The sequence below is a fragment of the Apteryx mantelli genome, chromosome 11, assembly GCF_036417845.1.
Source record: "Apteryx mantelli isolate bAptMan1 chromosome 11, bAptMan1.hap1, whole genome shotgun sequence".
In the NCBI taxonomy this organism is placed as follows: domain Eukaryota; kingdom Metazoa; phylum Chordata; class Aves; order Apterygiformes; family Apterygidae; genus Apteryx; species Apteryx mantelli.
In genome coordinates, this window is record NC_089988.1 from 11,772,225 (window position 1) to 11,843,421 (window position 71,197).

At 52.1% G+C, this 71,197-nt stretch overlaps 1 long non-coding RNA gene and 1 pseudogene across 1 annotated transcript; one reads left to right on the top strand and one right to left on the bottom strand.

Annotated features, from left to right (window-relative positions):
- Window positions 1–32,009: 32,009 nt before the first annotated feature.
- Window positions 32,010–46,947, bottom strand: LOC136992974 (olfactory receptor 14A16-like; annotated as a pseudogene).
- An 11,384-nt stretch (window positions 46,948–58,331) lies between these two features.
- On the top strand, window positions 58,332–66,938 carry LOC136993066 (uncharacterized). Its single transcript, XR_010885351.1, has 2 exons — window positions 58,332–58,525; window positions 63,576–66,938. It is a non-coding gene; the product is annotated as an uncharacterized lncRNA (long non-coding RNA).
- Window positions 66,939–71,197: the final 4,259 nt, after the last annotated feature.

The following is a 71,197-nucleotide window of genomic DNA, read 5'->3' on the forward strand; positions in this document are numbered from 1 at the left end:
ATAAGCAGACAAGCCTCCACCCCACAAACCAAGAGGCAAGCATCCTTTCCCACGATGCATTTCTCTGGGTGTCTGATCAGATGATCAACACTCAAGCAGTTCTGGTCCCCAGGGGGAAAGTGCTGGCAGCAAATGTGGGCACTGACTAGACATTATTGGTAGATGACCACAGAGGCAACCATCATATAACTTTTTTTTTTTTTTTTTTTTTTACCTAAAACGATGGACAACACATTGCCTTGGTTTTGAGTCACTTAAGGAATACTGTGTTTCAAATCAGCATGACTATGAGTCTGTGGACCTGTTTGGTGGAGGCTCTGTCCTTGAACTTGATCAGTAAGACCAACGTGCTTTATTGGAACTCTAGTACCGAGGTTCAGCTTCATGCTTGCTTCTTCCATGTATTGATATAAGCCTCCCTCCCCGACAAACTCTTCTTTGCTTTCTCCTCTCCCTCCCCTCACTCTTACAACAGCCAGGGCTGTTTACAAGGACCCAGCAGTTTGAATCCAAAGGACACAGACATTCACCTGTAGCAGTTAAGGAATGGTTCCTCTCGTCTAGCAGGCAGTTCAGCCTCAGCACCCTGAAAGTCATTCCTCATCACTACACATTGCATTCTCTGTTAACATGATTTATACTATCTGAAAGGCAAGAGATGTTTGTTAACTCCCCTGAAGAGCCCATATGCCTCACTTGCACTAGTGCAGCTTCCAAAGCAGAGCGGAAATGCATTCTCTTGCATTTGGTGATTTAATGGGAACACGCTATGTTCTTAAGTCTTCGTCCTACCGCGCAGCACAGGAGACTGTACAAGCCTCTGCAAAGCTCTCCTGAATATCCGGATGTGGCTAAGTGTATTTCTCCAGTATAGATGAAAACACCTCTTCTCCCAGGAAAAAAAAAAAAAAAAGATGATGATCAGGAATGCCTTCTGTAGTTCCTAGAGACCTAAATGATATATAGAATGTATATACATATATCCACATATATGTGTGTATATGTGTATTTATTTTATATATATATATATATATATATATTTCATGGCAGAGCACTTGTGTAGAACAACAGACTCCCCACACAACCGCAGGAACTGTGGTTTCATAGCTCTGTGCTGTGCATGGTTCATTTGTACCAGCTGATAAGTGTTTCTTTCTAAATGCAGCAGCAGTCTCTTTCTTTCAGTGTCCAAAAAGTCCCGGAGAAGCCAACCAAATCCCTGCTTGCATGAACTTGGTGATGAGTCCATTCAGTGGACTCCAGCACCCTGCTGGATCCACGGCAGCGGGAGCCTGGCACAAGCCTCCTGCCCAGCGCAGCCTGGGGGCAGCTCAGGCCTCCCTGGAGAGCCCCAGCCCAGCAGGGAACAACCCTGCAAGGCCAGCGCCTTTCTGGCCTGGCATCTCCAGAGACAGAAGTGGCCTCACCAGCCATTTCACAGCCCTGTTGCTGCTGCTCAGCTGCTCGGGCTGAAGTGACGTCACAGCTGCTTTGCTGATGCCCTTCCTGCTGCTGGCCTATCCGGGACTCAGGCAGAAGTGACCTCACAGTCTACATGGAGGCCATCAACCTGGTTCTGACCTATCAGCAGCAGAGACTGAGGTGACTTTACATGAACTGACAGCAACCAAGAGCCTGCTGATGACCTATAATCTACAGAGAAGGAAGTGACCTCCCAATCAGCATCAGAGCCATGTCCCCACTTTTGGCAGATCAGGTACTCAGGCAGCAGTGACCTCACAATGAACATCCAAGCCATGTGCCTGTTTCTGGCCTATCACCACCAGGGACTGAGGTGACATCACAAGAACCTACATGAGCCAAGAGCCTACTGTTGGCTTGTCAGCTCCAGAGAAATAAGTGACCTGACAATGAGAATCGAAGCCATGGGCTTGCTGCTGGCCTATCAGGTACTGAGGCAGAAGGGATCTCAAAAGCACCTACCCACTCATATGCCTGCTGCTGGCCTACCAGGTACTCAGGCAGAAGTGACCTGACAAGCACAAACCCCAGCCATGGCCCTGCTCCTGGTCATGTTCACACACAGAAGTGACCCTGTCATTTACTCCCAGGAACATGGGGAAAGTTATTCTCTGCGACTGGCTTGCTTCTGCAGTGGCTTCCCAGGAGCTGGCAGAGGGCCTAGGAGGTAGCAGTGCCCTGGCCCCAGGCACACGTCAGCACCTTCACCTTGCAAGCCATGGGACCTGCCCCTCCTCCCCCCAGCCCTCTGAGTGGTCAGCTTCTCTCCAACAGGGTGACAAGAGCCTGAGGTCTCCTTGCCCACCCAGAGGGCACAGTCCTGACGGACTCCCATAAGCACTGCTGCCTGCTTGTCCACAAGCGCCTGGCCCTGGAAGTGTGTGCAGGGGGTTATCCCAGCGCCAGGCAGTGCAGTGCCATGAGGATCCCGCCAGGCCTGTTCTTCCAGCACTTCCTCAAACAACATGCTTGGGAGGAACAGGAAGGGCCAGGTCCCACCTGTGCCCATCCACCTGGCTTCAGCGAACACCTTGAGTACTTATGGGAGTCCATCAGGAGCACACCCTCATGTGCTGGTGGTCATGGAAGAAATGGCCTTGCCAGAGAGGGGGTAAATCCACCCATATTTGGAGATGTTTCCTGGTGGGACTCCTGGCCTGAATTTCCTCCTTTTTGATTCGTTTCTTCTTTCTTCCTCCACCTCTCCTACAGAAATTTACCTTACTCTGTGAGGTGTGTCAGGAGCCCCTGGCATGAGCAGAGGAGGCCATATCCAGCCCTGTGGCTCAGGGCTTGGGATCCTTGGCACCTCGGGAGGGTCACTGTCACTTGGCTTTTCCAGGCCTGTGCTGTGAGGTCTCACGCACATACTTACTCTTTCAGTGGGCTGCCCAGATTATCAGCGTGGCATTTCCCTGGACTCAGTTCTTGCTCCATAGTCCTGATCTATTATGCAAGGGGAAAAATACAGTTCAGCGTAGACTGAGGTGGGACCAGAGGAAGTATCACTGAAGAGCGTAGAAAGTATCAATTAATTTATAGTCACCCTCAGGACATTCAGTCCTAATGTTTCCTCTTTCAGACCCAAGACAGGCTTCATCCCACAGCCACTGAAGCCAATGAAAAGCCAATGTACCCCACACGGGTGTGCTTGAACACGACTCCTAATGCTTTAACTAAAAATTTAGACTTGCAAAAACATGTTCTATCACTTAAAAATCATAATCCTGGCTGTGCTATTAGAGGTCGAGTAAATCAGAAGTTCCCCTGGAGCTCTCCCCCTGAGTAAGTGTGGACACATCTGGCTCCAGCCAATTGGCAACTAGCAGAAATACCTTTTATTTTTGGGGTTTTTTGGTTGTTTTGAAATGTTTGCAGTACCTAGGCACAATATTGATCATACCGCTCTCTCCAAGACTGGTAGTCTGCCAGTACTGCCCTTTCTTTATTTTGCTTCTCTTTGGTTGAGGCTGCCAGGATATTTCGTGTTTTCCACTGCATTCACCCTGCTGCCTGCACTCTTGCTAATACAAGCCAGGTTAAGGGTGGCCGTCTTTGCTACAACATACCCTGCTGACTTCTTGTCAACTTGATGTCCACCAGGACCCACAGGTCATTCCCCAGATCCTCTTCCTTGTCCTTTCTTGAAGATGGATGTCATGTTTGTGGGGGAGGTGGGGAGGGCCGGGGGCTGGGCAGCAGCTGGGGCTCTGTGCCAGCTCCTGCTGCACCTCCAGTCCCTGCGGTGTGGGGAGAAGAGACAGGAGATGGGGCAGCACGGGGGTAGTAGCAGGTCAGCAGGACAGGGGCTGGGGGCAGTAGGGGCTAAAGCAAGGGGTAATGGCCAGTGTTTCTGCAGTGCAGAGGCTGTCACATTCACCACACGTGCAAAAGTCCTGCACTGACCCCAGGTAGAAACAGGCCATTTCCCTGGTGCTTGTGCCACCCTCCCAGCAGGATGGGGACATACGAACAGGGTGCTCTGCTTCTCCTGGTGCTCAGGGACAGCTCCATGAGGCCGGACCAGCTTTGCCTGAGGGACCTCTTGGTCCTCGGCTCTGCTCTGGCATGGCTGGAGCAGGGACATAGGCTCATGGGGCCGGGCTGGGAGAGCTCTCCTGGGAGTTTCTCTTTTGCAGTGGAGCGGGGAGGAGTATTGGGGCTCCCATCTGTGCCCCGTCCCAGTGCCTGAACACGGCCCCATGGCCCTGCTGTGCAGGCACCGCACAGGGCACGGTGCATTCAGGGTTGGGGAAACATCCCCCTGGCACGGTCCCCACAACAGACCTCAGTGACCCGTCCCCCCACAGCCCTCCTGCTTTGGCAACCAAGGGCACAGACCAACCTCCTCTCTTCTGCACCCAACATGTCTTGGTTCCCCTCCTTGAGACCTGGCTTTGCACCACAAGCCCCTGGTGTGTGTCCTCACCCTGCCCGTTCACACGGCTGAGCTGACATTGGCGCTTTCCTCTCCTGGGCCCTTTTCAGACCAGCCCAGACACTCCCTGGCTCTCCCCACCTCCCCTGCCCTCTCCCCAGACCACCCAGTGGTGGCGGTGGCCCCCAGCAGTGCCCACCGCAGGGGGCTGCAGAGCTCTGGACACTCACTCCACAGCCACAGACCCTCTGAAGGGCACAGCAGCTCTGGGGATCAGGGGGATGTGTGTCAGCTGCCCCATCAGCCTCCAAGCTGGGACTGGCCCCAGTGGCACAAAGAGGCAGAGCACAGTGACACTCTCTGTGCCCCTTGTTCTGGTGTCCAGGAGACTCCCTAGCCCCAGGCTGCCTGCAGACCCCCGTGCCAGCCCCTCTCTCCAGGACAGCACAAGAGTCCCTGCCCTGGGGCTCCCCCAGCAGCTCCTGCTGCCCCAGGGGCACAGCAGCCTGCCCTTAGTTGACCTATCTAGAAACAGATTTCTCTTTCTCATTTATTCCTCCTGGCCAGCACACAACTGCTCCTTTCCTCTTCTCCAGGGACATCCCTGCTCTCCAGACAGTCTTTCCCCAGGTCAGTGTGTCCATGCCGGCCTGGTCAGCCGTTCCTGGACCCTCTCCTGTGCTCCCTACAGGGCCCCAAGCTGTTGGCACTGCTCTGCAGAGTGAGTGGGCTGTGGGGCCCTGGGGCAACAAGGTGATTCCACACCAGCCATGGAGGTCACAGAGGGAAGCAGACCCAGCTGGATGAGCATCATTGTACCTGACAACCCCTACCAAGGGGTTTGTGGCAATGGACAATACTCTGAGCAATCACAGGGCATTTCCAATGGCTCGGGCTGTGTTCAGGCATGTCGCAAGATCCAGCCCATGGTTTTCATTGAAGGTGACACGAACAGCTCTCCAGGCTCCCTTCCCTCTGCCTGCAGGGTTCCCACTGCCTCTCATTGGATTGCAGAGCTCTCACTAGCCTGGATATTCATTGCTTTTGCCCTTTACCTTTGGCTGACTCCACTTCACTTTGTGAAGCTCCATTCTCCCCTAGGCACATGGTGACCTTGGAGATGCCCTGTGCTCTCCTGGGGGCTCCATATTCCCTTTGAGAAGGACGGGCATCAGTCTCCAGCCCTGTCATATGGGAGATACCGCTTGACAATTCACCACCTCCAGGAGCACTGGGCACCCACAAGTGAGAGCTGAATCCAGCCCTCATTCCCGAACACATCACCTACGAGCTCATCGCCTTGAGACCAAGGAAAGCCCCAGAAAAGTAACAGTCCCCTCCAAGGTGAAAGTCCTGGAGTGCATTCCTGGCTTCTGCTTTGGAAGAAGAGCCCAAACTTCAAGCACTGCACTGAGGAAATCCCCATTTATTAGAGAGAAGCCAGCTCTGACACAGTGATAGACACATTCACAGAAGGCCTCTGGGTAAGATAGACTGGGTTTGTGTCGCTGGAGAAGTGGGATGAATTCAAACACTTCTGCACAAACATGATTATCACAGAGAGACTGCCGAAAGCATAAGAGTTGTCTGAGATGAATGGGAAATCACTTATGAAGAGTGATGTGGAGCTTATTGCTCTTGAACTAGTACCAGCTGAATCAGTTTCTTCAGTGCGTCCTTGAGCTCCTTGTTTCTCATGCTGTAGATGAGGGGGTTCATTGCTGGAGGCACCACCGAGTACAGAACAGCCACCACCAGATCCAGAGCTGGGGAGGAGAGGGAGGGGGGCTTCAGGTGGGCAAACATGCCAGTGCTGATGAACAGGGAGACCACGGCCAGGTGAGGCAGGCACAGGGAAAAGGCTTTGTGACAACCCTGCTCAGAGGGGATCCTCAGCACAACTGTAAAGATCTTCACGTAGGACAGCACAATGAAAATGAAACACCCAATGAATAAACAGACACTAACCACACTAAGCCCAACTTCGCTGATGTAAGAGTCTGAGCAGGAGAGCTTGAGGATCTGGGGGATTTCACAGAAGAACTGGTCCACTGTGTTGCCTTGGCAGAGCGGTAAGGAAAATATGTTAGCAGTGTGCAGGAGAGCATTGAGAAAACCACTGGTCCAGGCAGCTGCTGCCATTCGGACACAAGCTCTGCTGCTCATGAGTGTGCTGTAGTGCAGGGGTCTGCAGATGGCAACAAAGCGGTCATAGGCCATGACAGTGAGAAGACAATACTCAGCTGACATGAAAAAGGCAAATACAAATATCTGGGCAGCACATCCCAAGTAGGAAATGGCCCTGGTGTCCATCAGGGAATTGGCCATGGATTTGGGGACAGTGGTGGAGATGGAGCCAAGGTCCAGAACAGAGAGGTTGAGGAGGAAGAAGTACATGGGGGTGTGGAGGTGGTGGTCGCAGGCTATGGCTGTAATGATGAGGCCGTTGCCCAGGAGGGCAGCCAGGTAGGTGCCCAGGAAGAGTGAGAAGTGCAAGAGCTGCAGCTCCTGTGTGTCCGTGAACGCCAGGAGGAGGAACTCGTTGAGGGAGCTGCTGTTGGACATTTGCTTTGTCTTGGTTCAGGGCACTGTCCTAGGAGGAAAAGGCATTGACCAGTTAGAACAGGCTTCTCTGAGCAAAACCCATCCCAGTCCTCAAAGTACCCCCCCACATCACCTCTCTCCTTTACCTTGTTCAGCTCCTTTTCTGACCTCCGGCTTGTGCTGAGTGTGGCATCCAGCACAGGGGCCTCTGCCCAGGGGCTCCAGTGGAGTCCTGCTCTGCTGGGGCAGGTGTAAATGGAGGAGTCAGACTGTCCTGTTTATTTGGTGGGGATAACTGGGGATGGGTGCCATGAACTGAGTGAAGGTGATTTGGTCCAGTGACGCAGCGGGAACGTTCACTTTTTATCTTTGTGCACTGCTGGCAGCTGTGTCTGAAGGAGAAGATACTTGTGAAGGATTCATCTGCCCCAGCCTTGCCCTCTTCAACAGAGGTGTCTGTATCTGAATCAGTCACACCAGCTGCCACTCCAGCAAGGCAGAGAAACAGTGCAGTGAAGGCAGGGGGTGACCCGACCCTTTCTAGATGTCTCTGTCCCAATGAGATGGACCCTGTCCTCATGTCAATTTACCATCGTCACTCTTTCTCCAGATACTGTAGTGGGAGTGGGAAGTGACTAGCTCTGCAGTACACATCCTGCAGCAGATTATGTCCACCTGTTTGGTAGAAAGGTGTGAACATTTAAACACTGATTTTCTCCAGAAAATGGGCTGTAGTGGAGGGGTCTGTTTCTATATTCTTTTGTTTTTAGATGCCTCTATCACACTGTGGGAGCATTTTTTGATGGGGTAGAAATCTTTGCCATTTCAGTTGCTCTCAGCATGAGCACTTGTGCATCCCAAGAGGAAAAAGTGCTCATGGTGACCTTGTATGGAGTCAGGGGATCGGGTCTGTCCATGAATCTTGCTCCCCACTGCCCTGTCTTCTCACCTCTCCCAGCTAAAGGACAATCACACTCACAAATTGCTTTAAGAAAGAAACAGGATGGAACTGAGAGTGGAGGAGTTCCGTTTCAAAGTGAAGATTTCCAAATTCTTCTCTCTCAGCCCACATACGGATAGAGTGCTATGAAGAGCTCTTCAGAGCATTTGATGACTTGTCTGACTCACATGACCAGCACAAAGACTCTCAGCTACCACAAGTATGTTAGAGGAGAGCTGTGGTCTTCTGGAGGGTGGCTTGCAGCCTGGCAGGACACCCCAGAGAAACAGTCAAGAGTGCTAAAGATGGGGCTTCTCCTTAAGGGAGAGTCAGATCATTCCCCCACCAGATGAAATGTATTGCCTAGAAGGTTGGAAGGGGAACTGAACATGTCACTACCATGAAGACAAATCCATGCAGGACCCACAGGGTCAATGCCGTAACTGCAGCTGAACCCCCCTCCTTCAGCCCAGAGAACACAAGAGCAAGAACCAGACCAGCACAGAGAGGTGAAGAAGCAAGGGCAACACTGTGATGCTCCTACCACAGGGAAAGCCAGGAGCGAGAGACAGACAGGCGCTCAGGAAAGCTTTCACCTCACCCACCCTTAGAAGGTGCACACCACCTCCCAGATGGCAACATCACAGGACAGTTGCTCTCAGCCCCTTTGTCACACAGTGAGAAATGGGCATGTTGCAGGAGAGATGCCCCTCTCTTTGCTGGAGCTCAGGCTGCTGAGGAGGGAGCTCATGCCTTGGACCCTCAGCCTTGAGGGCAGAGACTCCGCTGGGTGGGAGAGGAGACACAGTGGGGCTTGCTTAGAGGAAGATGTCTGCATTGAAGGGGATGACAGAGAGGTCTCCAAATTCCCCCTCCCACAGCATTTATGGTTCTAGTTTCCTCTCATTCACTGATCATATCTTCACTGCTCAGAGCTTTTCCTCCTGGGAGTTGTTTCTCTTTCCCATGTCTTTTCCCTGCCAGCACTCTGCAAACAGCAGGAAAATGAAAGCACTGACTCAGGAGGGCCACTGACCTTTAAGGTAACCCCTGTCCCTGCCTTGACTGTCCTCTAGAAAAGGTCCCTTGGACTCATCCTGGGGGTGAGCTGGAGCTGAGAGCAGCCCTGACCCACACACCACCATCTCAGCAAGAGAATGAACCTGCCCTGCCAGGGTCAATCCTCCCACCCAGAGCTTCTCCTGGCAGACCCGTGAGGAGCTTCCCGGGCAGACTGAGGGCTGACCCTCGCAGGTGGCAGAGTCACTGCCCCAGGCACACAGCACCCTGTTGTGCAAGGACACTGCTCTGAATCACAGCCCTGGGCAGACCTGGGTGCACTCCCTGGCTTCACACCCCTGCACCGTCCCTGGAAGCAGGTAGCCGTGATGCCCTGTCCCTCTGACCATGTAGCAATGAATCTCTGCTCTAAAGCACCACCTGCTCCAAACAGGAGAAGCTGGGAGAGCTGCCCCAACAGACCCTTTCAGCTGTGGAAGGTGCCAGCTGCAGAAGAACCATCCAGAAACCACAGCAGCGTTGCTCTGCAGCTGGAGACTTACTGTGTAAGGGGCTGTGAAGATTCCTCCCCGCAGGAAGCTCTCAGCCATCCTCCCATTCCCAACTGTCTTTATCTTCTGAGTCACTCATCTCATCCGGGCCCCTGCAGGCAGTGCCCTGAGTCTTGCTGCTCTTTTAAGAGGAGCTGCTCCTGGACAGAGCTGTGTCTCTGCAGCGCCTGCCAGGTTGCCATGGGCTCCTGTGGTCCCAGGAGCCAGGCGCAGCTCAGGAGCAGAAGCTCAGCTGAAGACGTTACTTTCTCTGTCCCCTGCACACCCTCAAAATGTTCCTGGAACACCGGGGCTGACAGTTCCTGAAAGGCAGCAGGGTCACCCCTGAGAAATGTCCACTGAAGTAGACTAAAGTAATCCCCAAAGGTCCCTCCCTAAACCATGGGGAGAGACTCAGTCCAGCACTGCAGTTTGTCTCATCACAGGATGGTTTTCTAGGAGAGGAAACATCCCACTCTAGAAGGCCGTGCTCCCATCTCATAAGAAGACAGGACACCTGCAGAATGACAAGAAAGGAGATCATTTACTTGTGCTTCAGGGACTGATCTAGAGGAGTTAATTAATACATCTAATGCCCATTGAGAAGCCCCTGGGATGGAGTGGGATTCAGTTCCCTCCCATGCACTCCACAATCTCATATGACATAGGATTCCCCTTGCCCAAGTTTTAGTGTGCACAAAATGCCTGTCTGCATGGGAGCTCCTTGTCTAAGCTCCCACTGTAATCAGTGGACATGGAGCGAGGGAGTCAGGTGTACACACACACACACACACGCACGCACACCTTTGGACATTTGAAGTGTCAGAGGTGGTCCAAGACATGTGCAAGTGTCTGCTTGCTCTGATGGAGCAATTGTGAGACCCACATCCTTCTAGAGCATCAGCTGGGGACCTGGAGGAGGATATCCTTGGCCATCTGAAATGACACTTGCTGCCTACTACTGCAAGAGCTCCACTCACTATGAAGCTGAGGATGTCAGAGGAGCAGAATTTGGCCTACTGGGGGGCCGGTAGAGGAATCCCATGGGAGGCAGCTCTGAAGGGCAGCGGAGCTCAGGAAAGCTGGCCAGTCTTTAAGGACAGCATCCTCCAAGCTCAAGAATGGCCATGCTGTTACTGAGGAAAGCAAGTAGATGTCTCAGGAGACAGGGTGGCTGAACAGGGAACTCACAACTGAACAACAGGAGGGAGTGGGAAGCATGGAGAGGCTGCAAAGGAAGAATTTAGAAAGATTGTCCAGGGAAGCTGGGAAGCGGATAGGAAAGCCAAAGCCCCTCTAAGATTGACATTTGCAAGGGATGTCAAGGGCACAGAGATGAACTGCTGTTGCTTCAGTAACAGCAGATGTTAGATAGGTCTGGGGAACTCAAAGCCTTTGCTTCAGTCCCCACCAACAAGCTCTTCCAGGCCATTGTCCTAGAGTCAGGACTGCCAAGGTGAAAAACAACCAGCAGGGCATGAGCGTTGAGTCAGGGTTTATTTGGGAGAACTCAACCCATACAAGTGTATGGGATTGCATGAGCTACAGCCGAGGATGTTGAGAGCTGGCCACTAACTCACAAGGTCACTCTTCATTGTCTTTGGAAGGCTGTGGAGACTGGGGGAGGTCCCAAAGACAGGAGGAACGCAAACGTTGTATTCCACTTCAAAAAAAGCCAAAAGGACAACTTGGGGAACGACAGGCTGTTCAGCTTCACTTGGATCAGGAGTGTGTCATGGAGTGAGTCCTCTCTGATTGCATTTCTGGGTCCGTGAAGCAGAAGAAGGCCACTGGGAACAGTCAGCATGGATTTACTGACGGTAAAACATGCCTCCCCAACCTCATGGCCTTCTGTGTTAAAAGAACTGTATTGGTGGATGATCGGAGAACAATGCACAACAGTTACCTTGACTATAACAAGGCTTTTTACACTGTCTCCCTCAATACACTTGCATACAAGCTTGGACATTAAGGACTGCATGGGTAGACAATCAAAACGAAAACTGGCTAAAAACTGGCTGGATGATCAGGCTCAGAGGGTTGTGGTGAATGGGTTGTTCTCTTCCTGGAGGCCAGAAGAGCAATGGAGCACCACAGGGTCTCTCCTGGGACCCGTCCTGTTTAACACTTTGATGAGTGACCTGGGGGAGGTAACTTTCTTCACATTTGTAGATGACTCCAAAGTGGGCGAGGGGCACCAGTCTTATGCTTGAGAGCTGCCACTGAGAGGGCCCTGGACAGGCAGGAGGAATGGGCTGCCAGGAATCTCGTGAAATTCAGCAAGGGCAAATGCCAGCTTCCTGCACCTGGGACAGACCAACACCCTGCAAAGATACAGGCCAGGGACTGGCTTGCCATGGAGCAGCTCTGCTGCAAAGGACCTGAGGGTCCTGCTGGGCAGAAGGCAAAATATGAGACAGCTGTGTGCCAAGGCAGCAAGGAAGGCCAACAGCATCCTGGGCTGTGTGAACAGGAGCATGGCCAGGAGATCCATGGAAGTGATGACCCCGCTCTACTACTCACTCCTTAGACAAATGGACACTACTGCACGCAGTTTGGTGCTGACTGGTACAAGAAAGATGTTGATAACTGGGAGTGAGTTCAGCAGAGGGCCCCCAAGATGGTCACAGAGCTGGAGCACTAGCTTTGTGAGTGTACAGGGCTTGTTCAGCCTGGAGAAGAGATGGCTTTGGGGAGGCCTAATAGCAGCTTTGCAATACCTATGAGCAGGCCATCAAGAAGGCGAAGCAAGGCTCTTTATCATGGTCCATGTTGGGAGGACAAGAGACAATGGTTTCCCATACAAGCATCCCATCTGTGTTTATTCTTTCCTCATTGGCCCTGGTTTTGTTTGCCTTGCACCCTCATTTGGGGTTTCTGAGATTATTGCCCTGGTAATTCCTATTTTGGCAAGGAATTCCATTAAACTAGAACCTCCTTTTATTACTTGTGTTTTCCTGCAATTCCACATGCTGTTATCTTCTTAGAGGCACCACAAGTCAGGGTGAGCCATCTGCACACACACATTCACAGCTGACACAAGTGACCTTCAATCTGGAGGACCTTGAGAAACTTGGGCATTTGGCCAACAGAAACCTCATGAGGTTTTACAAGAAGAAGGGAAAAGTCCTGCATCTGGGGAAGGATAACTCCATGTGTCAGGGCAGGTTGGGACCTTATTGGCTGAGGAGTGACCCTGAGGAGAAGGCCCTGGTTGTTATGAGAAATGCCATATGAGCCAGTGGGGCACACTCATTGCGAATAAGGCCAAGTGACTATGGGCTGCATTAGGAGGAGTGTGGCCACCCACACAAGGGAAGCCATTATCCTCCTCAACTCAGCACTGGGGTGGCCACAGCTGGAGTAGTGTGTCCCAGTTTGGGGCTCCCAGGAGCTTTTCTTGGTAGTGGCAAGCAGCACAAGAAGGGGAAACAGTCACAATCTGCAGCTTGGGAGGTTCAAACCAGACATTAACATGAATCAATGTCACTCAAAGAGTAGTGCTGTGGTGCAAAAGGTCACCCAGAGGGAGTCTGTGATCAGCCCCTGGCTCTGTGTTTCAGGGAACAGGCAGTGAGCATGGAGAGACATCAGTGAAGGGAGGGAGATCCGGAGGTGAGAACAAGGTGGGGAAGCAGGTTGGTGCCTACAGTCTGCAGGCACCCAGCAGCAGGCATGGACAGTGTAAGACAGTCTGTGGTGGAGACAGCTGAGGGCATTGGCAAGGCTGAAGGGCCCGAAAGAACAGAGGTTTTTGTCCTATGGCTGTCGTCTCTGTCACCGAGGCCTACCAGGAGACACCGGGGCCTCATTGTCCCCTTGCCCACCAGGGGATCCCAGGAGGTGTCCTGTCGTTGTCCTGTACTCGGCATTGCACACCCCCACCCGCACACTGGCCCCAGGAAGAGCCCTGAGCAATGCAGGATGGAAAGCATCACTCTTCCCAGGGGCTGGCTGTCAGGGCCTGGTCGCTCTGCTTGATAACACACATCAAGGTTGACTTGGCATCACAGGCACCCTCACATTGCCTTTGCCTACCTGCAATCAGGGCCTCCAACTTTCGGCTCTAATCAGCCCCTGGGGAGCCTTTGTTGCTAATGGCCCTCAGTGGGACCCATTAATGCTATGTGTAACTTGGGCTCTGCTTCTGACTTTGACTTCTTGAATGTTTTGTTCAAGCTTCTCTCAGTAGTTAAGGTTCATGGACTCAGCACCAAATACATCATGGGGTTCATTAAAATGCAAAAAGCCCTGATGAACCGTGTCTCTCCCTATAATTTTCTTCAAGTCTTGTAGGTTAATTGGAGAGGCTTTGGGAGTGTAGCTGAAAGATGCAGACTTCAATAATATACAAGTACTTCTGCTTTGAAAGATTTTTTTTTAAGGATTTTTCAACTTTCAGAATAAGTGACAGCAACATTCTCCAATTGATATTGATCCAGAGTGTCTCCTAACGAAGTCTGGACATGTAGGAAAAGCAGTGCCCTGGAGGTCAGACATCTTATGGACAATCTTCCTCCCCATCTCCCCAGCCCTGCCATTGCTCTCATCAGCCACCTGGGACTTGCATCACTCTTGTTAAAAGCTAACCTTCTTCCTCTGAAATCTGCAACTGAATGTCACAGCTCACATGCCCAATTCCCACCTGCTTTCCATAGACAACTAGCTGCAAATAGACACAGAGGTTTGGGTTTTGTTTTTTTAACTGCAAGCAAAGAATAAAGCATGGTATAGTTTCTTAAAAAATAATTACACTCCTCAACAGTATGCTAAGTTCCAGCTGCCTCCAACGAGGTCCACTTTCCCCATGGGATAGTCCTACTAGAAACCTTTTGGATAGATAGGAAACAGTAGATAGAAACACAAGTAAAGACTTGGCTAAAGGGACAGACTAGTGAAAGCTGGAGGAAGCTTGAAACATCCTGAAGTGAAAATCAGCAACCAGGTGCCTGAATGAACCAAGAGTAAGGGGAGGAGGAAAAGTGGAAAAAATGGAAAGTTAAAATGTCCAGCTAGTGTGCTGTAAAGGTGATGGCAGAAGTTCTCAATTTAATCAGGGCTCCTGGGAGGCCTGGGCTGTACTGAGGGCTGTGCTGCTCTTGGGGATCCTGGACTGGGCTATGTTTCTGTACAAAGGATTGGAAAAGCCTTGATATGAGGCCCTAGAGAAGAAGGATTTTCACGGGTGTTCAAAGCAACCCATGCAGGATTTGGGCATGTGGAGGGAAACACATCCCACATATACCAAACCTGTTGCTGTGCCCAGAGACCTTCCTGGGACCTTAGCCTGGAGTAGGAGGGGATGTGGGGACATGACCATGTCCCAGATTAGTCCCCATCAGCCCTTCAACTCCACGTGTCACAGCTTCAAGGGAGCTCTCTAAAGCAACACTTCCATAATTTGAAGCCTTACCCCTGGTGCAGAGAGAAGACTTGGGGTAGACACACAGGAGACGGGAGAAACGGCAGAGACCGCAGGGTGCAGAGCTGGGGCTCCCAGTGCCACAGAGGGGATGTCACAGGCTGAATAAGCAACCCAAAGAAGTCAACGAGTCCTTCCTTTTGCCATGACTTTTGGAAAGCCCCATCTCCGACATTATGCAAGGGGAATAGTCTTCCTTCTGCAAGAGTCACCCCGTGACTCTGCAGAGACTAGGAAGAGCAGGAAGGTTGGTTGTAGGGATGTCCTCAAACTTCATCTCACAAATTTCTGAACAAGCTAAAATGCTTGTGAGGCACTGCAATGAATTATAGGCTCTGCACCAGAGCCTGGGCAGCAGCCCTGCAGTGTGTGGGCAAGTCCTGAGAAGCCCAGGGGCAAAACTGTGGGAGATCCAGGGAGCCAGGGCTGTACAGCCCCCTGGCAGAGCCAGGATGCTGGGGGGATCCAGGGTGCCAGGGACTGTAGCCAGGGGACAAGCACTGCCCCAAGGTGACACAGAAAAGCCCAAGGACCAACTAAGGTCCAAGATGAGAAACGGCTTTCCCCAGGCTCAGCCCAAAGGAAAGCTGGGCAAAAGTCATGGGAAAGGGGAGAACTTCCCCAGGTTTGATACCTAGCCTTGCCCATGGCTTTGGAGCCTGGCAGGGACCAGGGAACTGGCGAAAGCCTTCCAGAGGATGTGTGTTAATGGCATTAGCTCTTTTCTGGAGTATCATCTCTATCTTAAGCACTCCAGACCAAGAAGCCTTGCCAAGGACTTTTAAAAACAAAGACCCTGCTTTGGTGCCTCAAGGAGGAAGGCTGCATCCTGTCCCAGATTGTCCTACATCCTGCTTCTACAAAAAGAGTGACCCACAGGAGAAACCAGTTTTGAGACTCACAAAGCATCTCAGCCTGTGGCCATACTTTGTGCTGTTTCATCCCACATGACTTTGACCCCATCTGTGAAAAACACTAAATCCCAAAGCAACCCCCAGCCCCCTGCTTCCCACACAGGTCTGCCCAGTGCAGACACCTGACAGTGCAGGGGCGCAGAAGTGACTTCCCCAGGGGCCCCACTTTAGATACTTCACAGCCTTTGGCACCATCTGGAGATGTTCCTGAAGGAGTTATCAGAATTTTTTGGAAAATAACTGGGGTGAAGGGAGGTGACTGCTTTCCAGGACATGAGGGGAAATCTCTCAGCTCTCTCCCTGGCTCTGCCATTTCCATGGCAGTGACCTACTGAGCCCCCGGATGACACCAGCTGAGGTCACAGTGGCATGTGCTGCATCACAGGGAGGACTACCCAGTGCTGCAGTGGTGTCCTCACTTCCCTGCGAGGCCTGGGCGCTGTTGGGCACTGCTCACACACTCCCCACTGCTGCCCTTTGGAGCAACTCCAGGGCAAGGAGTGGAGACAGGAGGCAGTGGGGCTGAGTTGGGGCCCCTTGCCAATAGGCAGAGGAGCAGGGGTGCTTTGAAGAGTTTTGGGTGAAGAGACGGGAAGAGTGTCCTTTTTCCTGGATGGACAGGAGAGCCGAGGGCAAGGGGGCAAGCAAGATGGAGGACTGCTGGACTGACACCGTCAGCCCGCACCGCAATTCCTTGTGCCCAGCACTTCTGGGGCTCTCCACCAAGGGTAAGGGCTTCAGGAGCTCCTTCCTGAGGTGCTGCACAGAGACTGTTAACTGCAAAAACTGCGGTGGATCCTGGGATGTGGGGGTGGCTGGACAGTGCCGGGGGCTGCCACAAGAGCCCTGCCTGAGGGTCCTGCCTGGCTCAGGGGACAATGTGGCAGCCAGGAATCCTGGGTCCTGTGGCTGGGGCTGCCCTGAGCACCAAGGTTCCTGTCAGGCTGGCTCCATCCCCTCATGGCAGGGGGAAATCCAGGTACAGGTTTCCCTGGGAGTCCCCCTTTGGGATCTGGCTCTGGCAGGAAAGGGGTCCTGTGTCCTGGAGCCTGGGGTGTCCTGCAGCTCCTGTGGGGCTCTCAAGAGACTGCTGGAAATGCCCATGTTGGAAATGGATCCTTCACCTTGTAATAACCCCAAGGCATCTACTTCTTTGGGAGAACCTCTGCTCCTTACCTGTGGATCCTTTTACGCTTCCAACTTGGCAGAGCATGGTTTGGGCTCAGAGATGTTGTCCTCAGATGGCTGCAGCCCCTGTCCTCCTGCAAACAGAGGTCAGACCTGTGCACCCAAAAGACAGCCTGTTTGGGGGAGCAGCTTGGAAACAGGTGGGGGTGTCATCGCCACCCCACAAGTCCCTGCGGCAGAGCCCAGCCCCAGCGGGGCAGCAGCCAGGCCCCGGGGCCCCGCACTGCCCGGCCACATGGGGCTGCGCTGCCCCCAGGCCCTGCGACGCCCCATGATGCCCTGTGCTGTCACCCACAACATGGCGCCCACCACGGGGGAGGGGAGGGGGCTGCCCACGGGGTCACACAGGGCCGCAGCATTGCCATGGCATCGCCCCCAGTGCTGCCCTCCTATTGGCTGGCCAGGGGAGGAGGGCGGGGCTGCACTGATGACTGTGAGGCCCTGGGGTGAGGCAGGGAGGCTGCTCAGGAGCTGGCTCAGCCTTGGGGCAGGGCAGGGGCAGCTGCAGGTGGCAGCAGCCACGTGGCCGGGGTGTGGGCAGGGAAGTCACGGCTGTGTGCAAGAGCTGTGCCAGGAAATCACCAGGGTCAAATCAGTTCTGTGTCAGCAGCTGACAGGCCAGCAGGAGGCACGTGGCTCGGCTGGTGAGGATGAGGTCACTTCTGCCCGAGGACCTGATAGGCCAGCTGCAGGAGCAAAGCTTGGATGTTGCTGGTGAGGTCACTTCTGAGTGATGAACTGACTGGATAGCAGGAGACCTGTGGCTGGAAAGGTGCTTGTGAGGTCACTTCCAGCTGAGCAGTTGACTGGGCACCAGCAGTTTGGTCCATCTCCATTGAAGCCCCAAAAGAGACCTCAGTAGGGAGGCTGGTGGGGTGAGTGCCTTGAGGGCAGGTGAGGCAAAAGTGAGGGGGAAGCGCTGGCCTGCTGAGCCCCTGTGAGAGCACTGTGGGTCTGCTTCCTAGAGGTGGGAAGTGACCCTGAGCAGGGCTGTGCGTGGCTGTTCAGCGGAAATGCCTGTTGCAAGGACTTGGAGAACTAGAAACGAATTAAATGTGTGGAGATCTGGCCTCTGTTTTAGAGCCTTTGGGGGTCCCCTGTTTGCTGCCGTGTCTGGTCATGTGCCCTGTGTGTCCCTGATGCACAGCCACATGTTGCCCGACAACCCTCTATGAGGTGCGAGGTGGGGGTGTGGCATGTCACAGTGGGGGGTGGCCTGTAGTGGGGATATGTGGTGGCCACAGGGTCTGTGTGCTGCATGCAGAAGAAGGTGTCTGGAGAGAGCAGTGCTGTGCATGGGGAGCCCTGCCAGGCTGGGGAGCTGGGGAGCGCTGCGAGGTGAGGATGTGCCTTGGCTCACAGGGCCCAGGCTGCCCTGGTGGTGTGAGCCAGGGGTGCTGGCAGCCTGCTGCCTTGTGTGCGCTGAGGTTCAGGCCTTGCGTTTCCTCAGCTCTTGCCAGGACCTGCAGCCAGATATCCCACATATGCTGTGAAATACATAGAAATATGCAGCTTAGAGTATTTGGAGTATAGGAGGTCATCTTTCAGAAAGGGTTCCTTATTGGAGATTCTTGAAGTTAACGCTTCTGGGATCTGTCCAAACACAAGATTTTTTTAGGCTAGAGGTGTAGCAGTTGTCCTTCTCTTCTGATAGCAAAGGCTAATGGGGGATACTACCCGTATCCATAATTGGTGCACTCTTCTTCTCATGTGGCAGGAACCTAGAAACTCTTTGCTTATAATGCAGTAGTATCCCCCAATTAGCCCTTACTTAACCATCCAATTAACCCCCCCTCCAATTCAGTGAACTCTAGAGAGGGTTTTGAGCCCTTTATGCTGAAGGTCTCGCTGTTTCGGGGCTCCCTGCTTCACCCTGCACCCTGCACACTGCCCTGGGCTCTGACACAAGACATGCAGGGGCTGACATCCAGCAGGAGGCCTCAGAGAGCAGTTTGGATCATGTGGGACTTCTTCCACCTGTACAGTTAACAAGGAAATGGTCTTGCCAAGGTGCAGCACTCAGAGGTGCCCTTTCAAGCATCAGTGCCACAGTCATTGGCTTTTGAAATGGGCAAAATAAGGGAAACTTCCAAAGACAAAGTATTTCTTCAGAAAATAATGGGCCTTTGAAAACACTTCTCCCAGATGCACAGTGACTACAGTGAGTAGTGATGCTCAAGAACTTTCCTGCAAGTCAGCAGGAAATACTTCACGGGTCATAGCTGAGAATCAGCTTGCAAAGCTGAAGTTGTTTTATGCAGGTAACTTGCAAGTCCCCTCAGAATTATGTTCCTCACCTTTCCACGTGCTCCTCTCTTCTCTAAGGCAGTCATTTCTGACCTGACAGTTCAGGTGTCCAACTCAGCTGAGCACATTTTGCACTGTGTCCCTGATCTGGTTGAGGCCTGCAGGTTCTGAAGCTCCTGCCTGATCAGCTCAGGCACAGCCTGGGCATGAGCTCACTCGTGGACTCTTCTTTGCAAGTGAAGCCCCTCTGAGATGAAATCGCAAGTGTGGATCTGAGGCTGATTTGGACAAAGGTCCCCTGTTGTCAGTGAGGTGTGGATAAAAGGAAGTGAGGGTCAGTTCCTTCTAGCACAGTCCAGGACTGTTCCAGCAGGCCTTGCACAGTTCAGCTCCCCCACCCATCATCAAAGTGTCCATTGAAGCCTGTAGTATGACTCCTTCTTGGTATCACACTATAAAAAATAAAACATTTCTGTCTGGTACTAATACATCATGAGCTACTTTGGGAACGTTGGTCTGCCAAAGGAAGCCTCCAGATAATGTCCATGGTGTATCTGGCCTGCAGGGGCAGCACGCTGGGGTCAGAGGAGACCAAGGTGAGGAGCTGTGCGCAGCTTGGTAGTACGTCTGCTCTAGAGGGCTAGTCCTGATCATGGTGGCTGAGGTTCAGCTGAGGTTCAGGTTGGCTCAGGGTTCCTGAGGAACTTGGTGTGAATTCAGTGTTGATCCTGGTGGGGACTTAAAACCTTTCAGGCCCAGGAGGAAACCTCACACTACTCGGAAGGGCTGGCTTTGGAGAGACTGTGTCTGGTGCTAACCACATGCAGAAAAGGTATTCCTGCCTTCAAGAATTGCAGTGCCTATCACCAGTGATGACAGAATCACCGGATCATTCATGTTGGAGGGGACCTTGAGAGGCCTCGAGTCCAACCTCCTGCTCACATGGGGATCAACACCGAATTCACACCAAGTTCCTCAGGGCCTTGTCCAGCTGCGTCCTGCAAGCCTCCAAGAAGACAGAGTCCATAACCTTTCTGGACCCTTCTTCAAATGCTTTGTTACCTTCTTTGATTTTTCTCCCTTATAGCTAATTTTAGCTGCACTTGTGTCAGTTTATAGCCATTGCCTCTCATTCTCCTGCCATGAGATGCTGCAAAAACCTGGTTCTTTATTGATGGTAACCTTGAGCTGGGAAGCTGCTGTGAGTGCCCCGCAAAGCCTTTCCCTTCTCTGTGCTGAACAAGGCCCATTTCCTCAGCCTGTCCTCACTGGGCAAGTGCTCCAGCCCCCAACCACCTTGGGGGCCTGCCACTGAACTCAATCCAAGTGACAAACAGCATTCTGCTACAGGAGGCCCAACTGGACTCAGTATCTAGATGGGCTCTAACAATGCTGAGTAGAGGGGGATAATCACCTCCTTCAATCTCCTGGCTATGCAGCCCAGGACACTGCGGCCTCCTTTGCTGCCAGGGAATGCTGCTGGCTGATGTTCAGCTCCCTGACCATAAAGACTGCCAGGTCCTTTTTCTGCACAGAGCTGCTGCCCAGTCGGACACTCCACAACCCTATCACTGCAGGATGTTGCTCTATCCCAGGTGCAGGACCTGGCATTTGTTGTTGCTGGACTTCAGAAAGTTCCTGACAGCCCATTCTTACTGCCTGCTGAGGTCCCTCTGAATGGCAGCCCTTGAGCTTATGACTTTTTCCACCCAATTAGGTGTCATCTACAAATGTGAGGGGATTTCCATTCTGCAGGTCACTGATGAACCTCTCAAAAAGGACAGGATGTGGAGTATAGATCCCTGCATACCCCACCTTTACCTGGCTTCCTGATAAAGCATGATCCATTCATGAAAAACCTCTGATCTCGATCATCCAACCAGTTTTTTGCCCATCTGCATGCCTACTGGACATCCACTACACCCCTCTCCTCCACAAGCACTGGTCTTTTATCACAGAAGACAATCAGGTTGCTGAGGAATGATTTACCTTGGATACCTCCATGCTGACTGTTCCCAGACACCTTCTTCTCCCCCATGTGCCCACAACTGTGATCTGAGAGGACTGGCTCCATGACACACCCCTCACCAACATGAGGCTGAACGGCCTGGAGCTCCCTGGTTTGTCCTGGGTGCCTTTTTTTGAAGATGAGCACAACGTATTCTTTCTTCTGGTCTTTGCGACCGCTCCCCCCATCCCCACAACCTTTCAAAGATGATAGGGAGCAGCCTTGCTGTCACAGCAGCCAGCCCTCTCAATGTCCATGAATGCCAGCCATCCAATCCCATAGACTTCTCTGGGTTGAGTTCTTGCAAGTCATTCCTCACTCAAGACTTAGGCACTGCACGTTGATTTTCTCCTCAGGATTCCTGACTGTAGGCACAACAGCTCAGGAGACCTTGTTGGTGAAGACTGAAGCCAGGAAGGACTTGACTTCCCCAGACATATCTACATCTGCTTTTGCTAGAATCCCTGCCCCGTTGAGCAGTGAGACCAGATTTCCTTGTTTATTCTTTTACTGTTACTGAAGCAGCAGCAGCTCTTCTTCCTGTCCTTCACATCCCCTGCAAGTGTCTCTATTGCAGAGGAGCTTTGGCTTCCTTAACACCATCCCGACTTTGCTGGACAATATTTCTAAATTCCTCCTTTGCAGCCTCAGCCTTCTTCCCCTTTCCGTATGCTGCCTTATTGCCCTGCAGCTCACGTGGGAGCTCCCTGTTTAGCCAAGCTGGGGTCCAGAGATGGCTACTAATTTTACAAACTGTACGTTACGGAGCATTCTTGTGCTTGAAAGGTGCTTAATGACCTGTTGGCTTTCCTGAGCTACTCTGCCCTTCAGAGCTGCCTCCCTTTGCCCATCCCATGGAAGAGCTCCATACATCCAAGCTACCCCTTCACACACAGGGCATCCCCCTCCTCATCTTCCCTGGTAGTCTCTCCTGAAGAACTTGCACCCTGCCTTTGAAGGACTGCAGTCATGCGAGTGATCCCACCACATCTCAGTTATTCCAACCATGTGGCACTCCTCTGACAGCTTGTGCATCTCCATCTGCTCCTGGCTGCACCCCAGGCTGCGTATGTTTCCATACATTTGGGCGGCAGAGCATCAGCTGTGGTGCTGACTCAAGATTTGTCACAGGGAAACATGTTATCAAGAACCATATGGATGCAAAGGCTTTGATTGCAAGTGGTGACATGCTGGCATAGATAGCAGGTGGCAATGTAATGGTGAAAGGAGGTTCCCACTGAGAGAGCAAAGCCTGCAGTGCCCAAGGCCAGCGAGAAACAGAGCTGGGCCACAAAGGAGTGGCAGGAGAGGGGTTTGCTGCCTGAGCTGACTCTGCAGCACCTTGGGGCCTGTGACAGAGGTGACCATCTCCAGGAAGGACAAGGTGCCACTGAAGAGGTCCCTGGTTCTGTGATCCAGACACCCTGAGGTCATCATTAGCCCTGTCCCTGTTCATATCATACCGCGGGGTGAGAAGGGGTTCAGGAGGAGGAGAGCTAGAAGGATTTGAGAGTGCAGAGACTAGAGTGGAGCCCTTGGTGTGATGTGCCTCCCATATGTGCAGCATGCTTGGATGTAGACAGTGCAGAGAGTGCCTAAAGGCAGTGGTGGGATTCATTTGCTTGGGCACAGGTAGGAAACCCAAGATGCCCTGGGGCACTTGCCCAGCAAGCACTCCTAAAAGGCATGGCTTCCTGTAGGTCCCATGCTGGAACTACTAGAGACATGTGGATGTGCTGGACACCCCAGGCATCTGACATGGCCCTGCAGGCCTATTTCTATGTCATTAAATCAAGTGTCTGCCCTGAATTGCATTAGCTGTTTGCAACATTGGGATCTTCCTATGTCTCAGCTTTATAGTGAGTGGAGCTCTAGTAGTAGGAGGCATCTAGCATCATTTCAGATGTCCAACGGGATTCCTCACCTGGCCCCCAACTCATGCTCTAGAGGGATGGGGGTGTCATAGCTGCTCCATCCGAGCAAGAAGACTCTGGCACATACCTTGGTCCGTCTCTGTCTCTTCCAATGTCACCAGGTGTTTGTGTGTTGAGCAACTGACTCCCACCCTCCATCTCCAGGGATTACAATGGGAGCTTAGACCAGGAGCTCCCATGCAGACATCTGTGTTGTGCACACTTCAGTTTTGGCAAGGGGAATCCCACCACCTGTGTGGTTTTTTGTGGAGTTCACAGGAGGGATCTGCATCCCAGGGCATCCCAGGGACTTCTAAATGGGCATGCGATGCCCAGACTGACTCATCTGAATGAAAACCTGAACCATGTGTGAATGACCTCCCTTCTTGTCCGCTTCTAGGTGTCCTGCCTACTTAAGACATGGCAATATGGATTTCCTGGGTGTGATGTTTCCACCTCTTGTAGATAACCATCCTCTGATGGAACCATCCTCTGATGAAACAAGTGACAATGCTGTGACTGGTCTCTCTGCATTGTTTAGAGAGGGACCATCAGTGAATATTTTAGCTTGTTGCAGTGAACATTTCCCAGGAGGAGGGAGCACAAGGGACAGAGAAAGTCACATCTTCAGCTGGGCCTCTGCTCCTGAGTGGGGCCAGTCTCTGGGGATGGAGGGAGCTCATGGCAAGTGGGCAGCACTGCCCAGAGACAGCTGTGTGCAGCAGCAGCTCCTCTGCAAAGAGCAGCAGGGCTCTGGGCACTGCCTGCTGCTGCTGACATGAGAGGAGAGAAGGCAGAGAGGAGTGCAAGGCAGTGTGGAGTGGGAGGCCAGAGGAGAGCTGCTTGTGGGAGAAATCTTCACAGCCCCTGACACGGTAAGTCTCTGGCTGCAGGGCAATGCTACTGAGGTTCCTGGAAGGGTTTTCCAAAGCTATTTCATCCCATGACTGATAGGTTTTTGAAGGACTGCTCTCCTTTGCAGAAGAGGGGGAGATGCTTGAGAGCAGGCATTCCCTGCCACACCATCACAGGGACAGGGCATGCTGCTACTTTCTCCCAAGGACGGCTGCAGGGCTGTGAAGCTGGGATATGCATCCAGATCTGCCCAGGGCTGTGATTCAGAGCAGTGTCCCTGCACCGCAGAGGAAGGTGCAAAAAATGCCACTTGAAAGGCAAGGAGCTTTCCTTCCAGGGCTTTCAGTTTCCTGATGTTGGCAGGGAGAAAAAAGGAAAGAGTTTTCTGGTTTGGCAAGGAACTGGGACTCACTCACCTTCCCTCTCAGAGATCAGTAGGTCTGTGATAAAGCTCAGCAAACCCTTTCAACCCCACCTCCACCTACAGCAGCACCAGCAGCACCTTTATGGATTTATCAGGGCTGATGTGACCTGCTGCTTAGGACCTGCGAGCACAGAGATGCCCCTGAAGAGTGCCCTGATCTGGGAGGTTTCTGTAGGGCAGAACTGTGCACAGAGAGGGTGGGACAGGGTCTGTGAGTACCAACAGGGAAAAGATGTTGGGACAGAGAAAGCTGCAGGCAGCAGGAACAGGCCCAGGCAGCAGAGATGGGCAGGGAATGAGAGGGAAGTGCCAACAGAATCGTCATGGGAGGATGGATTTGGGCAAGTCATGGTCAGTGGTCAGTCCCTCCCATGCAGACACCTTCCTCTGAGCAAGCTCCCTGTCTCTCCTCTCCCTGCCAGCAGAGCCTCTGCCCTGAGAGCCATGGGGTCCAGGGCATGAGTTGTCTTCTCTGCAGCCAGCCCTCCGGCAGAGGAGGGGTGCCCAAAAAAGGGACTGAGAGTGACTGCCCTGAGATGCCACTGCCTGCGAGGCAGCATGCCTACTGGTAAGGTGAAGGCTTTCCTGAGTTCCCGTCTGTCTCTCTCTTCTTGCCTCCCTTGGCAGAAGGATCGTGGTGTTGCTCCTTGTTTCCCCTCCTCTCCATGCTGCTCCTATTCCTGCTCTTGGGCTCTCTGGGGTGGGAAGTTTCAGCTGCATTTCAGACATGGATGCTACAAGTTGTGCAGCAGAGGAGTCTGCATGGGAATGAGGCTGCCCCAGCCCCCTTCTGACTTGTGGAGCTCCAGAAAATGCAGTCTGTGGAGCTGGGAAATGAGCTGATTCTCCCTTAAGGAGAGCCCATCTCCAATCCTAAGAGTCCTTTGACCGTTTCCTTCCAGTCTCCTGGCAGACTGCGTGCTGTCCTCTTGAAAGGCACAGGTGTCTCATAGCATCACTGTGATATCTGAGAGCCCCATGAGGAAGGTGCAGAGATGGTGAGAGTATGGAGATGGTGGTGGGAGGCTGTATGTGGGCATCTGCAAAGAGCCCTGTGTGTCCTTGGCTAGAAGGGGAGTGTGCAGAGCTCCCTCAGGTGCCCGGAGAAAGGGTGAGAAGTTTGGAGCTGTGCACTTTGAAACTGGACTTGTCTGCTCTCAGCAGGGGCTGCTTTCTTTCTAGGGCAACGTATGAGTGTGATCATCCTCCAGCCCAAAGATTTACAAGCACAGGACAGCTGGGAGTGAGTGTAATAGACAGACTAGCTGTCCTCACTCTGCAACAAGGGACAGTGGATGCTTTCCTCTCAGGACTCACCATAGAAATGCCAAGGATTTCTACCTTTGAGGAACACTCCCCAGGGGTGTCACGGACATCTAAATTAAAATAAAATTCCTATATAATCCCTGAAACTCTGTTCCTCAAACCTCATTCTTTAGAATTCAGAGTGAAGACGCTGAAAAGCCCTTCTACATGATGAGTGGATTTCACCTGACAGAAATTGTGAATGTCAGAGCTAGTCACCCCCATTCCCCTGTGCCCACTGCTTGACAGCAGGACTGACTCCTGTGGAGCGCATGAGCAGAGGTCCCTGTTCCTCACAGCACACTCAGCCAGGGCAAAGCAGAGCCCAAGCACGGGAGCGGCACAAATATCCTCTCAGTAAAGAGAGAGGCAGTGTGGGGGGTTCTATGAGAACTTCAAAATTTGGGGGTTTCTTTGCTTGAAACTTCTAACTTCTCAATGTCTGTTCTTCTTTGCACAGTCCCCCATGCCTGGAGATAGCAAGATGTCCAACAGCAGCTCCCTCAAGGAGTTCCTCCTCCTGGCATTCGCAGACATGCGGGAGCTGCAGCTCTTGCACTTCTCACTCTTCCTGGGCATCTACCTGGCTGCCCTCCTGGGCAATGGCCTCATCATCACAGCCGTAGCCTGCGACCACCGCCTCCACACCCCCATGTACTTCTTCCTCCTCAACCTCTCCCTCCTTGACCTTGGCACTGTCTCCACCACTGTCCCCAAATCCATGGCCAATTCCCTGATGGACACCAGGGCCATTTCCTACTCAGGATGCGCTGCTCAAGTCTTCGTGGTTGTCTTCTTGTTAGGAGGAGAGTATTCTCTTCTCACAGTCATGGCCTATGACCGCTTTGTTGCCATCTGCAAACCCCTGCACTATGGGACCCTCATGGGCAACAGAGCCTGTGTCAGAATGGCAGCAGCTGCCTGGGTGAGTGGTTTTCTCCATGCTCTCATACACACTGCTAACATGTTTTCAATACCACTCTGCCAAGGCAACACAGTGGACCAGTTCTTTTGTGAGATTCCCCAGATCCTCAAGCTCTCCTGCTCAGACTCCTACCTCACGGAAGTCGGGCTTATTGTGGTTAGTGTCTGTTTAGCCTTTGGGTGTTTCGTTTTCATTGTGCTGTCCTACGTGCAGATCTTCACTGCTGTGCTGAGGATCCCCTCTGAGCAGGGCAGGCACAAAGCCTTTTCCATGTGCCTGCCTCACCTGGCCGTGGTCTCCCTGTACATCAGTACCTCATTTTTTGCCCACCTGAAGCCCCCCTCCATCTCCTCCCCAGCTCTGAATCTGGTGGTGGCTGTTCTGTACTCAGTGGTGCCTCCAGCAGTGAACCCCCTCATCTACAGCATGAGGAACAAGGAGCTCAAAGATGCACTGAGGAAACTATTTGAATACACAATATTTCAGCATCTCCCTCTATGACTTTCAAGCTATCTCAGGAAAAGCCAAGTTTATCTTTTGTTCATATGTTTCTTCCTTTTTTATTATTTGTTATACCTGTGATATATTTGTTCCCAAATGTTTATTAATTATTTATCCTACTTCTTCTTAAGCATGTGCCTGTTTTTTTCTGATGCAAGTATCTCATGTTCATGGGAAATGTGGTTCACTGCATAATCCGACAAAAGAAAGGAACAAGCAGAAAATCAGCTCACACCCCTGTTAACTTCTCTTGAACGCAGAGAGCAGCACCAGGCATGCAGAAGTGGTTGAGGGGTGAAGAGTCCAGGCAGGGCACAGAGGAGCAGCCCCTGTGGCCCTCAGGGCTGTCCCTCACCACCTCGGCAGGCAGTTCCCCTCCGCAACCTTCAAGTCGGGGCTGCTGGTTTCCTTGAGCCACATCTGTTGACCGCAGCAGGGCTTGGTCTATTCAGAGCTGTTCTCTTTTCACTCCTGCACTGTCCTGTTGCGCCTTTGTACTTGTGTCGGCCCTTAGGTCTCTTGTACCTTGGTGACAGCACTGCTGTGTCTACAGTCATATTGCTGTGACTATGGGCAGGACCAGGCAATGCGAACCAGCTGCATCAGAGCTGACCTCCCTGTGAGCACCACTGTACTGAAAGGTGCTCTCCTCAGTGCAATGCCGGGAGGCTGGACTCCTCTTCCAAAGCTGGTGTCAAGAATATGTCCAAGGAATTGCACCCTACAAGGGCCTCTTGCTTTTCTGGGGTTCCCCACAGATTTGGGGGTATGAGCTCAGAGTCCCAGTGGGATCTGTTAGGGACCAGGACCTAGACGGAGAGCGTGCTTCTTGGTGGCAAGTGCCCAAGCAGAAAGCCAAGGTCTCTGACTTGTCTGATTGGGACTGCCTCCCAGATGCAACAGGACTGAGAGGAAACTGGACTGCCATGAGAGCTCAGGGGATGTCCCAGGATAGCTTGTGAACCTGAGTGGGACCTCACAAGATGAGAGACCACTCAAGGTGGAGTCCCCAAAAGGAAAAGGGCTAACCTGAGGAATCCACAGGCTAATGAGGGCTCGGCAGTGCCAGGAGAGGCTGTTAGGACCCAGCAGGCAAGGGGAGGTCAAACTGGAGAGTGATTCATGACATTGTCTTTAAACACCACAGGCTGGATCTAGTGCAGCACCCAAATGCCTGTCATGCCACTCGTGATGCTCCATTGTCCATCCAAGCACCTTCCTTGGCCATACACCCAACAGGTCGGGGAGAATGGAAAGGGGCTCAGCAACAGAAATCCCCCTCTGGCTGACTCTGCTTCCAGTGCCAACCAGCACAGCCAGTGCGGAGTCACTCCATGGTCCCACAGCCTTCTCACGCTGCAGAGCAGCACTACCAGCCCAGAGCCCTGCGGGGAGCACAGGGGAGGGGCGCAGGAATGGCTGGCCAGGCCCACATGGACACACTGACCTGAGGAAAGGTTCTCCAGGGAGCAAGGACATGCAAGAGAAGAGTAGGTGTGCATGTGTGTATAGGGGAGGAATACAAAGAGAAACCAGCACCAGCTCGGGGCAGGTGTCTCTGTCACTGGGGCAGCAGGATCTGCCTGAGGACCCTGGGGCCAGGACTCCAGTGCTGTCCTGCGGAGGGTCTGGGGCTGTGGTCTGAGTGCCCAGAGTTCTGCAGCCCCCTATGGAAGACACTGCTGAGGGGCCACCCCCAGCCAGGGCTGCTCTACTGGGTGGGTTGGGAAGAGGGCAGGAGAGGTGGGGAGAGCCAGGGAGGGTCTGGGCTGGGCTGGAAAGGGCCCAGGAGAGGAAAAATGCCAGCAAGCAGTAACTGTGCACGAATGGTGCCCAGAGCACAGGAAGGCCAGGGAAATTGGGGCAAAGACCCCTGCCCTTGGCTGCATGGCTGGGGCACTGGACAGGTGAGGCCTTTGTGGCTGGCCAGGCTCGAGGTGCGGGGTGCATGCCAGGTAGGAGCTCCAGGATCTTCATGGGCTTCCTGTGCAGCTGTGACTGTGGTGAAGGCAAGTGGGCAGACCCAGGCACACACAATTGCAAAGGCCAGGGGTGGAAAAGGCAGTGTGGGGCTGGTGAAGGCCCTCTCTCTGCTCCCCTTGGGGAAGAGAGTCCCCAGGCGATACTGGACTCTGCTTTGGCCGACAGGAAGGGAGCGCAGGGCAGGGTGGAAGAGGCAGATGGAGCCTCTCAGGGTGCATGAGGGAGTTTTCCAAAGGCCAGGGCTGAGCCAAGAACCTTTGGATCTTCCCCCTGATGCTCTCCCAGCTGGGCTCATTCTGCTCTGCCTTAGGTGCTCTCATCCCCATGCCAGCCATGCTGGAGCAGAGGTTGAGGATCAAGAATTCATGGAATCACAGAGGAGTTTTGGTGGAAGTGACCTCTGGAGGTCTCCAGTCCAAGCTCCCACACAAAGCAGGGCTGGTTGGAGACCTCCAGTCGTCTGGCCATCGCTGAACTGTGCCTGACCCCAGTTACCATCCCCAAATCTGCTCTGCTCTTCTCGTCCGGGCACTGTGGGACGGCACGTCTCATTGGTGGGTCCCTGCCCTGCCTGCCTTGCCGGCACCCTCAGCTCCTGGCTCCGCTTCCCACGTGGAGCAGCCGCGCTCTTGCTGCTCCCAACAACATCCTCTTTGTAGCAGGAACCCAGTCACAAATGGTTCATAAACAGTCAAGCTGTGACATAGAAAGACCCATTGTCATAACTGGGTATCATCAAATCAGACCCCAAGTGACTGCTTTCGCTTCTTCATGCAGCTAAGACTCTGCATGCAGTGTTCCCTGGGTAGAGGGTCCAAATCCGAAGCTCTCCTGACACCTTTAAATTGCCTGTCAGGCAAGAGTTGCTGCTATGGATACAGGGTCACCTTTTGCATTTACAGCCTTCTTTGGGATCTCCCTGGATGCCAGCTTCCCTTGCCAAGGCTTTCTTGACTTTATTCCAAGGTAGAGATGGGGAGTCAGCTCAGCAGGATGGGGACAGGGACAGGTCAGGACCCGAGAGGTGCCGGGCCAGGCACAGCCATGTCCACAGTGTAACTCAGGCACGGCCCAAGGCCCCCAGCAGGGGCAAGAGGCCCTGCAATGAGGCCGGTCACTCTCTGTCCCCTCTGCTCTTGTGCCCAGCACATCCCCCTCCCTGTCTGCCTGCAGCCCCTCCATGCCCACCCTGCTGCCCAGCACAGCATGAGAGCCCTGGCCCTGCAGCCCCTCCGGCAGCTCCTGCTGCCTTGGGGACAGAGCTGCCTGCCCCCAGCTGGTGCACAGGGAAACCTGCTTCTCGTTCTCATTTCCTATCTCTGAGCGCTGCCCTGCTTCTCTCCTGGGACATCCCTGCTCCCCAGAGAGCCTTTCCCCAGGTCAGTGTGTCCATGCTGGCCTGGCCATTCCTGCACCCCTGCCCTGTGCTCCCTGCAGGGCCCTGGGCTGGTGGTGCTGCTCTACAGAGCGATTAGGTTGTGGGGTCATGAGGCCGTGGGGTGACTACTGCCTCAGCCCTGGCCATGCTGGTCACGGCAGGAAGCAGACCCATCTGGACAGGGATCAACACCACTGATACTGCTGGTACATCTCTGTGCTCATGGACAGTGCTCAGAGTGACCGCAGGGCATTTGCAATGGCAGGAGATGTGTTTGGGCGTGCACCAGCTCCAGCCTGTGGTGTTTCACTGAGGGTGCAGGAATCACTCTCCCGTGCCCCTTCCCTGCACCTCCTGGGTCCCCAATGCCTCTCTGGGGACTTCAGAGTCCTCCTTTCCCCATGCGTACCTGGATTTAGTGCTTTACCTTCTGGTTACTTCACCATGGACCGTCCCTCACTTTGTGAGGCTCCACTCACTGCCCACCCCCACCACACGCTGTCCCTGGAGATCCCCTGAACTTTCCTGGGGCTCAGATTCCCCTCCTGAAGGATGGGCATCTCTCATCAGCACTGTCACCTGTGGGACAGCCCCAGGCAGAAAATTCAGAGACCGTTCCCCATCTCCACTGGCACTGGTCACCAAGAGATGAATCCTGGATCCAGCCCTCAGTCCCTATCAGACCACATGTAGAGTCTGAGCTTGTTCCCCGCATCCCATGGAGTTCACAAGCAGAGCAGCAGGCCCTTTTGTGGTGCAATTTATTTGGGTGTATTTTTGACTCCATCTTCTGAAGAAAGGGCAGATTTGGAAAGGCCCTGAAAAGAGAAAGTCCTGCTGCTGTTGGTGGACACGTCTCCAAGAAAGCTGCAGCCCCCACACAAAGGCTGCACAGGAAATGCCTGCTGTGGAAGTGGGGGAATGGTCCTGAGAAGCAGAAGGTCTGTTCCCACAGGCTTTGTCCAGTATCTCCTCCCCTCCACTCCCACTTCGCTTTGGGTGGTGGAGCTCTGCAGAGGCAAGTGACCAGCCCATGGTGACAGCCGGCTGCCACCCTCACAGAAGAGGGGTGTGGGATCACACCCTGACTGTGGCCAGGGGAGCTGAGCTCTCCTAATGGACACGGGACCCATGGCCTCCCCCTGCCTGTGCTCATGTGAGCCTGACTCTGTGCCCCTGAGCTCCCTTGGTGTTGAAAGAGACAATGCCGAAAGGGACCCTGCAAAGGGAAACTCTTTGCATTGCACTCAGGACATCCATAGGAGCTCAGACTAGTGGGGCTCTGAGGTTCCCCATCTCTGCTGATGAAAGGGGAAGCCTGGCTTCCTGCTTCAACATGGACTTTGGGTCAGATTCAAATGAGAGATTCCTGATGAGACGTGACACGAACTGGATTTTTTGTTGTTAATTGTTTTTTTGACATGGATGCAAAAAAGAAAAGTAAGAAAGAAAGAAACGCACAGCACACAGCCTTGATTCCAGATACCCTGAGGAATGGATGCACAATGGACAGTTATTGGTGCTGACATTGTACCCATTGGATCACTTTCCTCAGGGCATCCTTGAGCTCCTTGTTCCTCATGCTGTAGATGAGGGGGTTCAGAGTTGGAGGCAACACTGAGTACAGAACAGCCAGCGCCAGATCCAGAGCTGGGGAGGAGAGGGAGGGGGGCTTCAGGTAGGCAAACATGACAGTGCTCACAAACAGGGAGACCACTGCCAGGTGTGGGAGGCACATGGAAAAGGCTTTGTGTCGTCCCTGCTCAGAGGGGATCCTCAGCACAGCAGTGAAGATCTGCACGTAGGACAGCACAATGAAAACGAAACACCCAAAGGCTAAACAAAGACTAACCACCAGAAGCCCAACTTCCCTGAGGTAGGCGTCTGAGCAGGAGAGCTTGAGGATCTGCGGAACTTCACAGAAGAACTGCTCCACAACATTGCCTTGGCAGAGTGGTATGGAAAATGTGTTAGCAGTGTGCAGCACAGCGTAGAGAAAACCACTGGTCCAGGCAGCTGCTGCCATTCTGACACAAGCTCTGCTGCCCATGAGGGTCCCGTAGTGCAGGGGTTTACAAATGGCAATGTAGCGATCATAGGCCATGACTGTGAGGAGATAATACTCTGATGCAAATAAAAAAAAAGAAGAAAAAGACCTGGGCAGCACATCCTGAGTAGGAAATGGCCCTGGTGTCCCACAGGGAATTGGCCATGGATTTGGGGACAGTGGTGGAGATGGAGCCAAGGTCCAGAACAGAGAGGTTGAGGAGGAAGAAGTACATGGGGGTGTGGAGGCGGTGGTTGCAGGCTATGGCTGTGATGATGAGGCTGTTGCCCAGGAGGGCAGCCAGGTAGATGCCCAGGAAGAGTGAGAAGTGCAAGAGCTGCAGCTCCCGCGTGTCTGCAAATGCCAGGAGGAGGAACTCACTGAGGGAGCTGCTGTTGGACATTTGCTCCTTTGCGACACAGGGAGACTGTTCGAGGAAGAAAAGACATTGACAAGTTGACAACAGGCTTCTCTGAGCAAAGCTTTCTCATAACACCCTCCCCCCCCCACACACACACCAAGCACACGCACATTACCTATCCCCATCTCAGCGGCACCACCATTGATCTCCGTGGCTTGAGCTCCGATTTGTGCTGGCTGATTTTGCCATGCGGAGCAGGGGCATCCGCCCATGGGCTGCAGAGGAGTCAGCCCTGACCTACAGCACTATGTAGATGGGAACAGGGGGGACTAAAATTTTAAATTACTGGCAGTTCCAGTGAGATTTAACCCACTCATAGTGTTGAAGGGATTTTCAGGCGAGGAAACGACTCCTGCCGTGGACCCCCCAACCTTGAGAGCAGAGGGCTGTGCTGTCTGGGAGAGAAGGCGTTGGTGTTGGAGTTTCCTCTCACACTTTGAGCATGACTCTGCTGCCTGGAGCCGTCCCTGTGGGGACCTGTTTCTCTGTCCCCACGTCTCTCCTCTCTCAGTGCTCACACACCCCATCCCACCCGCTGTGAGCTCAGCACTGCCCTGCAGAAACCTCCCGGGGGCAGGACACTGCCCAGGGCACCTCTGTGTTTGCAGGTGCTACGGAGCAGGGGAGAGAAACCTTGGTGAGGCTGGAAAGGTGATGCTGGTTCTGTCCCTAGGCTGAGGGGTGGATGGAGGCATTTGCTGAGTCCTTCCCAGAGCTGCTCCTCTCTCACTGTCACTGTTTTGGAGCCTCCATCTCCTGTCTAAACCTGACAGATCTATTCCCATTTTACCCCACCCCAACAGAAAATAACTGAAAGCACAGACTCATGACAGCTCCCTCCCTTTCATGTATCCCCTGCCTTGACATTCCTTTTGGAAAGTCCCCTCTAGAAATATCCTGGGAGTGAGCTGGAGCTGTGGGCAGCCCTGACCCACATAGCATCCTCTTGACAGGAGGCTCAAGCTGCCCTGCCGCAGGTCTCTCCTCCCACCCAGAGCTTCTCCCTGTGGGAAGGTCCCCAGGCAGGCTGAGGGCTGACCGTTGTGGGCAGCAGTCACTGCTCTGGGCACACAGCACCCTGGGGCACAGGGACACTGCTCTGAATTGCAGTCCTGGACAGATCTGTGAGCACACCCAGGCTTCACCCCCTGCAGCGTCCCTGGGAGAAGGTAGCAGCATGCCCTGTCCCTGTGACACTGTGACTGGGAATCCCTGCTCTGAAGCATCTCCTCCTACTCTGTAAAGGTGAAACCGATAGAGCGATCCTTAAAAATCCATCGTGTGACTGGATGGGTTTCAAGACATTGCCAGGAACTGCAGTAGCATTGTCCTGCAGCCAGAGACTTACTGTGTCAGGGGCTGTGAAGATTTCTCCCACAAGGAGCTCTCCTCTCTCCTTACGCTGCGTGCTGCCTTTTACTTCTCCCTGTCTTGTCTCTTCTTCTGGCAGAAACTGCAGGCAGTGCCTGGAGCCCTGCTGCTCTTTGCAGAGGAGCTGCTCCTGACAGCGCTGTGTCTCAGCAGTGCTGCCTGGTTGCCATGAGCTCCCTCCATCCCTGGAGCCTGGCCCCACTCAGGACCAAAGGCCCAGCTGAAGGCATGATTTTTTCTGTCCCTTCTGCTCCCTCCTCCTGGGAAATGTTCACTGAAGTAGACTAAAATAATCACTGATGGTCCCTGTCTAAGCACTGAAAGAAGACTGATTCCAGCCTTGCAATTTGTCTCATCAGAGGATGGTTGTCTATGAAAAGTGGAAATGTCCCACTCTGGAAACCCCTACTCCCGTCTCTTATCTAGGACCCCTAGATGCGCAGAAGACTAGAGCTCCTTTTCCCATTGTTCAGGTGTTGATTCAGATGAGTCAATTTAGGCTTCTCAGGCTGCTTTAGAAGGCCCTGGGCTGGCATAGCATTCAGATCCTTCCTATGAGCTCCACAAAAAACACAGAGGAGGTGGGATTCCCCTGTCCCAGGCAGAAGTGAGAACAGCATGGATGTCTGCATGCGAGATCTTGGTCTGTGCATGACCATGCAGGTCTTCTGCTCCATCTTCCTGGGAAATGTTCACTGAGGTAGACTAAAATAATCAGCTATTGTCCTTTGCTAAAGAGTGGAGGGAGACTGATTCCAGCACTGCAATTTATTTCATCAGAGGATGGCTATCTATGATAGCTGGAACTGTCCCACTCTGAAAGTTCCTATTCCCACCTCTTAACTAGGCAGGACACCTAGGTGGGGACAAGAAGGGAGCTCATTGACACATGGTTCAGGTGTTGATTCAGAGGAGTCAGTTTGGGCTTCTCAGTCTGGTTTAGAAGGCCCTGGGCTGGTATGGGATTTAGATTGTTCTCGCGAGCTCCATAAAAAAACACAAAGGGGGTGGGATTCCCCTTGCCCAGGCAGAAGTGAGCACAGCACGGATGTCTGCATGCGAGATCTTGGTCCATGCTCCTGTTATAATCAATGGAGTTCAAGGGTGGGAGTCAGTTGCTCACACACAAACACCTGGTGACGTTGGGAGACACAGAGGTGCTGGAGAACATGTGCCAAGGTCTGCTTGCTCTGATGGAGAATCTGAGAGACACACATCCTTCTAGAGCATGAGGTGGGGTCAGGTAGGGAATTGCCTTGGCCACCTGCAATGATACTAGATGCCCACTGCTACCAGAGCTCCACTCACTAGGAAGCTGAGACACATGCAGATCCCGACATTGCAAACAGTCGATGTCATCCAGTGCAGACACTTGACTCAGCGACACAGAAACAGGCCTGCAGGGCCATGTCTGATGCCTGGGGGTGTCCAGCCCATCCACATGTCTCTAGCAGATACACCACGGGACCTCTAGGAAAACCATGCCCCTTTGGAGTGGGTGCTGGACAAGTACCCCAGGGCAATTCAGTTTTCCTACCAGTGTCCAGAGAACTGGATCCCACCACTGCCTTTAGGCCAAGTCCTGTTGATCTACAGGCAAGACTGCTTCACAAATGGGAGAGGCACCTCCCACCAAGGTCTCTGCTCTGGTCTCTGCACCCTTAAAACCTTCTACCTTTCCTCCTCCTGAACCTCTTCTCACCACGAGGTGATATGAACAGGGACTGGGCTAATGATGACCTCAGGGTGCCTGGATCACATGCTGCCCAGTGCCAGGGACTTCTTCAGTGGCACCTTGTTCTGCCTGGAGATCACTTCACCTCTGTCACAGGCTCCAAGGTGCTGCAAATCAGCTCAGGCAGCAATCTTCTCTCCTGCCACTTCTCCACAGCCCAGCTCTGTTTCTCCCTGGCCTTGGGCACCGCAGGCTTTGCTCTCTCAGTGGGAACCTCCTTTCACCGTTACATTGCCACCTGCTATCTAGGCCAGTGTGTCTCTGCTCTAAAGTGGGGCCATTGCACACACAGTGTCCTTGGCCCTTGGTAACATGTTTCACCATGACCGGTCTGCACTCTGTGCCACAGCTGAGGCTCTGCAGCCCAAATATACACAAGTGCATGCAGCCTAAGAGGCACAGAGAGGAGCAGATGGAGACGCACAAGCTGTCACAGGACTGAAACATGGTTGGAATAACTGAGATGCAGTGGGACCACTAGCATGACTGGAGGGCTGTGATGGCAGAGTACAAGCTCTGCAGGCAAGACCGTTAGGGAAGATGAGCAGGGGGGATGCCCTTGGTGTGAAGGGACAGCTCAGATGTATGGAGCTCTTGCATGGGATGGACAAGGGTTTGGGTGAGAGCTTGTGCATGAGCATCAGAGTAAAGGTGACGTTGTGATGGGGGTTACAGACCACCCGATGAGGGTGCGGAGGTGGATGCAGTCTCCTTTAAGCAACCTGAGCAAGTCAGTGGTTACAGGCCCTGGTTCTTCTGGGGGGACTTCAATCTCCCTGATATTCATTGGAAGGGCATATGGCAGGGTTCAAGAAGTCCAGGAGATTCCTGGAGGGTGTCAGAGACAGCTTCTAAGCACAGCTCCTTGATGGGCCAGTAAGGGTGATGCTCACCTGGATCTGGTACTCACACAAGGAAGCACAGATCAGGGATGTGATAATCTGTGGAAACCTTGTCTGCAGTGACTATGGAATAGTGGAGTCCCAGATCGTGAGGGCAGTGAGGAAGGACAATAGTAGTGTACAGACTCCGGCCTTCAGAGGAGGAAACTTTGTCCTCTCCAGGGCACTGGTGGGGGATCCCATTGGAGGCAGCTCTGAGGGGAAATGGAGCTTAGGAAAACCAGCAGGTCTTTAAGGACAGCAGCCACGAAGCACAAGGATGGTCCATAGCGATACCCATTAGAACTGGGAGACATCTTGGGAGATTGGCTTGGTTCAACAGGATGCTGTTGTCCACCAAAGTAGGGATGGTGAAACCCAAGCTCCCTGAGGGTAGACACTTGCGGAAGATGTCAAGGGCATGAAGAAGAGCTGCTACTACTCTGCTAACACAGAATGAATAAGCAAAGAACACCTGGTCTCACTGCTGAATGGGGCAGGGGCTCTAGTAATAGCAGATGCAGATAGGTCTGAGGAACTCAGTGCCTTCTTGGTTTCAGTCTTCACCAGCAAGGTCTCCTGAGCTGTTGTGCCTCGAGTCAGGGCTCCAGAAGAGAAAAACAGCCAGCAGGGGATGAGGGTTGAGTGAGGGATTGCTTGTAAGTACTCAGCCCATGCAAGTCTCTGGGATGCGATGGGCTGCACGTGAAGACACTGAGAGGGCTGGCCAACATCATAACAAGGCCAGTCTCTATCACCTTTTGAAAGGTTGTGTAGATCAGGGGAGGTCCCAATGACCAGAAAAAGGAATGTGTTGTGCCCATCTTCAAGAAAGGCCACAAGGACAACCTGGGGAGCTGCAGGCCCTTCAGCCTCACTTTGGTGAGGAGTGTGTCATGCAGCAAATGCTCTCAGATCATATTTCTGGGCACATGAAGAATGTGCCTGGGAACAGTCAGCATGGATTCACTGAAGGTAAATCATTCCTGCACAACCTGAGTGCCTTCTGTGATAAAAGACCTGTGGTTGTGGAGCAGCAGAAAGTACTGGATGTTTTTTTATGATGCTTTTAGGAAGGTGTTGAACACTGTCTCCATGAATATTCTTGAATACAATAAGGCATCATGTTAAGATGGGTAGACACGCGGGTGGATAAAAAGCTGTTTGGATGATGGAGTTCAGAGGGTTTTTTGAATGGGTCATGCTTTACCAGGAAGCCAGGTAAAGGTGGAGCATGCAGGGGTCTCTACTCGGACCTATCTTGTCTGACAGGTTCACCAGTGACCTGGAGGATGCAACTCTCATCACGTTTGTAGATGACACCTCATCAGGAGGAAGAGTCACATGTTTGAGGGCTGCCATTCAGAGGGACCTCAGCAGACGGGAGGAACAATCTGTCACCAACTTCGTGAAATTCAACAAGGACAAATGCAGGTCCTGCACCTGGGGTAGACCAACACCCTGCAATAATATGGGCTGGGGAGTCTTTGTGGGCAGGGAGCTGAACATCAGCCAGCAGCGTGCCCTGGAAGCAAAGCAGGCAACAGCATCTTGGGCTGCATGAACAGCAGCACAGCCAGGAGATGGAGGGAAGTGATTATCTCCCTCTACTCACCACTCATTAGAGCCCATCCAGAGACTGTGTCCACTTGGGGTTCCCTGTAGAAGAACACTGTTGATCACATGGAGTGAGCTCAGTGGCAGGCCCCCAAGGTGGTTGGGGGCTGAAGCACTTGCCCTGTGAGGAGAGGCTGAGGGAATGGGTTTATTCAGCACAGAGAAGGGAAGGTTTCTGGGGGAACTCATAGCAGCTTCCCAACTCAAGGATGCCACTGAGAATGAACCAGGTTTTTACAGGCATTCATGGTGAGAGAATGAGAGGAAAGAGTTAAAAGCTGACACAAGTGCAGTTAAAATTGTATATAAGGGAGAAAAATCGATGAGGATCCTGAAGCATTTGAAGTGGCGTCCAGAGGGGTTGTGGACTCTCTCTTCTTGGAGGCTTGCAGGACGCAGCTGGACAAAGCCCTGAGGAACTTGGTGTGAACTCAGTGTTAATTCCTAAGTGAGCAGGATGTTGGACTCGCTTCCTCCCAAGGTCCCTTCCAGCCTCAATGATTTGGTGATTTTTGTCCTCTCTGGCGATAGCCACTGCAATTCTTGCAGGCAGCAAATCCTTTTCTGCACGTGGGTTAGCACCTAACATGGCCTCCCCAGAGCCAGCCCCTCCTAGTGGTGTGAGGTTGCCCCTTGGGCCTGAAAGGTTTTCAGTTCAAGGGTTCATTATGAGTGACTGCTTGTCCAGAGTGAACCCCCTCTACAGCCTACAACACCTGTACATTACAACATGATGCCAAATGAGTGTGACAAATGCAGAAAGTCATGGCATGAGGGTGATTGCACTCTAACATCCATGCGGTCCTTTGCTGATCCAACAAAACACAGAAGGACTGAAAGAGCCTTAAACCTCCTAGGCACACACAGGTAATGTTGACTTTGTCCCTCTGGGAGGTGAGGGAGCTGCGTTTGTTCAGCCTGGAGAAGAGAAGGCTTTGGGAACACCTAATAACAGCCTCCCCGTACCCACCAGGATGTCATCAAGGAGATGGAGGCAGGCTCTTCACTGTTGTGCATGATGCGAGGGTGAAGGCTGATGTGCATGAGCTGAAACGAGATGTCAGGCTGGGTGTAAGGAGAAACTTCTGACCCATCCAGAGAGTCAAGCACGGGGGCCAGGTTGCCCAGCGAGACTGTGCCATCTCCATCCTCAGAGGTTTTCAAGTCCGAAATGAGTAAAGCCCTGAGCAAACTGATCGGACCTGATAGCTGACCCTGCTGTGGCAAGGAGGTTGGGCCAGAGACATCCTGAGATCCCTTCCAGATGGAATGATTCTGCATTTCCTTCCACCTCGAGTCTTCTCTTGATCTTGGGAAAACATTCAGCTTGCCTGTGATTGTGGAAGCAGATCTCAGAAAACTATGACCAGATCAACTGCATGTTTCTTTTCCTGCTCCAGAGTAGTTCAAATTCAGGGTTGCTTGGCAGGTACCCCCAAATAGCCTCTTTTTTTTTATTCTTCTTCACTTTTTATTGCATTTTTCCCTCTTTTCCACCTTCCAAGTTGTTTTCTTTTACCAACCTGATACTCTCCCATGAAGTCAGCCAACCCCTCTTTACCCTTTCCTCTTTGACCCTGGATTTGCTTTCTTTGTACATTCACTTGGCTTTTCTGAGATGCTTGCCATGGTGATGCCTACCTTTGCCAGCAGTCCCTTTAAAGGACTACCTCCTTTTATTACCCGTAGTGTCCTGCAGTTCCTCCTGCTGTTATCCTGTCAGAGGCACTGCAAGACAGGATGAGCCATCTGCACACACTCATTTACAGCTGACACAAGGGAACTTTAGTCGAGAGGGGCCCTGAGAAACTTGGGGATTTGGCCAACAGAAGCCTCATGGTGTTGTACAAGGAGCAGTGGCAGGTCCTGCATCGGGGGACAGGACAGCCCATGCATCAGGAGAGGCTGGCACCTGACCGTCAGAGGAGTGACCCTGAGGAGAAGGGCCTGGACGTTACGAGGGATGCCGTATGAGCCAGTGGTGCACGCTCACTGCAAATGAGGCCAGCTTCATACGAGGCTGCTTCAGGAAGCGTGTGGCCACCCAGACAAGTGGAATTATCATCTTCCTCAACTCAGCCCTGGTGTGACCACATCTGAAATAGTGTGTCCCAGTGTGGGCTGCCCAGTGCTGGAGGAATGGGGAGCAACTGGAGAGGGTCCAGAGGAGTCTTCCAAGATGGGGTTGGGGGCCTGAAGGAGAGGCTGAGGGACCTGGGCTTCTTCAGCCTGGTGAAATGGAGGCAAAGGGCAGTACAGTAGTAGCCTCTGAGTGCTTGAAAAGATCTTGGATCTCTTCTTGATAGTGGGAAACAGCATGAGAAGGGGAAACCAGGCTAAAACAGGAACTCACAGCTCAACTCCAGGGCAATATGACACCAAAGACAAAGCGGAAGGAGGGATATGCAGCAAAGGAGGAATTCAAATATATTGTGCAGTAAAGTAGGGATGGTGTTAGGGAAGCCAAAGCTCTCAGAGGGTACACACTGGCAGGGGACATCAAAGGCATGAAGAAGGGCTGGTACTGCTTCAGCTATGGTAAAGAATAGAAAGGAAAATGTTGGCCCTTTGCTGAATGCTGGGAGCTCAGTGCCTTTTTGGCTTCTGTCTTCTCCAGCGAGGTCTCCCAGGCTGTTGTGCCTAGAGTCAGGGCTCCAGGTGAGAAAAGCAACCAACAGTGCATGAGGGCTGAGTGAGGGATGACTTGCAAGAACTCCACCCCCTACAAGTCAGTGGGATTGGAACGGCTGCACCAAAGGACATTGAGAGAGCTGGCTGCTGTCATAGCAAGGCCACGCTCTGTCATCCTTGAAAGGTCGTGGAGATGGGGTGAGGTCCCACTAACTGCAGAAAGGCAAATGTTACATCCATCTTCAAGAAAGGCCCAGAGGGCAACCCAGGGAACGACAGGCCATTCAGCCTCAACTGGTTGAGGAGTGTGTCATGGAGTGAGTCCACTCATTTCTGGGCACATGAGGGAGAAGAAGGTGATAGGGTAGAGTCAGCACGGATTTACCCAGGGTAAATTGTGCCTCACCAGCCTGACTGGCTTCTAGGATCGCATAGCTCTATTTGTGGCTGGAGAGCAGAAAATGTCTTTCAATGTGATTTGAGCAAGGTGTTTGACACTGTCTCCCACAATATCCTTGTGGAATACAATTCAGAAATGTACCACCTAGATGGGTGGACAACCAGATGACTTGATTAGTGACATGGAAGAGGCAATACTCACTATGCTTGCTGAGGACAAAAAAACTGCAGGGGACCCCAGCCATATGCTTGAGGGCTGCTATTCAGAGGGCCCTGGACAGGCAGGAGGAATGGGCTGTCAGTACATGGAGTCCAGGGCATGAGCCACCTCCTCTGCATCCAGACCTCTGCCAGAGGAGAGGGGCATCTCTCCTGCCACAGGCCCATTTCATGCTGCCTGACAAGGGGGCTGAGAGTGATTGCCCTGCAATGTCGTTGTCTGTGAGGCAGCATGCCCAACTGGGTAAGCTGAAGGCTTTCCTAAGTCCCCCTCTGTCTCTTCCTCCTTGTCTCCTTCGGAACCAGGATCATGGTGTTGCTCCTTGTTTCCCCTCCTGTCCATGCTGCTCCTTTTCTTGCTCTTGGGACAATTTCTTTACACTGCCAGATGGGATAAGAAGCGTGATGCTTTCTTGTATCTGAAAATTTCAAACAAGGAGGAACTGATCAGGGATGGGATAGTAAGCGTCACCCTTCTCTACTGTGACCATGAAAATGTGGATTTCCAGATCCTGAGGAGAGTGAGGAAGGGCAGGAGCAGAATACAGACCCTGGACTTGAGAAGAGCAGATTTTGGCCTCTTCAGGGGACTGGTGGGAGAACCCATGGGAGGCAGCTGTCAAGGGCCCAGGAGCTCAGGAAAGCCAGCAGGTCTTTAAGGACAGCACATGTAAAGCCCAAGGATGGACCAACCTGATACTCAGTAAAACTAGCAGATATCTCAGGGGACCCACTTGGCTAAACAGGGACCTCGCACCTTAGCTCCAGGGCGATAGGGCAGCGTAGAGAAGGGGGAAGAAGAGAGAGGCAAAGGAGGCATTTAGAAATATTGTCCAGGGTCATAGGCTTGGTGTTAGGGAAGGAAAAGCTCCCCTGGCACTGACACTTGCAGGGGATGTCAAGGGCATGAAGATGAGTTGCTACTGCTTCCATAAGAATGAACGAATAGAAAGGAAAATGTGGCCTCACTGCTAAATGGGACAGGGAACCTTGTAGCAGCAGCTGCAGATAGGTCTGAGCAACTCAACCCCTTACTAGCTTCCGTTTCCATGAGCAAGGTCTTCTGGGCTGTTGTGCCTTGAGTCAGGACTCCAGAGGAGAAGAGCAGCCACCAGTGGACGAGGTTTGTGAGGGATTACTTGTGAGAACTCAGATGATACAAGTCAAGGGGGTTGGATGGGCTGCAGCCAGGGATACTGTGAGAGCTGACTGCTGTCCCTGCAGGGCCACTCGCTATCATCTTTGAAAGGTTGTGGAGATGGGGTGAAGTCCCAATGACTGCAGAAAGGCAATTGTTACATCCATCTTCCAAGAAGGCCACAAGGGCAACCTGGGGAGCTGCAGGCAGTTCAGCCTCACTTTGGTGAGGAGTGAGTCATGCAGCGAACCCTCTCAGATCACATTTCTGGGCACATGAAGGAGAAGCAGGTGCCTGGGAACAGTTAGCATGCATTTACCCAGGGTAAATTCTGCCTCGCCAACCTGATTGCCTGCTATGAATAAATAATTGTATTTGTGGTTGGAGAAGAGCAAATGTCCTTTCCCTAGACTTTAGCGAGGTATTTGACACTGTCTCCCACAATATTCTTGCATGCACGTTAGAACATTTCAGTCTAGAAGAGCAGACAACCGGATGGGTAAAAAGCTGCTTGGATGATCAGAAGTGGTGGCAGTGGTGAATGGGTAGCACTCTTCCTGGAGGCCAGGGAAAAGTGGAGCACCGCAGGATCTCTCCAGGAACTTGTCCTCTTTATCATCTGTATCAGTGACATGGACGAGACAACACTCATCATGCCTGTAGATGAGGGCTGCTGTTCAGAGGGAGCTAGACAGGCAGGAGGAATGGGCTGTCAGCAACCTCATGGAATTCAACAAAGAAAAATGCCAGGTCTTGCACCTGCTATAAACCACCATCCCACTGTGTTACAGGCTGGGGCGTGAGGGCCTGGGGAACAGCTCTGTGGAAAAGGACGTGAGGGTGCTGGGGGACAGGAGGCAAAACATGAGCCACCAGTGTTCCCTGGCAGCAAAGAAGGCCAGAAACATCGTGGGCTGTATGAGCAGGAGCACAGCATAGAGGTCGAGGGAAATGGTGATCGCCTTCTAGTCAGTATTCATTAGACACCATCTAGAACCCTGCATCCAGGTTTGGGTTCCCAGAAGAAGACAGAGGTTGATAACCGGGAGAAAGTCTGGCCGAGGGCCCTCACAGCAGTGAGGGAGCTGGAGCACTTGTTCTGTGAGGAAACATTGGAACTTGCTGCCCAGACAGCGCTGTACAGTCTCCTCCTTTGGAGGCTGCCAAGACCATGCTGGATGAAGCCCAGAGCAACCTGCTCTGACCCCAGAGATGACCCTGCTGGGAGCAAGGAGATTGGGCTGGAGACTCCCTGAGGTCCCTTCCACCCTGAAGGAGTTTGTGATTCATCCCATGCTCGATCTTCTCTTCTTGATGTCAGGTAAAGCACATAGGTGCACAAGGCAGGAGATACATGAAAGGGAAGGAGCTGTCATGAGTCTGTGCTTTCACTTTGATTCTCTTTGGGCAGGGTGAGATGGGATTGGATCTGTCAGGTTTAGACAGGGGACTGAGACAGTGACACTGAGAGGAGCAGTTCTGGGAGGGACTCAGCAAATGCCTTCATGCACCCCTCCGCCTAAGGACAGAACCAGCATCACCTTTCCAGCCTCAGCAAGGTTTCTCTCACCTGCTCTGTAGCACCTGCAAACACAAAGGTGCCCTGGGCAACATCCTGCCCCCAGGAGGTTTCTGCAGGGCGGAGCTGAGCTCACAGCAGGTAGAATGGGGTGTGTGAGCACTGAGAGGGGAGAGACGTGGGGACAGAGAAACAGGTCCCCACAGGGACGGCTCCAGGCAGCAGAGTCATGCTCCAAGTGGGAGAGGAAACTGTCAACTCCAACGTCTCATCTCCTCCCTCAGCCAGCACAGCCCTCTGCTCTCAAGAATGGGGGCTCCAGGGCAGGAGTCATTTCCTTGGCAGCCGGACATGCAGGAGAGGAGACACTCGTGAGTGCCCCTCTGTCCCTCCCTGGCCCTGCCTCCCTCACCACAAATATCATGGTATTGCTGCATGTTTCCCACCTGTCCATGCTGCCCTTGTGCTTCCCCTTGGACTCTCTGGGCAGGGGGCTTTCTGATGCAGTTCAGACACTGACCTTGTGGGTCCTGTCATGCAGACGTGTCCTTGACAGTGAGGTGCCCAAGTGCCCCTCTAACCTGTGTGTCAGGTTAGACCTGTGTCTATGCAATGTCTAAGGCAATGCAGTGTAGGGGGCTGGGAATGAGACAGCTCTCCCTTCAGGACACCGCATCCTTAAGACATTCCGCCATTTCCCTGGAGTGTCTGGCTGGGCTGCAAGCTGCCCTCCACAAGGACACAGCTCTCCCATTGCAGCTACATGTTATCTAGGTGCCCCAGGCAAAACCACCTAGATACTGTGGCCACTCTGGAACATGCTGCTGGGAGGGTGGATGTGGGCAGCTGGAAGGAGCCTGATGTGTTGCTGGCTAGAAGGGGAGGGCTGAGACCTGCCTCACATCCCCTCAGAAAGAGTGCTGATGGGCACTTTGCAAGTGCAGTCCTCTGCTCTCCACAGTGTCGTTTCTTTTTGGGGTAACATAAGTGCAACTGTCCTCCACCTCCGAGGTGTGAGTGCAGGGCAGCTGGGAACAGGGCAGATGGACAGGCCAGCTCTGCTCCCTCTGCACTCAAGCCAGAGTGAATCCTTTTGCCTCTCCAGAATCACAGCTGCTCACTCTGAGTGCAGCAGCAATGCAGAGAATTTCTACCTGCAGGAATGCTCCTCAGGTGTGACAGAGTCAGCTAAAGGAAACAAAAGAAGCCTTAAAACTCTTAATGACCCCACATTATTTAGAAGTGGGAGTGAAGATGCTGAAAATGCCTTCAACATTATGAATGGATGAAATTTGACTGGAACTGGGAATATAACATTTTAGTCTCCTCTGTTCCCATGTCCACAGTGCTGTAGGTCAGGGCTGACTCCTCTGGAGCCCACAGGCAGAGGCCTCTGTTCCTCATGGCAAACTCAGCCAACACAATCCGGAGCTCAAGCCATGGAGCTCAATGATGGTGCTGCTGAGATGGAGAGAGGAAATGTGTGTGTGTTTGGGGGAGGTTATGAGAAAGCTTTGCTCAGAGATGTCTGCCCTAACTTGTCAATATCTCTTCTTCCTTAGACAGACACCTTGTGCCTCAAAGGAGCAAATGTCTAACGGCAGCTCCCTCAACGAATTCCTGCTCCTGACATTCGTAGACACACGGGAGCTGCAGCTCTTGCACTTCTTGCTCTGCCTGGGCGTCTAGCTGGCTGCCCTCCTGGGCAACGGCCTCATCATCACAGCCGTAGCCTGCGACCACCGCCTCCACACCCCCATGTACTTCTTCCTCCTCAACCTCTCCCTCCTTGACCTTGGCACCATCTCCCTCACTGTCCCCAAATCCATGGCCAATTCCCTCTGGAGTATGAAGGCCATTTCCTACTTGGGATGTGCTGCCCAGGTCTTTTTCTTCTTTTTTTTTATGCTCAGCAGAGTATTATCTCCTCACTGTCATGGCCTATGACCGTTATGTTGCTATCTGCAAACCCCTGCGCTACGGTACAATCATGGGCAGCAGAGCTTGTGTCAAAATGGCAGCAGCTGCCTGGACCAGTGGTTTTCTGTATGCTGCCCTGCACACTGCTAACACATTTTCCATACCACTCTGCCAAGGCAATGTTGTGGAGCAGTTCTTCTGTGAAGTTCCCCAGATCCTCAAGCTCTCCTGCTCAGACTCCTACCTCAGGGAAGTTTGGCTTACTGTGGTTAGTGCCTGTTTATTCTTTGGGTGCTTCATTTTCATTGTGCTGTCCTATGTGCAGATCTTCACTGCTGTGCTGAGGATGCCCTCTGAGCAGGGACGACACAAAGCCTTTTCCACGTGCATCCCTCACCTGGCCGTTGTCTCCCTGTTTCTCACCACTGTCATCTTTGGCTACCTGAGGCCCGCCTCCCTCTCCTCCCCAGCTCTGGATCTGGTGGTGGCTGTTCTGTATGCAGTGGTACCTCCAGCAATGAACCCCCTCATCTACAGCATGAGGAACAAGGAGCTCAAAGATGCGCTGAAGAAACTCGTTCAATGGGTACATTGTCAGCGTCAATAACTGTGCATTGTGCAGCCACTCCTCAGGGTATCTGGCATCAAGGCTGTGTGCTGTGCATTTATTTCTGTATGTTTTTCTCTTTTGTCATTAAAATATATTTCAGGTTCATGTCAAGTCTCTTCAGGAATTACTCATTTGAATCTGACCCAGAGGCCGTGTTGAAGCAGGAAGCCAGGCTTCCCCCTTCATCAGCAGACATGGGGGAACCTCAGAGCCTGCTAGTGTCTGCTCCCTCGGATGCCCCCAGTGCAATGAGCAGTTTCCCTTTGCAGTGTCTCTTTTGGCACTGACACTGAGGGAGCTGAGGGGCACAGAGTCAGGCTCAGACGAATACAGGCCAGGTGAGACCATGGGTCCCATGTCCATTAGGAGAGCTCACCTCTCCTGGCCACAGTCATGGTGTGATCTCACACCCCTCTCCTGCGAGGGTGATAGCCAGCTGTCACTGTGGGCTGGTCACTTGCCTCTACAGAGCTCCAACACTCAAAGCGAAGTGGGATTGGAGGGGAGGGGATTCTGGACAAAGCCTGTGAAAGAGACCCTCTGCTCCTCAGGACCATTCCCCCACTTCCACAGCAGGCATTTCCTTGCAGCCTTTGCGTGAGGGCTGCAGCTTTCTTAGAGACACACCCACCAACAACAGCAGGACTTTCTCTTTTCAAGGCCTTTCCAAAACTGGCCTTTCTTCAGAAGATGGAGTCAAAAATATGCCCAAAGAAATTGCACCACAAAAGGGTCTACTGCTCTGCTTGTGAACTCCATGGGATGCGGAGGACAAGTTCAGAGTCTCCATGTGATCTGTTAGGGACTGAGGGCTGGATCCAGGGCTCATCTCTTGGTGACCAGTGCCAGTGGAGATGGGGAACGGTCTCTGAATTTTCTGTCCGGGGCTGTCCCACAGGTGACAGTGCTGATGAGAGATGCCCATCCTTCAGGAGGGGAATCTGAACCACTGGGAGAGCTCAGGGGATCTCCAGGGACAGCATGTGCCTGAGAAGGGCAGTGAGTGGAGCCTCTTTAAATGAGTGACAGTCCACAGTGGTGGAGTGACCAGAAGATAGAGCACTAAATCCAGGTAGGCATGGGGAAACGAGGTCTCTGCAATCCCCGGAGAGGCAGTGGGGACCCAGGAGGCCCAGGGAAGGGGCACGGGAGAGTGATTCCTGCACCCTCAGTGAAACACCACAGGCTGGAGCTAGTGCACGCCCAAACACATCTCCTGCCATTGCAAATGCCCTGTGGTCACTCTGAGCACTGTCCGTGAGCACAGACATGTGTCAGCAGTATTAGTGGTGGTGATCCTTGTCCTGCTGGATCTGCTTCCCTCCCTGACCATCATGCCCAGAGTCGAGTCAGGAGTCACTCCATGGCCTCATGGCCACACAGCAACTTGCTCTGCAGAGCAGCACCACCAGCCCAGGGCCCTGCAGGGAGGACAGGGCAGCGGTGCAGGAATGGCCAGGCCAGCATGGACACACTGACCTGGGGAAAGGCTCTCTGGGGAGCAGGGATGTCCCAGGAGAGAAGCAGGGCAGTGTTCAGAGATAGGAAATGAGAAAAAGAAGCAGGTTTCCCTGTGCACCAGCTGGGGGCAGGCAGCTCTGTCTCCGAGGCAGCCGGAGCTGCCGGAGGGGCTGCAGGGCCAGGGCTCTTGTGCTGTGCTGGGCAGCAGGGTGGGGCTGCAGGCAGACAGGGAGGGGGATGTGCTGGGCACAAGAGCAGAGGGGACAGAGAGTGACCGGCCTCATTGCAGGACCTCTCGCCCCTGCTGGGGGCCTTGGGCCATGCCAGAGTTACACTGTGGACATGGCTGTGCCTGGCCCTGCACCTATCAGGTCTTGATGTGTCCTTTTCCCCGTCGTGCTGACCTGATTCCCCATCTCTACCTTGGAACAAAGTCAAGAAAGCCTTGGCAAGGGAAGCTGGCATCCAAGGAGATCCCAAAGAAGGTTGTAGGTACAAAAGGTGACCCTATATCCATAGCAGCAACTCTTGCCTGACAGGCAAGTTAAAGGTGTCAGGAGAGCTTCAGATTTGGACCCTCTACCCAGGGAACACTGCAAGCAGAGTCTTAGCTGCATGAAGAAGCGAAAGCAGTCACTTGGGGTCTGATTTGATGATGCCCAGTTATGACAACAGGTCTTTCTGTGTCACAGCTCGACTGTTTATGAATCATTTGTGACTGGTTCCTGCTACAAAGAGGATGTTGTTGGGAGCAGCAAGAGCGCGGCTGCTCCACGTGGGAAGCGGAGCCAGGAGCTGAGGGTGCTGGCCAGGCAGGCAGGGCAGGGATCCACCATCAAGAGGTGCTGTCCCACAGTGCCCGTACATGAAGAGCAGAGCAGTTTGGGGGTGGTAACTGGGATCAGGTACAGTCCAGCGATGGGCAGACAAGACTGGAGGTCTCCAACCAGCCCTGCTTTGTGTGGGAGCTTGGACTGGAGACCTCCAGAGGTCCCTTCCCACCAAAATTCCTCTGTGATTCCATGAATTCTTGCTCCTCAGCCTCTGCTCCAGCATGGCTGGCAGGGGGATGAGAGCACCTAGGGCAGGGCAGAATGAGTCTGTCTAGGAGAGCGTCGGGGGATGATGCAAAGGTCCCTGTCTCAACCCTAGCCTTTGCAAAACTCCCTCACGCACCCTGAGAAGCTCTGTCTGCCCCTTGCACCCTGCCCTGTGCTCCCCTCCCATCAGACAAAGCAGTGGCCATCATTGGCTGGGAACTCTCTTCCCCACGGAGAGGAGAAGAAGGGCCTTCACCAGCCTCACACTGCCTTTTCCACCCCCGGGCTTTTCAGCTGTGTGTGCCTGGCTCTGCCCACTTGCCTTCACCACAGTCATGGCTGCCCTGAAGCCCATGAAAATCCCGGTGCTCCTACCCTCAAGCTGGCATCCACCCTGAACCTGGTGCATGGCCGGCCACAAAGGTATCACCCCCGGCCATGTAGCCAAGGGCAGGGGTCTTCACCCCATTTTCCCTGCTCCTCTCCCTGCTCCCAGCACTGCTGCTGCTGTGCCCATGTCAATCCCTCCCGCCGCCAGCCTGCCCTGGGCCCGAGGCAGCTCTAGCTCCCTCGAGGGCTGCGCTGGAGCCATGCAGGAGTGGGCTGAGGTGGGGCTGGCACTGCCAGGCTGGGTCGGGAGAGGGGAGCTCCCACAGAATCACAGACTCACAGAATGGTTGAGGTTGGAAGGGACCTCTGGAGATCATTAGTCCAAACCCCCTGCTCAAGCAGGGTCACCTAGAGCACATTGCACAGGATTGCATCCAGGTGGGTTTTGAATATCTCCAGAGAAGGAGACTCCACCACCTCTCGGGGCAACCTGTTCCAGTGCTCTGTCACCCTCACAGTGAAAAAGTTTTTCCTCATGTTCAGATGGAAGTGTCTGTGTTTCAGTTTGTGCCCATTGCCTCGCGTCCTGTCGCTGGGCACCACTGAAAAGAGTCTGGTCCCATCCTCTCGACACCCTCCCTTCAGATACTTGTACACGTTGATAAGATCTCCTCTCAGCCTTCTCTTCTCCAGGCTGAACAGGCCCAGCTCTCTCAGCCTTTCCTCAGAAGAGAGATGCTCCAGTCCCCTAATCATCTTTGTGGCCCTTCGCTGGACTTGCTCCAGTAGTGCCACATCCCTCTTGTATTGGGGAGCCCAGAACTGGACGCAGTACTCCAGATGTGGCCTCAGCAGGGCTGAGGAGAGGGGGAGGATCACTTCCCTCGACCTGCTGGCAACACTCTTTCTGATGCAGCCCAGGATACCATTGGCCTTCTTGGCCACAAGGGCACATTGCTGCCTCATGCTTAACTTGGTGTCCACCAGCACTCCCAGATCCTTCTCAGCACAGCTGCTTTCCAGCAGGTCAACCCCCAACCTGTACTGGTGCATGGGGTTATTCCTCCCCAGGTGCAGGACCCTGCACTTGCCTTTGTTGAACTTCAGGAGGTTCCTCTCTGCCCACCTCTCCAGCCTGTCCAGGTCTCTCTGAATGGCAGCACAGCCCTCTGGGTTATCGGCCACTCCTCCCAGTTTTGTATCATCAGCCAACTTGCTGAGGGTGCACTCTGTCCCTTCATCCAGGTCACTGATGAAGAAGTTGAACAAGACTGGACCCAGTCCTGACCCCTGGGCGACACCGCTAGCTACAGGCCTCCAACTAGACTCTGTGCCACTGATCACAACTCTCTGAGCTCTGCCATTCAGCCACTTCTCAATCCACTTCACTGTCTGCTCATCTAGCCCACACTTCCTGAGCTTGCCTATGAGGCCAAGCACAGTCCACAGGGTGCAGGATCCAGAGGTGGTGTGAGGGACTGAAGAACCTCCTGTCAGCCCATCTCTGTGGGCAGGGATGTGACTGGGGTTGTGGCTCACCAATGAACCTCACGGCTACCTCCTGCAAGGATGCCTCAGGGTTCTTCAAGTACAGCAGGCTCTGGTGCAGGTACCGCTCTGCTCTGCTGCTGTCCCTCAGCAGCTGGAGACAGCACAAGGCCAGAGGGTTGGTACTGAGCCTCCTCAGAAGGCCAGGCCTGTCCCTCCTTGCAGGACCATCCTCCTCTTCCTTCCTGTTCATGACTGTCAGCTAGAAACTGTGTGGTACCGAGGTTCAGAGGGAGCAGAGGACAGAGTGTGGGTTTCCTGAGAGGCCTGCAGAGCAGCAGAGACCAGGAGATGCCACCACAGCTGGGGCAGGACACCCTGCATCCCCCTCATCTTGGCAAGGCTCCAAGCCTTTCCCAGCCCTGAATGCGAAGATGCAGCTTGGGTCTGTCCCTCGCTGAAGGCAGAGGCAGCTCTGCCTTGTCCTTGGGGACACAAGAAGTTGGACACCATGCTGACATGCATTCAAAGGGACACTTGTCAACAGCCCTGGCCCTGATGCTCTGGCCCACCCAAAGGATGTCACCATTGCTTCCCAAAATCCCTGGTCCAAACCTGGACCGCTCCTTGGATCTGGTCACTCATGTGGAGGAAGAGTGGGACCAGGCTCCTCTGCACGTGCTGCTTCATGCACCATTTGTTCTTCCCCACCACAATCTCCATCAGGTCTTTGCAGAGGAGGATGGAGAGCTCTCGCACTGGGCTGTCTTCCTGTGGGCAGGGAGGAGAGGAGGGGAGGCCTCAGCAATGACTCCAGGAAGTGGGCATGAGAAGAGGGTTTGCCATTGTGAGGCCTCACCCTCTCCAGGCACAAGTGTTGCCCAGCCCGGCTGGAGGTCAGAGCTGGTGACAAGCTGCTGGGAAGGCAGCCAGGAGAATGAGGGTTGCTGGCAGCAGCAGGGCAAGCTTCCCTGGCCTCTGTCTCCCTGTGCCTCTGGAGAGAACATTCTGGATTTCCCTAAGACTCCATCAGGGCCCCCTCGCAGGAGAGGATGACAGAAGGGGACAGCCCCGGGACATGGCCCCTCCCTCACTCTCTAGCCTGCTCCTGCCTCTTTGCTCTTCTCTGCCCCAGGCCAGGCAAGCACCACATGAAGTCAAGCATGAGACAGAGCAGCCGAGGGCAGAGAGGGGCTGGTTTGATCTAGTCCCGCAGCCCAGGACACCGAGGCCAGCACAGGGAATGTCACAGGGAATATCAGAGGGACACACAGCACCCATAGCCACGCATATAGACCCATGGACACGCCAGGAGAGTCCCTGCCTCTCCCACCAGCCGTCCATCATCAAAGCTGGCAGAAGCTTCTCAGCCAGCTGCAGAGCAATGGGGCTGGAGCCCTTCTGGTGCAGGGGGCTGAGGATGTTTCTCAGCAACATCAGGCTTCCCACACGCATGTCCCTGCCAGCATCCTGCAGCCACTCCATGATGTCTGGGAGCAGGCTCTGCATTCTCCTTGCCTGTGTGAAACACACAACTTCCTTTCAGTGAAGCAAGGCCAGACCTCCCCTGCCAAAAGTGCTCTGGGTGCTGACTTCCCATCAGGGCTCAGTGTCCGGGGCCAGGGCTCTGCAAACACCCACGGCACAGAGGCTGCAGTGCAGGGCAGAGATCTCCCAGGGGGCCCTCAGCATGCTATGGCCTCTATTTGGAGGAAGGCTGCTGCCTCGAGGCCCAGGAGCAGCCGGCTACGTTAGCCTGACCCTGTGCTCTGGCTCATCATCCCTCTTGTAGCGTGACTTTGGCCACAGCGCTCCCATGACTGAGGCTGTTTGGAGCTGGTTTGCTTGGTGTTGGGCCTGGGTCTCTGCCTAGCACAGCCGACACATGCCACCACCAGGAGCTCTTCCTGGTGGGCATTGGTGCCTTTCTGCTTGTGCAGCCCAGCCAAGTGCCTGGCATGAAAGACTCAGGGCAGATGAACACCTCCTGTCAAGCCCCAAGCTGCCAGCATGCCTTCACCCAGCTGCCCCCCTGCTCACCATCTCGGGACTCTGCGACAGGCTCATGAGGCCTCTGAATGCCAGCCCACACATCTTCAGGCTCTGACTTTGGACATAGCTCTGGAGGAGTGGCAGGACGGCATCATCCATATGGGCAAGGTCAGGGCAATCCAGCAGCTGAAATGCACACAGCACTGAAAGACTGGCTGAGCTGGCAGGACTGCGTGCACTGGGCAGCCCTGGATCACACCCACCTTTCAGGGCAAGGGCACCAGGCCCTGACAAAGCTCAGCGCACAGGCAGCAGGGATTGTGGAAACACCCCCAGGCCCTGCTCCCAGCCCTGGGCCTCACAGCACACTGCACACACTGCTCGCCTCCTCCTCCCATCTCTGAACCCTCTGCAGCCTCTTTTCCCATCCCTTGGAAGAGCAATTGAACACAGAGCTGACACAAAGGAGGCACGAAATCCAAGTGTTTGCAAGTGGCAGCCCAGCAGAAATGAGCCAATGTCAGGGCGACTCAGAGGAGTGCCCCAGCTCCATTGCCCCAGCTCCACTGACCAACATCACCCCAAAGCCTTGTGCATGAGCCAGCACAGCATTTAGAGGCACCTCCAGAGAGTCACCACTTGCCCTGAGGCCCACCTCAATGAAGAAAGCCATGGTGGGCATCTGACAAAACTAGTCCTCCCTTCTCAGCAGCCTTGCCAGTTGGTGCAAGATCCAGCGACACAGGTGTCTCGGAGCCCCCCCTCACCAGTCTGGCAGCAGGAAGAAGGCACTGTTGGTCCTCAGCTGAGCAGGCAAACCTCCTCTGGGATTGCTCTGCCCCCTCTAGCCATTTCCCCCCAGCACAGGGCAAGGCAGGCCAAGGCAGTGCTTGGCACACAGCACTTGGCATGCAGCTACAGCAGCTGGTGGCATTTGTTCATGGAGGCTGCTCGTTCCCTACCACACTTTGCCTTTGGAAAGCCAGGGTCGGTCATCATCAGGTTCCTTTTGGTGGGAGACCAGACAAACACCCTTCCTACCCAGAAATCATGGCCTTCCCACACATCCCATTTCCTGACCCCTTTGGATTCCTGTCCCCCTGGGCCCTTCCCATGTTCTTCTGTGCATCTTGCACCTTTCCTGGGGCTCTGTCCTTGGTGGTGCTGCAGGCAGACAGTCCCCAATGCTCTCAGGGTTGGGAGTCCAGGCCCCACAGGAGAGCACTCCAGCTCTCCGGGAGGGAACACTCCTGCGAGGAATGCCCTCCCACAACTCCTAACACCAACTGCTCCCCCAGCAGCTCTCAAAGATGAGCAGCAATGGGGCAGGGAGCTCCCATGGCCATTTTGCTGTGCGACCCCTTGCCACAAGTGCTGAGGCTGCAGCCTCTTTCTTGGAGAACTGGGGTTCCCCTTCACCCAAAAGGAAGGACTTTGTGCAGGGCACCCTGAATTCAGGGAAGAGGTGCTGGGGGAGAGCAGGGTGGAAAGGGCTGTACTTGGCCCTGCATGGCTAGAATTGGAAGAAGATGCCTATCCATTGCCTACAAAAATTGTTGCAAAACTTAAAAAAATGTTACCCATGCTTTACAAAAGCAAAACAGCTAGTCTCATGTGAACTCAAACAGAAATTTCTCTGAGGTGACTATTAAAATTGAGGTTTTTGTTTGGTATAGAAGCAATCCTCCTTTTTCAAACCCTTGAGCTTTGTGTTCTTTGAATTTCATACTTGACCCTATTTAAGCATAGAAGCCTCTTTTCATACCTACAGGTGTTTATTTTGACAAAGGCACCTATGTGCATTCTAGTCTGGTAGCCTAGAACATCTTCTGAGAAATTGAACTCTACTTGCATCTTGTATTGTGACCAATCAATTCCTACCATGGAAGAAGGTTCAGGGAAGAACATAGGCTGTGATGGACCACAGCTGCCACAAAGCAAGCAGAATTTATCTCAGCACAAAGAGAACCAGAGGGACCTGCGAGGGACCCTCTCCCACAACTCCTAACACCAACTGCTCCCCCAGCAGCTCTCAAAGATGAGCAGCAATGGGGCAGGGAGCTCCCATGGCCATTTTGCTGTGCGACCCCTTGCCACAAGTGCTGAGGCTGCAGCCTCTTTCTTGGAGAACTGGGGTTCCCCTTCACCCACAAGGAAGGACTTTGTGCAGGGCACCCTGAATTCAGGGAAGAGACTCATGTAAACACCTGAAGGCTGGAAATAAATTCTTGCCAGAGCAGAAATAATTGTCGGCAGAGGGAATGTGCACCCCACCTGAGCTGCAACTGGACTAGCAAGCCTTTCTGGTTTGAACCACTGGTTTGCTACTTTCCCAGAGAAATGCAATTTGGTAATGGAACACATTTGAAGAACAAAGAACTGCAAACGTGGTGTGCTTCAAACAAAGATCAGTAGACTTTTCGCCTATGGTATCAACCTCCAAGTAATGGGGTAGGAGAATGATGGAGTGGACGACAGAAACAACAGCTGCACAAGAGTGACTCTTCTCTCATAGAATACTTTGAAGTGGGGATCCCACTTGTGAGAAGTTGTAAGGTGGCTAAATAAGTGACAAACTCTTATGGGAAGGCCCATAGATAAGGGGTTTGTGTCAGTAGCTGCATGAATTCCTGTTAAAACAGAAATAAAACCCTATCAAAGTCCTGAAGGTGAGGTTGTGGTTAAACATCCAGCTCGGGGATCAGTCTGGGTGACTCTGCTCTTTTCCCATGGAAAAGGAGCATGGGATGCTGTAGACAATGAAGGCAGTAAGTTAACCATTAGTGAGGCCTGGGTTATGTCCAAGACCTAGGTGTCTTCTCTTGCAGGGAGATGTGGTGTTAACTGCTAACTGTGGGAACACTGATAACTGGAAAACACACCTGAAACGTGTCTCTAACAGGTTCTGCCTTTTCACGTTGCCCATGGGACAACTCGGGTATTGAAGATCAGTCACAACCCATCTTCAAAACTGTAGTTACAAGAGAAACACCATCTGTAACAGTACGAGGTCAAGGATTGATAGTAGGCAATAATGTTGCGCTAACCCTAAGATCTAGAGTTAGTCTGAATGTCGCTCTATGTAATGACACACTGGATGGAAAGCTGCACATGGTTATGACAATAAGAGTGAGATGGGTACTCCAGACATGGAAGGCAACAAAAGCCATTGTAACGTGACCTATGTTTTTAACCAAATCACCACGCAAACTTCTGGTTAACTTCTCATATGACTGAACAAAAAATGTCTTTTTTTGCACCATTTAATCCATCAGTATCACTTGGAGTAACCTTGCATCAACTCGACAGCTTTCTCAAGCAGAACACCAAGGTTCCTCAACATAGGTTGGAAACTGGAAAATGGTTAGAGGAAAGGGAAGGAACGATAATGTATGATACAATGAACAGATTCGGTTAGTGAAAGTGTCCAGCGACAGAGCAGCCTGCCCTGAGTTGACACACATAGAAACAGGTTTTCAGTTCTTCCTCCCCGAAAGCACCCAATTGTTCCTTTGCTCTTCTCCAGAGACATCCCTGTTCTCCAGAGAACCTTTCCCCAGGTCAGTGTGTCCATGCTGGCCTGCCCAGCCAACCTGCACCCCTCCACTGTGCTCCCTGGGCTGCCGGTGGTGCTCTGCAGGGCGAGCAGGCTGTGGGGCCCTGGGGGGACTCCACACTGGCCGGGCTGGTCAGGGTAGACCTGGCTGGCCCAGCATCACTGCACCTGACAACCCCCTCCCCAGGCATCTGTGGCTGTGGAAGATGCTCAGAGCAATCACAAGGCATTTCCAATGGCTCAGGATGGGGTCAGCTGTGTCATTAGATCCAGCCATGGTTTTCATTGTAGGTGACATGAACTGCTCTTGAGGCTGCCTTCCCTGTGCCTGATGAGTCCCCACTGCCTCTCCTGAGATTGCAGAGCCTGATTTGGTGCATTCCTCAGTTTGGCCCTTTACCTTTGGGTGACTCCACTTAGTTTTGGGAGTCTCCACTCACTGCCCGTCCCAGGAATATGCTGTCCCTGGAAACCCCCTCTGCTCACCTGGTGGCTCCATATTGCCTTCCAAAAGCATGAGCATCTGTCACCAGCCCTCTAATATTTGAGACAGCCCCCAGCAGAAACCTCTTGAGCACTCACCCTCTCCAGGGCCACTGGGCACCCACAAGTGAAGGCTGAATCCAGCCCTCATTCCCTCACACATCGCCCTATGAGCACATCCTGCTTAGCCCATGGAAAACCCAGTCACGGCAAAAGGGGCTTTTCGGGTGCAATTCCCAGAGTGCATTCTTGGCTCCTGCTTTGGAAGAAGAGCCCAGTCTTCAGGCAGTGTACTGATGAAATGCCCTTTTATTACAGAGATGCTGCAAGGGAGGCCAGCTCTGACACAGTGCTTGGCAGATTTACAGAAAGCCTCTGAGTCAGACAGATGGGGTTTGTGCCTCTGGAGAGGTGGGATGAATTCAAACATTTGTTCACAAACATGACTATCACAGACATGTGATATGTGCTAATTTGTTACATCAAATTGAGAAACAGCCTTGAAACATCCTGGACTGTGATGTGTGCTAATTGGTTACATCAAAGTAAGAAACAGCCTTGGAAACATCTGTGGGAACATCCTACATCCTGTGGTGGGGGCATGTACCCTGCCTGAGATAAGGGAGTTGAGCTAGCGAAGCGGCAATGTTAGTTTAGATAGCCTAATATGGTGATGGCGATGTCACACAACTGTGAAATATAGCACGACTTCGAAAGTTGTAAAATATATGCATGACCTGAGGGTCACCACTCACAATGCAGAGGGCTGAAGAAGACCCCCTAGCAACAGCCGGCGCAACCGCAGAAGTTACAGGAAGTGCCACATATACCTGGAGCTGGAATTGCATATAAGGAGACTGTGAGGGGGGGATTGCGCGCGCCGTTGGTGGAGCAGGAGATTCCCCCGGCCGCCCAGCGCTGTTTTGCTTACTTGTAACTTGCTCAATTATTCCATTAAAGTAGATTTTATGCAAACCAATTGGTCGTGTTTGCCTATAACAATTTGGTGCCGTGACTCGGATGCAGGCTTCCCTGGTTTCGGGACTCTGACTCAGGGGAGGCGCCCCATCCTGTCTTTGGATGGCCCCTGAGTGGGTAGTTCCCCTACCACAACCTGTATTTCCGAACCCTAAATCGGACAAGTAAGCAAAAGAACTGCAGTACCCCGTAAACTTTGTGCACGAAGACCCGAACGAAGACTCAGGACTGAGTGAGTATATGTATGCGGTTCCGTTCGGTTGGGGTGGGATACCCGGAGTACGTTTGAGTGAGACGTCCCCAGGGGACGGAGTGAGTGCGGACCCTCCAGGAGGGTGATTGTGTAACAGGGGACCGAAACGGGGCACCCGTCGGCCGACTGGGCCGCCCGCTGCGAAGGGACAACCGTCCTAGCAGTTAAAGACTCGGGTGGTGTGAGTGCGGTCCCCTGTGGAGAGAGAGAGTTGTAATAGGGGACTGAAACGGGGCACCCGTCGGCCGACTGGGCCGCCCGCTGCGAAGGGACAACCGTCCTAGCAGTTAAAGACTCGGGTGGTGTGAGTGCGGTCCCCTGCGGAAAGAAAGAGAGTGACTGGGGTGGGTGCTCCGGAAGATGGGACAGAAAAAGAGCAAGTCTTCTGATCCCATAGAGGGCTCTACGGTACAGTTACCAGATATACCGCCCGATAGCCCTTTAGGATTAATGATTAAGTATTGGAACGATTGGCCCTCCAGAAAAGGCAAAAGTCGAGAAAAAATGGTACATTACTGTATGCAAGTATGGGGTGGGAAGCAGATTAGAGGAGACCACCTTTATTGGCCAGTATACGGGTCTTTTGAAAATTGGAAATGTCAGGCTCTAAATATATATGTGAATTCAAAGGAGCCCTTTAGTTTAGAAGAAAGTGAGTATGCTAGTTTATGGATAAGACCAGATACTCGGACCATGATATTTACCTTGAAAGAGAAGGGTTCGAGGAAGAAAAGCAAAACACTGGAGGAACTTCCCGTTTCTCCTCCCCCCTATATTCCCTCAGCTCCGGCTCAAAATCCAACACCAGCCCCTCCTCATAGCCCCTCTCCGACGACCCCAGACTGGGATCTAAACCCTCCTAGTTCCCCAGAAGAAACCCGAAGGGTCACGAGGAGTCAAACGAGGGGAGGTGGGCGACCTGATCAGCTGTACCCCTTGCGAGAACTCCCCATGGGAGGACCGCAGCCGGGGATGGGATTTGTGTCTATGCCCCTGAGTTCAGGGGACGTACGGGATTTTAAGAAAGAAATGGGGAATTTATTAGAAGACCCTTTAGGGGTGGCTGAGAAATTAGATCAGTTTTTAGGTCCAAGCCTTTATACATGGGAGGAATTACAATCCATCTTAAGCATATTATTTACAGCGGAAGAAAGGGAAATGATCCGTAGGGCTGGGATGCGGATTTGGGATCAACAACACCAACAAGGTCCCGCTGCAGATATTAAATGGCCCACCCAACGGCCGGACTGGGACAATCAGAATGCTGAGCATCGGACACATATGTCCGATCTGAGAGCTATAATAGTTCAGGGAATCAGGGAATCTGTTCCCAGGGGGCAAAATATTAATAAGGCCTTCATGGAACAACAAAAGAAGGATGAGACACCAACAGAGTGGCTCGAGAGACTTAGGAAAAATCTGCAACTTTATTCCGGGGTAGACCCCAGTACCCCTGTGGGACAGGCTCTATTGAAAACACAGTTTGTAGCAAAGGCCTTTCCAGATATTAGAAGAAAGCTAGAGAAGTTAGATGATTGGCAAGATAGGGGGCTGGACGAATTGCTGAGGGAAGCTCAGAAAGTGCATGTGCGGAGGGAAGAGGAAACCCATCGGCGGCAGGCAAAGATTCTGATGGCAGCAGTCCGAGAAGGGCAGAGAGGAATCCAGGCACAACCCCCTAGGTCGTATAACAGACCTAAAAGAAAGCCACTTCACCAAGAAGGACAACCCAGAGAAGTTGTGACGAGGGACTTGAGGCAGGTGGAGTGTTTTTATTGCCAGAAAAAAGGGCATCTGAAGAGGAATTGTAGGAAGCGAATGCAGGATGAGCAAATGTTCCAAGAAGATTAGGGGGGTCAGGGGCTCTATTTGCTGGGGACTCATAAAGGAACTGAGCCCTTGATAAAATTGAAATTAGGTCCCCAGCGACAAGAAGTAGAATTCCTTGTGGATTCTGGGGCAGAAAGATCTACTGTCCAAACGGTACCCTGGGGGTGTAAACCATCCCCAGAGAAATTACAAGTGATAGGAGCTAAGGGAGAACCCTTTAAGGTCCCAGTAATTAAAAATGTGGAAATAGAATCAGACTCTCGATTAAGTGTTGGATCCTTTTTATTAGTTCCCGAAGCTGAATATAATTTACTGGGCCGAGATATGATGGTTGAATTAGGAGTCAATTTAGAAGTAGAGAATCAAGAATTAGTTATAAAATTATGCACCCTTACTATTGAAGATGAGGCCAAAATCAACCCTGAAGTTTGGTATACCCCAGAATCAGTAGGAAAACTAGATATTGCTCCTTTTGAAGTGAGTATACGGAATCCAGAAATCCCTGTTAGAGTCAAGCAATATCCAATGTCACAGGAAGGGAGGCAAGGACTCCAACCAGTAATCCAGAGGCTAATAAATCAAAGGTTACTGGAGCCTTGTATGTCTCCCTATAATACCCCCATACTGCCCGTAAAGAAACCAGACGGTACTTATAGATTGGTACAAGATTTAAGAGAAATAAACAAAAGAACAATTACCAGGTTCCCAATTGTAGCTAACCCCTATACCATACTTAGTCAGCTGTCACCTGAGGCTAAATGGTATACGGTTATAGACCTGAAAGATGCATTTTGGGCATGCCCCCTTAAAGAAGAATGTAGAGACTTTTTTGCCTTCGAGTGGGAAGACCCAGATACCCATAGGAAACAACAACTCCGATGGACTGTTTTACCACAAGGGTTTACAGAATCCCCTAATTTGTTTGGGCAAGCCCTGGAGCAGGTTCTAAGTACTTACGAAACTAATCCTCAAATTACTTTAACACAATATGTGGATGATTTGCTTTTAGCAGGAAAAACACAGGAGGAAGTTAGATGTGAGAGTATTAAGTTGTTAAATTTCCTAAGTTTAAAGGGATTGAAAGTATCGAAATCAAAGTTGCAATTTACGGAAGAAGAGGTGAAGTATTTGGGACATTGGCTTAGCAAGGGCACAAAAAAATTGGACCCTGAAAGGGTAAATGGTATACTGTCAATAAGACCCCCGAAGAGCAAAAGACAGGTCCGACAATTGCTGGGGTTATTAGGGTATTGCAGACAGTGGATTGAAAATTATAGCAATAAAGTAAAATTTTTATATAAAAAACTAATAGTAGATGGGCTAATAAAATGGACTCAAACCGATAATCAAAGCCTCGAAGAATTGAAGGCTGACTTGGTGAATGCACCTGTTTTGAGTTTACCAGATATTAAGAGACCATTCTACATGTTTATTAATACACAGGAAGGGACAGCCTTTGGAGTCCTAACACAGGAATGGGCAGGGAAAAAGAAACCTATAGGGTATTTTTCAAAATTGCTAGACCCCGTCAGCCGGGGATGGCCCACTTGCCTACAAGCCATTGTAGCTACAGCCTTATTAGTAGAAGAGGCTAAAAAGATAACCTTTGGAGGAGAATTAAAAATATATACCCCTCATAATATACGAGGAGTATTACAACAAAAAGCCGAAAAATGGATAACCGATGCCAGACTATTAAAATACGAGGGCATTTTAATCCATTCTCCAAAGTTGGAAATTGAGACTACAAGCTTGCAGAATCCAGCCCAGTTCCTGTATGGGGAACCCAGTGGTCAATTAAGACATGATTGCATGCGTCTAATAGAATACCAAACTAAAATAAGAGAAGATTTAGAAGAAGAAGAGTTACCAGAGGGGACTAAACTCTTTGTGGACGGATCCTCTCGCGTAGTTGAAGGGAAACGCAGATCAGGGTATGCTATTGTAGATGGGAAGTCTCTAGAGTTAATAGAATCAGGGCCCCTAGACAAAACTTGGTCGGCCCAGGCTTGTGAATTGTATGCAGTTTTTAGAGCCTTAGAAATTTTAAAGGGCAAAATAGGGACTATATACACCGACTCTAAATATGCTTATGGAGTAGTACACACATTTGGGAAAATATGGGAAGAAAGGGGACTGATTAATTCACAAGGGAAGAATTTAGTGCACGAAAAATTAATCAGAAAAACTTTAGAAGCTCTGAGGGGACCTCGGAGAATCGCAGTAGTACATGTTAGGGGCCATCAAAAAGGCACATTTTACCACATAAGGGGAAATAATCTAGCAGATGAAGAAGCAAAAAAAGCAGCTTTACACCTATTGTCTGAAGGAAAAGAGGGCCAAGATAAACTAGATACCAGGATGAGTTTTACTAAACAGGAAATAGATAAATTACGACAGATAGGAGCCCTAGAAAAAGAAGGTAAATGGGTGCTGCCCGATGATAGAGAAATTGTATCCAAAGGCGTAGCTTGGAGAATCATGAAAGAATTCCACCGACAGACTCATTGGGGAGTGCAAGCATTAGTAGACCAGTTTGGAACTAAATATATGTGCATTGGAATATATGACATAGCAAAAAGACTAGTGGGAGAATGTTTGACCTGTCAGAAGGTTAACAAGCAGCACCTCAGAGAAAAGGTCCCAGGGGGACGATCTATAGCCAGGAGACCATTTGAGAAAATACAGGTTGACTTTACAGAACTCCCAAAAGTGGGCAGGTATAAATACCTATTAGTTATAGTAGATCATTTAACTTACTTTGTAGAAGCTTTTCCCGTAGCCCGAGCAACTGCGAAATCGGTAACCAAGATATTGTTAGAAAATATCATACCCCGGTATGGGAATGTATTGGTCATAGACTCAGACAGGGGGCCACATTTTACATCCAAGGTCATTAAAGAAACATTAGATCCTTTAGGAATCAAGTGGGAGTATCACACTCCCTGGCATCCTCAAAGTTCAGGAAAGGTAGAAAGGATGAATGGGGAAATAAAAAAACAGTTAGCGAAGCTAATGATGGAAACCCAGATGAATTGGATCAAGTGTTTACCCTTAGCCTTGTTGAATATACGAACTCAGCCCAGAACTGACACAGGAGTCTCCCCTTTTGAAATGTTATATGGGATGCCATACGATTTAGAAATACCAAAAGAACATCCTAAAGTAGAAGAGAGATTATTACAGAAATATATTACAGAGCTTATGAAGAGAAGACAGGAATTGATAAAGAAAGGACTAATAGTACAGAGACCTCCACTAGATGCAGCCATTCACCGAGTTAACCCTGGAGACAAGGTTTTAATTAAAACCTGGAAAGACTCATCCTTGACTCCCCGCTGGGAGGGACCTTTCCTTGTTTTGCTTACCACAGACACTGCTATTCGCACCGCAGAGCGAGGATGGACACATGCTAGCAGAATTAAAGGACCGATTTCAGAATCATCGTGGGAAGCCTTTGGAAACCCGGACAATTTAAAAGTAACTTTTAAGAAGAAACCTGGAAACCTCGATAAGTGAGACCACCTTTTGTAAAACCTAACATAGTATTTGTTATAACCCCACATTGTATTTGTTATCCCTTTGTGTGTTATGCATGTAGGGTTTGTAAAGGGAAGTAGTGGACTCATTGTTAGTACGGGTATCTCCCTAACGGCATTTGCCGCCCTTGTTACGACAAAATTGACTTATTGGACATTAAAAGATCTTAAGAAAAGATCGGTAGAACGGTGGGAAGCCTTTGTTAAAAGGAGTACAACCAGAGAAAAGTTGTACCTACGCCAACCACCCCAAATCACATAAGGCTAAAATTGAAAACACCAATTATAGGCGGACCGCGCCATGTGTTGAGTGTCACTCTTGGGAACTGGGAAGCCTTTAAAAAAAAAAAAAAAAAAAAAAAAAAAATCTAAAAGGCTCATACAGGAGGTTCCCCTGAAGAATACGGCTGCTGCCGAGAAGACGGTACACCCTGCTGCTCTGAAGCAAAAGAGTAGGCAAGGGAGGCAGAGACGTATAGAACTTGTGGGGATCGAGGCCGATAAGCCACCTCCTAAGCAGGAATACCCAAAATTGTAAGACCCAGACTCTTTAAAGTCCCAGAGACACTTGGCATCACGGACCGCCCCTCCAAGGCATTAAGGGTTCGTAAAATATCCGTTGACCAAGCCATGGGTCCACTACTCCTCTGGAAGATGATTGTGCTGGGCTTATTAGGAAGACGAATCCAAGGGGAACATAATGTACACCAACCCTTTAAATGGTCATTAATGAGATGGGAAGATCAAACAGTGATCCAAGTACGAAGCGTACCCGGGAACCCTACATTCACACCTACCTTGTGTGAATTGGTACCCATTGAGCCATGTTTAAATCTAAAGGGGTTTTACTTTTGCCCTAGTTCTAATCCTGGGCGAGGATACTGTAACTACCCAAACTCTTATTATTGTGCTTATTGGGGATGTGAAACTATAGCCTCTGATTGGACACCCGGCGCAGGATCAGATAAGTTTATTCAGACCCAGTGGGGACCCTATGGTTGTACACCCCCCAAACGAGACTCTTCTGGAGGTATGCGTCCATCCTCCCATTCGAACTGTAAACATTTAATGATAAATATCACCCGTCCTGAAGATCCAGGGTGGTTTTTGGGAAAGACCTGGGGAGTCCGGTACTGGGAGCCCGGGACCGATAGGGGTGGATTGATTTTCATAAAGAAAGAAAGTGTGCAACCTGCTCCTCAAGCAATAGGGCCGAATCTAGCCGTTAAAGGAGCAAAATTAAGAATCAAACCAACGGCTGCGATAATGAATTTGACAAGTATTCCTATGAGCCACCCCACCCCGAAAGATACTGTTGTAATCTCAGAAAGTAAAGCCACAGAGGGGGTAGACAATCCTCTGTGGAAGATTGTACAGGCAACCTACAAAGTATTAAATGCTACAACCCCTAGTATAACCACCCATTGCTGGTTATGCTACGACATAAGACCCCCTTTTTATGAAGCAATAGGAGTAAATATGACATATACTGTGAGCAATAATCCCGGCTCCCAGTGTCAATGGGAAGATAAGAAGAAGGGGTTGACCATGGAGCAAGTTACGGGAATGGGAATGTGTATTGGTAAAATACCAAAATCAAAGAGAAAGCTGTGTGGGTCTGTGACACTGCAAACCTACACCTCCGAAATTGGATGGATTATTCCCACCCAAGGAGCTAGGTGGATATGTTCAAAAACGGGCCTAACTCCCTGTGTCTCCCTAAGGGTACTTGGTGAGTCCCAAGAGTACTGTATACAAATAGAGGTAGTTCCCAGGATCTTGTACCACCCAGAAAATGTGATGTACGACCATTGGGACAACCCTCACCCGGTCCGAGTAAAGAGAGAACCAATCACCGCAATTACCATAGCCACCTTACTGGGCCTAGGGGCAGTAGGAGCGGGAACTGGAATCTCCTCCTTAGTGGTGCAGCAGCAGAGCCTTAGCACCCTACGAGCAGCAGTGGATGAGGACTTAGAACGAATAGAAAAATCCATTACAGCCTTAGAAAAATCGTTGACATCGCTATCAGAAGTAGTTTTACAGAACAGAAGAGGGATGGACCTCTTATTTTTGCAACAGGGAGGATTGTGTGCAGCCCTAGGAGAAGAATGTTGTTTTTACGCGGATCATACAGGAGTTGTCAGGGATACTATGGCGAAATTGAGAGAAGGCCTTGAAAAACGTAAAAAGGAAAGAGAAGCCCAGCAAGGGTGGTATGAATCATGGTTCAGTCATTCTCCCTGGCTAACAACCTTATTGTCTACCATCGCGGGCCCATTGGCTTTACTAGTACTAGTGTTGACCTTTGGGCCGTGTATAGTAAATAAAATAATTAACTTAGCAAAAAGCAGACTCGAAGCTGCCCACCTACTGTTGATAAGAAGTCAATATGAACAACTAAATGAAGATGAGAGTAAGCATAACCCTATGCTCTCCCTGGCACAGGAGGTTGTTGCTCGATTTGATGAACAAATTAGAAGGGACCAAAACAAAAAGGGGGGATTGTGATATGTGCTAATTTGTTACATCAAATTGAGAAACAGCCTTGAAACATCCTGGACTGTGATGTGTGCTAATTGGTTACATCAAAGTAAGAAACAGCCTTGGAAACATCTGTGGGAACATCCTACATCCTGTGGTGGGGGCATGTACCCTGCCTGAGATAAGGGAGTTGAGCTAGCGAAGCGGCAATGTTAGTTTAGATAGCCTAATATGGTGATGGCGATGTCACACAACTGTGAAATATAGCACGACTTCGAAAGTTGTAAAATATATGCATGACCTGAGGGTCACCACTCACAATGCAGAGGGCTGAAGAAGACCCCCTAGCAACAGCCGGCGCAACCGCAGAAGTTACAGGAAGTGCCACATATACCTGGAGCTGGAATTGCATATAAGGAGACTGTGAGGGGGGGATTGCGCGCGCCGTTGGTGGAGCAGGAGATTCCCCCGGCCGCCCAGCGCTGTTTTGCTTACTTGTAACTTGCTCAATTATTCCATTAAAGTAGATTTTATGCAAACCAATTGGTCGTGTTTGCCTATAACAGACAGAACTCCCAAAGCACAAGAGTTGCCTGAGATAAACTGGGAGTTGGTTGTGAGGAGAGATGGGCAGCTTATTGCTGCTGAACTAGGAGAAGTTGAACCACTTTCTTCAGTGAGTCCTTGAGTTCCTTGTTCCTCATGATGTAGATGAGAGGGTTCACTGTTGGAGGCACCACCACGTACAGAACAGCCACCACCAGATCCAGAGCTGGGGAGGAGAGGGAGGGAGGCTTCAGGTAGGCAAAGGAGCCAGTGGTGACAAACAGGGAGACCACTGCCAGGTGAGGGATGCACATGGAAAAGGCTTTGTGTTGGCCCTGCTCAGAGGGAATCCTCAGCACAGCAGTGAAGATCTCCACATAGGACAGCACAATGAAAATGAAACACCCAAAGCTTAAAGAGCCAGTAACCACCAGAAGCCCAACTTCCCTGAGGTAGGAGTCTGAGCAGGAGAGCTTGAGGATCTGGGGGATTTCACAGAAGAACTGGTCCATTGTGTTGCCTTGGCAGAGTGGTATTGAAAATGTGTTAGCAGTGTGCAGGAGAGCATTGAGAAAACCACTGGCCCAGGCAGCTGCTGCCATTTTGGCACAAGCTCTCGTGCCCATGAGGGTCCCATAGTGCAGGGGTTTGCAAATGGCAACAAAGCGGTCATAGGCCATGACAGTGAGGAGATAATACTCTGCTGAAATTAAGAAAAGGAAGAAAAAGACTTGAGCAGCACATCCTGAGTAGGAAATGGCCCTGGTGTCCCACAGGGAATTGGCCATGGATTTGGGGACAGTGGTGGAGATGGAGCCAAGGTCCAGAACAGAGAGACTGAGGAGGAAGAAGTACATGGGGGTGTGGAGGTGGTGGTTGCAGGCTACCACAGTGATGATGAGGCCGTTGCCCATGAGGGCAGCCAGGTAGATGCCCAGGAAGAGCGAGAAGTACAAGAGCTGCAGCTCCCGTGTGTCCGCAAATGCTAGGAGGAGGAACTCGTTGAGGGAGCTGCTGTTGGACATTTGCTCCTTTGGGGCACAGGGGGACTGTTCGAGGAAGGAGACACATTGACAAGTTAGGACAGACTTCTCTGAGCAACTTTCTCGTAACTTCCCCCAAACACACACACATTACCTCTCCCCATCTCAGCAGCAGTGTCACTGAGCTCCATGGCTTGAGCTCTGGTTTGTGCTTGCCGAGTTTGACACAAGGAGTAGGGACCTCTGCCCATGGACTCCAGAGGAGTCAGCCCTGACCTACAGCACTGTGGACATGGGGACAGGGGTGGCTGAAATTTTTATTCCTAGTTCGAGTCAGATTTCATCCACACATACTGTTGAACAGATTTTCAGCATCTTCACTCCCACTTCTAAATAATGTGGGTTCATTAATAGTTTTAAGGCTTCTTTTATTTCCTTTAGCGGAACCCCCAAGCCTTGAGAGCAGAGGGCTGTGCTGCCTGGGAGAGGAGAGGAGGCCTTGGAGTTGACAGTTTCCTCTCACACTTGGAGCATGACTCTGCTGCCTGGAGCCGTCCCTGTGGGGACCTGTTTCTCTGTCCCCACGTCTCTCCCCTCTCAGTGCTCACACACCCCATCCCACCTGCTGGGTGCTCAGCTCTGCCCTGCAGAAACCTCCCGGGGGCGGAACGCTGCCCAGGGCACCTCCGTGTTTGCAGGTGCTATGGAGCAGGGGAGAGAAACCTTGGTGAGGCTGGAAAGGTGATGCTGGTTCAGTCCTTAGGCTGAGGGGTGGATGGAGGCATTTGCTGAGTCCCTCCCAGAACTGTCCCTCTCTCACTGTCACTGTCTCAGTCCCCTGTCTAAAGCTGACAGATCCAATCCCATTTCACCCCACCCAGAGAGAATCAAACTGAAAGCACAGACTCATGACACCTCCTTCTCTTTCATGTATCCCCTGCCTTGACTGTCCTTTTGGAAAGTCTCCCCCAGAAATGTCCTGGGAATGAGCTGGAGCTGTGAGCAGCCCTGACCCACGCAACATCCTCTGGAGAGGACGTTCAACCTGACCTGCTGGCGGTCACTCCTCCCACCCATAGTTTCTCCCCACAGTACCGTGGGGAGCTCCCTGGGCAGGCTGAGTGCTGACCCTCACAGGCGGCAGAGTCACAGCTTCAAGCACACATCACCCTGGGACACAGGGACACTGCTCTGAATTACAGCCCTGCGCAGACCTGTGTGCACAGCCAGGCTTCACACCCCTGCAGTGTCCCTGGGAGAAGGTAGCAGCATGCCCTGTCCCTGTGACACTCTGGCAGGGAATCCTTGCTCTGAAGCATCTCCTCCTCTGCACTGGAAAGCCAGGAGAGCGATCCTTAAAAATTCAGTCGTGTTTGGATGGGTTTAGAAGACCTTTCTAGGAACCTCAGTAGTGTTGCCTTCAGCCAAAGACACTTACCGTGTCAGGGACTGTGAAGATTTCTCCCACAAGCAGCTCTCCTCTGTCCTCCCACTCCACACTGCCTTGCACTTCTCTCTGTCTTCTCTCATCTTCTGGCAGCAGCAGCAAGCATTACTCACAGCCCTGCTGCTCCTTGCAGAGAAGCTGCTCCTGCACACAGCTGTGTCTGGGCAGTGCTGCCTGGTTGCCATGAGCTGCCTCCATCCCAGGAGCCTGGCCCACTCAAGAACAGAGGCCCAGCTGAAGGCATGAATTTCTCTGTCCCTTGTGCTCCTTTCTCCTGGGAAATGTTCACTGAGGTAGACTAAAATAATCACCTATTGTCCTTTTCTAAAGAGTAGAGAGAAACTGATTCCAGCATTGCAATTTATCTTATCAGAGGATAGTTATCTATGAAATCTGGAAACATCCCACTCAGGAAGCCCCTATTCCCATTTCTTAACTAGCAGGACACCTAGATGGGGACAAGAACAGAGCTCATTGTCCCATGTTGATTCGGGTGTGTCAGTCTGGGCTTCTAAGGGTGCTTTAGAAGGCCCTGGGCTGACACAGGATTCAGATCCTTCCCGTGAGCTACACAAAAAACACAGAGGCGGTGGCATTCCCCTGTCCCAGGCAGAAGTGAGCACAGCATGGATGTCTGCATGAAAGATCTTGGTTTATGCTCCCATTTTAATCAGTGGAGAAGGAGGGTGGGAGGGTTGGTCACAAACACCTCGTGACATTGGTAGAGATAGAGGTAGTCCAAGGCATGTGCCAGTGTCTGCTTGCTCTGATGGAGCAGCTGTGAGACCCACATCCTTCTAGAGCATGAGTTGGGGGCCAGGCGGGGAATTGCCTTGGCCACCTGCAATGATACTAGATGCCCACTGCTACCAGAGCTCCACTCACTAGGAAGCTGAGACACATGCAGATCACAACATTGCAAACAGTTGATGTCATCCAGTGCTGGCACTTGACTCAGTGACATAGAAATAGGCCTGCAGGGCCATGTCGGATGCCTGGGGGGTCCAGCACAAGCACATGTCTCTAGCAGATACACCACGGGACCTCTAGGAAAACCATGCCCTTTGGAGTGATTGCTGGGCAAGTACCCCAGGGCAACTCAGGTTTCCTACCAGTGCCCAAACAACTGGATCCCACCACTGCCTTTAGGCCAAGTCCTGCTGATCTACAGCCAAGAGTGCTTCATAAATGGGAGAGGCACCTCCCACCAATGTCTCTGCTTTAGTCTCTGCACCCTTAAAACCTTCTAGCTTTCCTCCCCCTGAACCTCTTCTTACCCCCCAAGATGATACAGACCAGGACTGTGCTAATGATGACCTCAGGGTGCCTGGATCACAGGCTGTCCAGTGCCAGGGACTTCTTCAGTGGCACCTTGTCCTGCCTGGAGATCGCTTCACCTCTGTTACAGGCACAATGGTGCCGCACAGTCAGCTCGGGAAGCCAACCACTCTCCTGCCATTTCTGCACAGCCCAGCTCTGTTTCTCGCTGGCCTTGGACACTGCAGGGTTTGCTCTCTTAGTGGGAACCTCCTTTCACCATTACATTGCCACCTGCTATCTATGCCAGCATGACTCTGCTCTGAAGTTGGACCACTGTACACACAGTGTCTTTTGCTCTTGGTAACAGGTTCCACCATGATCAGTCTGTTCTCTCTGCCACAGCTGAGGCTCTGCACCCCAAATATATGCAAATGCATGCAGCCTGGGGCACAGCCAGGAGCACAAGCTGTCACAGGCCTGCAACATCGTTGGAATAACTGAGATGTGCTGAGACCACTCACACAACTGGAGTGCTGTGCTGGTAGGGTACAAGCTCTCCAGG